The sequence below is a fragment of the Kogia breviceps genome, chromosome 3 (genome assembly GCF_026419965.1).
Source record: "Kogia breviceps isolate mKogBre1 chromosome 3, mKogBre1 haplotype 1, whole genome shotgun sequence".
Lineage (NCBI taxonomy): Eukaryota > Metazoa > Chordata > Mammalia > Artiodactyla > Physeteridae > Kogia > Kogia breviceps.
The window spans coordinates 57,840,453-57,912,541 of NC_081312.1; positions in this window are offsets into that span (position 1 = coordinate 57,840,453).

Sequence of the window (72,089 nt, forward strand, 5' to 3'; positions counted from 1 at the left end):
ATCCAGGTTGTTGGGGAAATATAGTTAAAAACAAAATCTTATGACACTGAAAATTCCACAAAGGTAAAAGAAAAAGATGTTTTGTTATTGAATAAGCATCAAAACCTGACTGTGTTGCCCAACACAGGCAATCCACTAAAAGATGGCAAAGACAGAAAGCCTTGCTCTGCTCGGGAGTCCTGCATACCCTTTTATAGATCCAAACAGACACCACTTCTCATTACATGTATGTTCAAGATACAAAACTAGTCCTCAAGTAAGAATTTCACAGCACCAATTCTCACACAGTTCATCCCAAATTCCTTTGGTAATTGAGGTGACCATCTGTGTTAATTGGCTTCAACCAAAGGGAAACAAGACAAAAAACTTTTCATATCTTTATGACAAAAAGTAGTTTTTCACTTGGAGCAAGGGGGCTACGAAAGTTAGGCTCCTATCCTCCCATAGAGACTTGGAGGTAGGGGAGATGGGGGTGAGAAGAGCCTTGATGATTTCAAAAAACTGGTTCCCAGGCCACTGAGAAAGACACTTCTGAGTCCTAGAACTAGCCAGAGACCTATTTAGCTTCTAAAAAGATTTTCATACATTTCTAAAACCTAGGAAAGAACTTAGAAGTTTTCTAAAGTAAATGCTCTAAGAAAATGGAAGGAAGGTCTTTTTCCTTATTCTTAACAGGAAGAATTATGCCTCTTTATTTGTATTTGCCCTTACAAGGGAAAATGCATTCTTAGAACTGAGAGAAAAATGACCAATCATATGGTACAAATTCATCATTTATGGATGAAGGGACTAAGAACCAGAGGATTAAAGTGATTTCCTCTGAAAGGATAGGCCCCGATTCTCACTCCAGTGTGCTTTCCAGTCACCATGACTGCCTCAGCCAGGTTCCTCAACCACAGGAAGAAGTGATACCCCTAGAGTGGATTGTTCCCTCCTGTTTCATCACTTTTCTTCCAACTTTAAGCCTCTGCTCCATACATGAGCTCCCCAATCTCCAATGCTCATACCTAATGCTCATGATAATAGTACAAAATGGACAGACATACTTAGGCCCAGGTCCGTTCTTCCATTGGTTATGAGTTATGGCAGTAAAATTCCACATACTGCTAACTTTACAGGTGAACTTTCGAATGTGGGAAAATAATGGAAATGGAAAGTCATACAAAGTTTTCTAATGAATATAGATCTTCATGTTTATTCCCACAAAATAACTGATTACAAAAGACTCAATTTCATCTTACCCAAAGCAGGACAGTTGGTGCTGTCTATCGTGCTGCCGCCACACCAACAACTTTGAATTGTCATCCTCAGAGAGAAATTTTACTCTTACTATAATTATAGAAAGAAATGTAGGTTACCTGAATAGCAAGTATATACATCTTTACATGTCCCTACCACTTGATAACTAAGAGGTACAATCCATAAATTTAGAGGATTACTTCTGAATTTTAAAAGTCCTATTTCATCTTGGCTACATATGTTAAGAAGCCATACTTCTCTTTTGCTTAAAGGGGTTCCAGACAATTTATAACTCTCCACCTAGCCACTGGGTTATTTAACATATAATGCCAACAAAGCCACTAGTGTGGAACAAATTTACCTTAATTTCTCAAGTGTATATACATTATTTAAATGATCTGTCAAGAGAGTGATGGCTCAAACAAGGGCAGTATAAACTCACTGATTTTATTTAAAGTGAAAAGCTGGGTCTTCTGCCAAATAGCCATAAAATGAGAGCCAAAAGCAGTACTGCAAGACAAACCCAATCAGTTAAAAATATACCAATCCTCATAATGATGTAATTGTTTTCAATAAGCTGAGTTCTGCTTATAAAACCTGACATAAAAAGTAAAAGAGGTTGGAGTGATTATTAGAAAGTGCCATGAGCCAAGGAATACAGGCAGTCTCTAGAAACTAGAAAAAGCAAGGGAATGGATTTTCTCCTAGAGCCTACATTGGGAAGGTAACCCTGTTGGCACCTTGAGGTTAGCTCCACAAAATCCATTTCAGACTTCAGATGTCCAGAACTGTAAGATAACATATTTGTGTTGTTTCAAGCCACTACATTCATGGTAATCTGTTACAGAAGCAATAGGGGATCAATGCATTGTAGTAATTAATCCCATATTTGCCCATTAAAATTACCAGTCTGGTTACCATCATGGGCAACTGATTCTCAGTTCCACTCAAATTCTAGAAATCAAGATAGAGAACATGTATGTCAGAATTTTTCCACCTAAGAGGGATTGATAGGTGCTATGTTATTTATCTACCAACTTGTACAAGCCTTTTTTTTTTTTTTTTTTTTTTTGCGGTACACGGGCCTCTCACTGTTGTGGCCTCTCCCATTGCGGAGCGCAGGCTCCGGGTGCGCAGGCTCAGCGGCCATGGCTCACGGGCCCAGCCGCTCCGCGGCACGTGGGATCCTCCCAGACCGGGGCACGAACCCGCGTCCCCTGCATCGGCAGGCGGACTCCCAACCACTGTACCACCAGGGAAGCCCTGTACAAGCCTTTTGTTGAGGGTAGCTCACGGGTGAAGGGACAGTATTGTAAATATTCCCTTGTGGCCTGACCTGTGGTTTATGGATTAGGCTCCCAGGTCAAAAAAGCCCTGAGGCAAACCAATTGCAGGGGCTGACATTTGGAAGACAGGCCAGTGTGTATGAAAAAAATAAAGTCACATGCAGCATTTAGTTCCACTCATGCCCTACATTACCTTTACTCTATCCTGTCATTGATTATTCAAGGTAGTGGCTAAGCACAACTTGAAAAAAAAAGAAAAAGAAAAAAAAAGGACTTTGGAGGGTTTATGTGACAACTCCTTTTTCTGCTTATCTACTGCCACAATGTATCCGAAAAAATTAGGCAAAAGACAATTAAAATTAGTGAGATCCTTGCTGTGCTACATAAAAGAGGCAACACTTCTGCTCCAGAAACTAGGACTCTGGTTCAGGTGGACCAAAATATACGGGATGGGAGGCACAACCTTAAGTGAGAGGCTGATTGTGTTTTCCAGTTCAGTCTGTCCTCTGATACAAGGGAAGAAATTTTTTTCAACCTGGTCATCAAGGCCTTCTGGCTTTTACACCATGCCCTAAGTTGTCAATTCCTTCCATCCAGGCTTCAGTGACATTTAACAACCAAAATAGTTCAGTCCTAATATTCACCATTGTCCTCTTCTCCCTCAAATGCCAGACATACTGAATAAGCTAGTGCGCCTCATTTACTAGTAGCCATAAGTGTCAGTATTTTAATTCTGGTAGAACATCATGCCAGGGCTTATCACACTGTGGTGTTCTTACAGCCTTCTGGCTAGAGAGTGAAGTGATGCCATTCCAGAATTCCATCCTGAGAATCTACTTCCTACATTCAGTTTCAATAACAATTATCTTAGCTTGGATTCCCCCAGAAGGTGACCCTGTGACAAATATCCAAATGCAAGTAGTTTATTTGGGAAGTGGTCCCTGGAAACACCCAGGGTAGGAGCCAGGAAATGAGACAGGGAAGGGAGAAGAAGGCAGCTAGTAAAGAATGGATTAACAAACAAGTTACCTCTATGGGCATGGATCTCAGTCCAATAGAGAAATTCTGGGAGCCTGTGTAGAACACAGGATTCAGGTTATCCCGCTGAGGGGCAGTTGCTTGAAAGCTGCTCCAGGCATCACTAATTCTCTGCACTCTGGGCTGACTAAGCTTGGGGAGAAAGCTCTGGAGTGGAGAGAAAATTCTCAGGCAAATCAAAGTTTGTGCTCAAAGTTAGAAGTTCGATCAGTGTGCAAGGAAATGTTTAAGGATGATGACCAGATCTGCTATAGACAATAATACTGCTTCCTAAAACCTGCCAGTATAAACACCACCTTCCCTTGGGGATTTTTCTTCCTCTAATCCATCAACATAATGATAAAAATAACATATATAATCTTCTCTGCTTATGAATACAAATATATTTTTGTCTTTAATTTTTTTTGAAATTCCAGATTCCACACAAACACGTCCTGAGTCCATCTAGAAATAGAGACCATTATTCCCAGCCCATTTCTGTGTTAGATTATCAGGGTAGCTATATCAGTATAGAAGTGTTAATCTAACCTTAAGCATACCTGCTGAACTGGGAATCACACATTGCCTGTGGTTACCTTGGAATTCCAGGTTAAACTAATATCTGAATTTACCTTTACCAAATTTCTTTGCTTCCTTTTCCAACAGCAGCAGTGATCTTACCTTAAAAAATTTCCTTCTATCTACTTTTCCAAGACATTGATGGCTATAGAGAGTTTATACTAGCTGGGACCTACTTTGGTTACTGTGTCAAAAGCATAAGTAGCTGTTCCTTAGAAGACCTAGATTTTTACTTTTTTTTTAAAGTGTAGTTTAACATTTGCTATAATAGAAATAGACTTCCTGCAGTGCCATTCACCAAGGTGGCTACTGATTCCAGTCCTTTCTCAAAAGCACTAAAAGATACATTGACTCGTTGTCAAAATTCTTCCTTTTCAAATATTTTTCCAACCTTATGAAACCTCAAAGCAAATATCAATAACCTACAAATACACAAAGATGACCTTTGGAGGACTCAAATTAAATATTTCTTTATTTTTCATGAAGGCTTCTCAACCGGTTTTATGAGATTGTCATTCTGAAAAGGTATTGTCCTTTCAATTTGTTCTCTAGCACATATATAAACTTTTTTTTTTGTATTTACATTTTGGGTATATTTCCATACAAATACAAAAGATACTAGAAAACATCTAGCTTTATAAAATTTCAAGATGATAAAAATAATAACTTTCATCTATAGCAACTCAAATCAAATTTTGGGTTGGTTAAGTTTTTCTTCCTGAAAGCTTTCTCTTATGTACTGAAAATTTTAAATACAATCAAATCTACATGATGATGGCGTATCTGTGGAGTTTGCATATGAATGCATGATAATTTTTCCAGCTCAGCTAATATTTAACCAAATAAATACACTTGAGTGGTAATATCTCCAGACTAACACCTAATAAACATTTGCTAATGTAGTTACTATTGAAATACAAATTTTAAAACATAATTACTAATAGCATATATGGTAGCCTGAATAATGTCCCCCAAAGATATCAAGGCACTACTTCCTGGAACCTCTGAATGTTACTTTACATGGCAGACACAGACTTTGCAGGTATGATTCAATTCAGGATCTGGAGATGGGGAGATTGTTCTGTATTATCTAAGTGGGCCCTAAATGTAATCACGAATATCCTTACAAGACAGAGGCAGAGGGTGATTTTGACTACAGAAGTGGAAGAGGAATGTGATTCAAGAAAGGGCTCATAAGCCAGAAAAAAAAAAAAAAAAATGCAGGTACTTCCAGAAGCTAGAAAAGACAAGGAAACAGACTTTCCTGCAACCCTCCAGAGGGAACCAGCCCTCCAATACTTTGCTTTTAGCATCATAAGACTCATTTTGGACTTCTGGTCTCCAGAAATGTAAGATAATAAATATGTGTTTTTTAAGCCACTAAGTTTGGTCATTTGTTACAGCAGCAATAAGAAACTAATATAGCACATAAAGAAGTTATTCTGGGGTAGCAAAAAAACACATGATTTTAGTTGCAGAAATTTTCTTGCAAAGAGATGAAATTCCCACAATATTTGAGTAAAAATGAATAGAATTCTGAGGAAAACTTCAGTTATAGAAAGCCTTCATAGCTAACCTGTTCTCCTAATACCTTTTGTGACTGAAAATCTGGTGTTATCATATGGCCTAACCAGTGCTGATTTTAGGCAAAATGATAAAAATTCATTACATGTGTCTTCTACAACTTTTTCAGCAATCTTCTCTATACAGGCTATGTGGTCTCAATTCACTCTTTACCATTTTGTTCAGAAAGGATATGATACATTTATTCTCAAGAATATGCAAGTTAGTGATGCCTGGCTTTTATTTTAATATAGGTCATATCCTTACCCTAGAATGATGGAGTGTTTGTTTGATTATTTTACTGAGAAGTGGCAGATATCTCTGATTAGAGTTTTCCAAGGATCCCTAAAATCATATTTAAAAGGAAACTGCCAAATCTGCATCAATTCAAGTCCACCTAGGGCCAAATGAAGCGAGATCAGCTCACAGGACCCTAGGTGATCAAGAGTACAAGAAATACAAGAATACAATACAAGAAATGTATTGCAGAAGCAAGAAATTAACTGTAAAGGCTTAAGTCTTAGATTTCTATCTATAAGTTACAGAGCCCTGGCTTATTTCTTTCCTTCTGACAAATGTGGACCCTAAGAGGGTAAATTCTGGAAGAGTTTTGATGTCATATCAGGAAAAGACGACAGGTACAATGAAGAATAAGTATATGAGTAGCTGCTTCCCAGGGCTAAGCTTTAGATAACACTGTCTCAGCCAGTGAGGTGCAAGAGCATGCTAGATCAAAAACAAGTGTTTAGGATGGACTAAACCTGAAGTTTTACTTGTTTATTAGTCCACAGTGGGTGGCATTGAAAGGTAATAAGGAAAATGGAGAATTTAGTAGGAGAAACTCAGGAAGGAGAAAGTAGATGACAAAATAAAATTTTAAATATGCTTTATATTGTGTGCCTTTTTGTTATAAGGAAGAGACTGTGAACCAGTCTGTCAGCTTATACCATGGGGCTCATAATAGATTCATAACAAAAAGAATTATGAAAAATCAACACCTAATGTGCCATTTATAAACACCTTGAACCTGAGGAAATAAGGTTTATCTGACATTTTCTAGTTTCTATAAAGGTTTATTTTACTTTAGGTACATGGATAGGAGGAATAAGAATTAGGAATCAATATGCATACATTAGAGATATTCCAGGTTGAAACCAGCAAGTTGCTATAAAATGCATGGGTCTGAGCATAGAGATTCAGGAGTTTTATGGAGAAGGTGTTGTAAGGAAAGATGTGCTTTCATTTGGAGGGTGGAAACTACAGAATTTCAGAAAATATAGACTAGTTGGGGATTTTGTAATCAGAAATCCACATAGTTCTCAGGTGTTTTAACCCTTAGGCCTCATTTCTCAGTTTCAGTCTGGTTTGCTATATTCTTTACTTTGGTTCCCAGATATTAAGTTTCATTTCTTTTCTTCCATTCTACCTCTTCTTTGGTCATATCCAGAAAATGAAGGATCAAGAAGTAGGAAAAGAATAAAATCAAGGCAAAGCCTTCGTTCTCAATTTTTAGTGAAATGAAAGAACTACTTATTCATGCATTTACCTCTGCTAGCTAGTGGTTGAACACCTGCCTGAAAGGTTTATTCTCCTACAGAATCCACAGGAGAATTATGAGCTTGAAACTAGAAGGTGTATTGATAGATGTGTCCATAAGAATGGAATATTTTGGCTCAATGCTGTATATACCTGGCATTGAGATTGTAATTATTTGTTCCCTAGTCATAGATGGGACATTAGATTTTTTTTTTTTTTCAGAGAAGAGAATTATAAGAAGCTCTAAACATAAAGCAGGTCAAATTATGACATGATATAAATCAGGATGAAGGATATGAATTAAATCCAAAATGACTAAAGAAGGATTCCAAGAATCTAGTTGTAATTCAAACAGTTGGAATAGCAGCCCTGGACAGAACATTTTCCAAATTTCAAGAGCAATTTGTATGAAGACATAAAAGTTTTTAAATGACACAAACTAAAACCTTTTACTTATAACCAATGTCTAAACTGTAGCAGAGTTTATGAAAATGACTGGTATTATGCTTCATTTCACCCTAAGAAGGTAAAAATATATTTAGTCCTCCCATTCCATTCCCCAACTACTTGAATACTATTAAGATTTGTGATCAACAATCCACAAGAAAATTAGCAGTTTTACATATATTATGAATTTAGTTTAATGTGAGGTTATACGCATACTATTCTCATCCACTGTTCCCTAACTTCCTCCAGAAGTCCCACCTCCAAATATTCCTTAAACTTCAGAAGCAAAAACTAGATGGGAAATTTTTTTAAAAAATAGATTGATTGATTGATTGAGGCTGTATTGGGTCTTCGTTGCTGCGCTCGGGCTTTCTCTAGTTGCAGTGAGCGGCGGGGGCTGCTCTTCCGTTCATGTGCGGGCTTCTCATTGAGGTGGCTTCTCTCGTTGCAGAGCATGGGCTCTAGGCACGAGGTCTTCAGTAGTTGTGGCAAGTGGGCTCAGTAGTTGTGGCTCGTGGGCTTAGTTGCTCCGTGGGATGTGGGATCTTCCCCAACCAGGGCTTGAACCCATGCCCCCTGCATTGGCAGGCAGATTCTTAATCACTGAGCCACCAGGGAAGTCCCTAGATGGGAATATTCTAACAGCTAACAGAGGTGGGTCTATTGCATTCTGGGAAGGAAGTCATTGTGTATGGATGTAGAGAAAAATCTTTACATCAATCCTTACTGAAGACAGATTTCACTAACAGGATTGAAAATTTGAACTGGAACTGTACATATCAATTTGTATTTCAAATATACATGAGTGGTTGGCAATCAGAACGAGGAGAGCAACACACAAGAGCACATGTGCACTCATGTGCACGCGTGTGCGCGCACACACACACACTCTACTGGCAAACACTGTTTTGGGGTGATCTCTCCTCATTGAAGGGTGAGTAAACAAACAAAGCATTCTATGAAACAAATACTGTGCCTACAGCTGAAGGGGAAAAAAATTAGCATGGTAAGAAAGAGGCAGGTACAGATGACTTCTAAGGGGCAAAGTTCGTTGTAAATCTGTAAGGATTATGAAGTACAAAGGGAATTCCACTCAATCTGCACACACCTCCCTTGAGTCCAATTCTTCTCAACTCAGTGGTGCATATCAAGCTTCACAAGCAACCTGCAAAGTTGCTCAGTGTAGTTTTGACAGGAACATAGGAAATGTGACTAGTCTATTTACCCTGTGTTCACAATGCACAGAGAGAAGGTGAAATTTAAATGATTTGGTTCTACTCATAAAGAACTCTCTACAGTGAACACAGTCTGAGGCTGCTGTCAAGAATACTAGGATCGTATTCTCTGGATTATCCAGATTGTCTAGTATCTTAACTCTTAAACAAACACCTACCATTTAAACTAGTTTCCTCAAGGAGACAGGAAGAAGGAACACCCATGCAAATGAATGCTCTCTTACTAAAATGGCTTTGCCCTCAACTCTGGCCCAGTTTACTGATGAGTCAGTTATACCTCAGGGGCTTAAAGCTCTCCCACTCCTGACCCCCACTGGCTTAGGCCCAGCCTAATTTGGGCAAATGTTTAAAGCACTGCGTAGATTAAGAGACTGGTTTTAGCTGCATACACTAGGCCCATATCAAAACTGTGGCTCTGCCTATCTTAGTATTTTCATAGCAAAGGAAAGTAAAGCAAAAGCCGAGCTGACATATCTGTTCCAGGCACTCTTTAGCCAGGCTGGCCCTTGCCTGATGTTCTGAGGAGGTAAGGGGAGGGTAGGAGAAGTGTTGCCAAAAGCATGTTCTCACAAGCAGGAGAGGCCCTGCTCTCTTCCCACTGCCACACCTACGTTTGGGAAAACAGTGATAATGACCAGTCTAATTTCCTAAGTATCAAATGCAAGGGAGAGTTTATCCCTTAGCTCAATACACGTTCCTGGATTTTACTAAATCTTTCACATAGAGTGGGGTTGAGAAGGTATGGGGAGTCGGAACTAGAATGGGTAGCAGGTCTGATTCAAAGAGGGTTGTTGCTGTACTACTTGCAGCGTGTGGGATGGAACAGGTGGGGGGAGGGAACCGCAGTAGAGAGAAATACCTTGACTGAATCTTCCTGAGGCCACTTCCTCTGAGCCTTTGTATCCAGCTGAGGCTAATGAGGTGAAAAATGTAGCCTCTCAAGATGTTCTGACAATATCTTAATGTTTTTTTCAGAGACCTTAAAAATGGATCAGAGCACGGTATATTTTTCTATTTAGTTTACCCCAAGGCCACACTGTACATTCAACTAAGTTACACACCACTTTGTTTTTCATTTCTAATTATGTCAGCTAAGTAGTACAACAAGCTCACAAAACAAGGTAATACAATGAGCACAGGATTGTCATGTAACTAATACACACACATGCTCTGTCCCCGGCCACACACACTTGTCAATCTACCGACTTTCTATCTAGTGTGAAATGCCTCAAGTTTACTAAAATTTTATAAAAACATAATGGAGACATTTCCATTTCTTGATTCTCCTGTAAATCACTTTCTTGGTGATTTCATCTATTCGACATGACAAAAACTCTAGAATTGGTATCTCAAAACTAGACTACACTACTAAAATTTCCACTCATATATCAATCGCAGTGTCTGCTTCACATCTACATTTGGATGCCTAACAGACCTCTCAGATCTGACGTGCTTGTGGTCAGATTTGTCACCAAAGTGGTCCCCAGTGAATCACACCCCCATTATTCATGCCTTTGGAGACCCCTGCCACATGGAGTTTGGGTGGGGTTGTGCAATATGCTTAATCCAATAAATGCAGAAGTAGTAGGTGGTGCTAGTTCAAGTCCTGAGCCTTATGAAGGCCTGGCCAGTTCTGCTTTTGCGCTTTTGGAACCTTAAAACATCAATCAAGTGCTGAAGAGACTAAGTAGAGAGACCACATGAACATGAGAAAGCCACATAGAGAGAAGCACACCTGGACACAGTGTCCTAGATTACCAGCCACCCATACCAAAATACTAGACATTTGGGTAAAGACATATTGGACATACCACCCCCAATCATCATTTGCTTATATCCTTAGGACAAACTCAAAACATGACAGTCCAAAAATCGTACGGCTGATCAGTCGTTCCTCAGAATTATGAAAAATAATCAAAAGACTGTTTTAAGCCAGCACGATATAGGGTGTTATTCATGCAGCAATCAGTAACCTTATCTGGATGCCTAAAGTACCTTCTCATTTGGATGCTTAAGAGACATTTTTAATGTGACATGCTCAAGACAGAATCTTCTCCCCAGGCTTCCACACCCAGGCCTTTTCATCTCAGTTGATGGCAACTATTTTTTTTTTTCTCTGTTGCCTTTAATTTCCCACACTATAATCTGTGAGATTTTTCTTCTGCCTCTATTTTCAAAGTGTGTCCAAATTCCAATGACTTTCTTCTACATTCAGAGCTAAAACCCTGTCTTAAACCATAATCATCTTTACACTGGATTACTATGATAGCCTTCTAACGAATTTCCCTGCTTTTACCCTTGGCCCCTGCAGTCTGATCACAACACACAGCGGTCAGGGTCATCCTTTCAGTAAAAAAGGCATAATGTCACGCTTCTCCCAAATATCTCACTGCAGAAACCAAAGTTTATAGGGGCTTAGAAAGTTCATATAAGCTATCCCCACCTCCAACCTTTCTGATTGTATTTATTTTCCCCCCATTCACTCTGCTCCAGTCCTATTGAACCCCCTAATATTCTTCAAACTTGTCTGGCACATTTGGAATTCAGGGCTTTTTCACCAACTCTTCTCTCTGCCTGGAATGCTCTTCCTCTATAAACTTACAATGCTAATTTTTAACATTCAAGAAATGTTCATATGCCTCCTTCTTCATGAAGCCTACCTTGAACACTATTAAAATTGCATTCTTTTCCCCTAATACTATTGATACAAATTCCCCTTATGCTACTTCTTTTATCTTTTTCTCCATACCACTTATCCAATGTACTGAACAATTTATTACAGTGGTGGCTTTTCTGTCTCCCTTGCTAGAATGTAAGTTACCTAAGGGCAAAAATCTGTCTATTGGCTCAGTGATACTCCCATAACACATTCTATGGCACAAAGTAGGCAATCAATAAATACTTGAATTAAAATGTGAATCAGTGCCAAAATCTACAAAACTAAAATATTTGCAAACATGTTTCCCCACCCAGATATCTTCCTAATCTATTGAATTATAGCCAGAGAAGTATCACTCAGGTGTCTAGATGATGATTGACTTTCAACCTATGAAAGGCATTTTGGAATGTGAAGAAAAAAGAAAGTTTTGAAAGACTATATGTGAGATGTTTTCAGTCAGATTTTTTTTTCTAAACTTGAGGTGATTTAGCAATTTTATAAGAGGAAAAGTGTTATTCACTGGGAAGAATTTTTTTTTTTTTTTTTGCGGTAGGCAGGCCTCTCACTGTTGTGGCCTCTCCCGTTGCGGAGCACAGGCTCCGGACGCGCAGGCTCAGCGGCCATGGCTCACGGGCCCAGCCGCTCCGCGGCATGTGGGATCTTCCCAGACCGGGGCACGAACCCGTGTCCCCTGCATCGGCAGGCGGACTATCAACCACTGCGCCACCAGGAAAGCCCCCACTGGGAAGAATTTAAGATAAAAAATATACCTGTATGTAGCCCAGTTTCATGTTCTTTTAATATCTTTACAAATCATAGGTTTCCTACTAGATCTGAAAGTCCATGAAGACAATGGAAATATATGCATTTTATTTCTCTTCAGAGTTAATGCATTAATTTCCCCAGATATGTAAGCTACAAACATTCCTGAAATGAAAGAGTGAATAATAGTTATATACAGGGGATCAGGCTATTCACTCTGGGAAGTATGGCACTAATAAGAGAAAATAATTAAAAGGAAAAATTTAAGTTCAGAAAACACTTTAACATGCAAGGTTAATTTTTAAAGATAATACATAGAGGAAAAATAGCACAAAGGTATGGAAAGTCAAATTCATCTAGTTTTAATATTAGAAGTTGAATGTAAGTGTCTGCATTTTAACGACCAGAGACAAGTGTAAAATATTTTGTATTATAAATGTTCGTCAAAAAATGTATATAACCTAAAGTATGTACAGATCATAAGAGTACAGTTCAATGAATTATAATGTGAAGAGGCTCTAGTAAACATCACTCGGTGAATTTATAGAATGTTATCAGAACCCTAGAAGTCGCTACTGTTTTATTTTTTTTGAACTTTACCTACATGGAATCACATAGTGTGTTTCCTACTATGTCTCACTTCTTTGGCTCAGTATTACATGTGAAATTTATTCATGCAGTTGAGTTAGCTCTAGTTTATTGATTTTCATTGTTAAATACTGTTTAGTATGAACACATGGCAATTTATCCACTTAACAGCTGACGAACATTTGGGTTCATCGTAAATTTGTTAAGTATAAATAATACTGCTATGAACATTCCTATATGTCTTTGGTGCACATGTACACAAATGTCTACTGGGTATTTCAGTAGTTGCTGTGGTCTGCTGCCCAGATCCCCTCTTCCAAAGACTGAAGTGCTCATTCTGCCTATTGCTGGAAGAATTGACAATGAACAGTTATCAGATGAGCTCTTCTTGGAAACTTGCCATTCATCGACATGAGCTCCCTCCTGTGACGTCAGGTCTACTTTACATCAGCAGCCTGCATCCAGTGATTAGATCATATGTAGTTATAAAATCCTGGCAATAGAGCTCAAATTCTGGACAACTCTGAAAGGCTGGTGCACATCCAGAGCTCCACATACGGTGAAGTGGAGGTTTTTGTTGCAAACAGATTGCAGTTCAACTCTTCCTCTGCCTCTACCTGTTTCTTTTGCTTCTTCACAAATGTTGATACTGAGAGCAATCCTGAATAGACTTCCTGCACACAAATGTCCACATCATAGTAGGCTCCCAAGGGAATGCAGTTTCCAAATGGTTGTACCAATTTACAATCCCCATGGCAGTGTATAATTCTGTACCCTCCATCTCACCACCAACACCTGGAATTGTCCTTTTAAATATATTTTGTAATTTTAAATGAAGTTTTTAAAATTAGTACTGACTTTGTTGAATCACATATGAAATCAACTCATTTAGTAAAATAAAGCTCACTTACTACACATGCATTCAGAACTCTTGACCATTTTTAGTCAGTTGCTGGATGGTATTTATTGTATGTACATTATGTCAATTTTTCAAATTGGGTTGTTCAAATCTATATTCTTACGAAGTTTATTCTTTGTATTCTTGGCAGTCACTCTTTTGGCAGAGAGAGATTTGCTAAAGTTCCTTACTGCTGCGGTCAGGGTCATAAATCTTATGTATTTTGAGACCATGTTATTAGGTGAATAAAAACAACTATCATTACCTGTCTATTTATGATGATGTTCCTTTCTTTAAAAACCTAATTTGTGTGATATTGGTACAGTGATAGTAACATTCTTTTGGATTATTGTCATTAGTTTCCTTTCACCTTTATACTTCAATCTTTTCTGAATCTTCATATTTAACATATGTCTCTAGATAGTGGCCCATTTTGTAAATGTACATGCCTATACACTTGCACATGAGTATTACCTATTCTGACAATCTGTCTTAATTAGACTGTTTAACATTTTACTCTTAATGTAGTTCTAAGTGTATTATGCTTTATATCTAGTTTGTTGTTTTTATTTGTTCCTCCTGGCCTGCATTTCTGGTTTTCTCCTTTCTTGTCTTATGTTGGATTGAATATTTCTTTTAGTGTATCTTCCCTTTTCTTAGTTTGATATTAACACATTTACTATTCCTTCAATGGTTTCTCTAGATTTTTCAATTTGTAGCTTTAATTTATAAAAGTCTAATATAATCAGTGTTTTATTTCCAATCAAATGCAAGTAACTTAAAATATGTTAAGTTCATGTGTACACTTCCTGATTTACATACTAGATTTGTCCTTTAATACATTTTATAAAATAATCACACACTGTTTCCTTTTTATCAGTGTAATAATTTTTAAATTTTCCAATACATTCAACTTTTTTATTCTTTAATGTACTTCTGAGCTTCCTTCGGGGATCTTTCTTTCCAGCTGAAGAATACTCTTCATTATTTCCTTTAGTGAGGATTGGTTGGGGATGACAGTTGTTTCATTTGTCCAAAAATAACTTTATACTTAAGTTTTAAAAGGGTAAAATCAAGTTAATTTGTATAAAGAAAAACATAATATCTCATATACATTTTGATTAATTAATTAATTTACTAGATACTTCCTTGCATCCAGTACTCAGGTTAAAAAACAACATTGCCAACATCCCAGAAGCCTTACATCATGCTTTTTTCCAGTTGCTACTATCCTTAAGAGTAATCAGTGTGCTAATTTCTCACACATTTTTTATGAAGTTCAACAAAGGCAAACTAATATATCATACACAAAATGTATCACAACTGACTTCTTTGGCTCTAAACTACCTTTGTATAATTCACTCATATTGTGTATGTAGTTATGGATCATTATTCCTCATTGCTATATAGTATTTCATTGTATGATTATAGTGCTATTTTTTTATTCTACTGCTGATGGACATTGGCCAGTTTTCAGTTAGCATATCGTATTAGTTTGATAGGGCTGCCAAAATAAAATGGAGGCTCGGTGGCTAAACAACAGATATGTGTTTCTCACAGTTCTGGGGGCTAGAAATCCAAGATCAAAGTTTTCACAGGTTTGGTTTCTCCTGAGGCATCTCTCTTTGGGTTACAGATGTCCATCTTCTAGTTGTGACCTCACATGGCTTTTTCTCTGTGTATACTCCCCTATGTCTCTTCCTTTTCTTGTAAGAACAGCAGCCATATCGCATTATGGCACTATCCTTATGACCCCATTTAACCTTAATTACCTCTGTAAAGGTTCTATTTCCAAATACAGTCATTCTATGAATGAGGACTTCAACACAGCTATTTGAAGAAAACACAATTCAGTCCATAAAAAGAGGTATATTACAAACTGCATTTTAGACATTCTTTTATGTATTTTGGTGATCATATATACTTATTTATGTTTGATATATTGCTAAAAAAGGAACTTCTGGACTATATGATATCCAAATGTTCAGCTTTAATTGATCTTCCCAGACGGTGTTTCAAAGTGTCTGTAACAATATTCTTCCCACCAGAAGCACATGAGAGTTCTGGTTGCAAAACATTCTTAATCTACACCCTTCCTATACAGTCTCTCCTATTCAGATTCCAACTACACCTGTTTCAGGCTTTTCTACTATTCCTGTGATAAAAAGACTTCTAGGATGGCCCTGTGATTCTCATTTCCTTTTATCCATATATTTGTGTAATTCCTTTCTCTTGAATGGAAGTGGAAATTGACTTCCTTCTAGACAAGAAAATATGGCAAAGGTGATGGAATAGTCACTCCCATTATGATGTGATATTATGTAACACTTCACCTTAGGGGACAAGAGCAAGAGATTCTTCTGCTGGCCTTGAAAAATTAAACTGCCATATTGTGAGGAAGGGGCCTCCTGGGAGAGGGCCACATGGTAAGGAATTGGCAGAAGATCTCTAGAACCTGAGAGCAGTCTCTAGCCAACATTCAGCAAGAAATATGACTTCAGTCCTATAGCAAAGAGGAACGGGATTTTGCCAGTGACCACATGAGCTTGGAAGAGGATCCAAGCTTTATACAAAAAACACAGCTTGACTAATGCCTTGAATGCAACCTTGTGAAACCCTGAGCAGAGGACCCAGTGAGGTGATGTTCACCCTCTTGACTCCTAGCAACTGAAAGATAATAAATGTTTAAAGGCAACTTTGTGGTAATTTACTGTACCAGATAACTGATAACTAATAGAATTCCATGCATTTCTTACATTTTAAAATACTTTTTATCCATTTAAATCTAGATTGCCTCTATTCTGATCTTTAACTCACTAGTTTACTCTTCATAATGCCTAATATCTGTCAACACAGCATTTGATCTCTTGGTATTTTATTCACTTAGTTTCTTTAAGGATATATTAATGGGTTATATAATCCTAAATTGTCAATTATTTTCTTTCAGCACTTTACATCAACCTATTCTGATCTCTGTTGCTTAAGGTGTCAGTCCAGTCTCATTTCTGTACCTTCAGAATACATAACTTTGTTTTGCCTGCCTTGAGATTTTTACTCTTTGGTTTTATATGCCATTATGTGGTTTTATTTTTATTTATCTTGAAGATCTGTGGCATTTATTGATTATTTGACTTGATATTTAATTGTTTAAATTTTTTCCTTACCATATTCTCTTTCTCCTCTTCTAAGACCTTAAGTGCATACATGTTAGACTTACACTGTACCCCATATGCCTTCTGCACAATTTTTTGTATCATTTATCCTTTTTCTCTCAATATTTTCTTCTAATATGTCTCACACAGTACTTACTTGCTTTTCAGCTATGGTTAGTTTTCTGTTAATTAACCTATTCATTGAATTTAAATTTCAATTATTGTAGCTTCAGTTCTAGAATTTCCATTTGGTTCTTTTCAATAGTTTTTAGTTCTTGACTTAAATTCTCAATTATGTCTTTTATTTCTTTGATCATTTTAAGCATTTTTATCTTAAATTTCTCTAGATTTTACAACTGAAATTAATGTTTCTTTGTATGCCTGATTTTTATTGAGTACCAGCTACTGTATATTTTTTAAATGTAGAGATAATTTGAGGTTTTAGATGAAGTTACCTTCATATTTTTGGGCAAGCGGAAGAGTAGAGATTAACAATGACAGCACACATTAAGCCTAGTGGTTAACCGTGGCTTAACCTCCTTGGTGGGCCTACTCCAAATATTGCCCCCAGTGCTTGAATCCTTAAGAATACTCAGGTTTTCTACTTCTCAGCCATGATTTTGGAACTGAAAAAAGCCTTGAACTAAAAGTAACACTAAATGCTAGAGTTCTTTCCTTTTTTCTATACCTTGTCTCCATAATAGTAGTTCTTCAACACCTTTAAGAAAAATTAAAATAATTTCCTCCAACTTTCCTAGCTGCTCTCAGTGGGCAGAGTTGGTTAAAACCACCTTGTCTTCCAGTCTCAGAAGTAGAACCTTAAAATAAGTATTTTAAAGAGCTCAATAACCAAATAATTATTCTTAGAAAAAGCTATGTATTCCAGGATATGTAAAATAATTTATTTGGTCTGGGTAAATAGGTAGCTAAAGCACAAAATAAGAAATTAAAAGTTTTGGGAATGACTTGCATGTCTTGATAAGTGAAAATCAAAGCAGGAAATTCAACACTGTTGAAACAAAAGAATGATGTTTTCAAATATAGTTGTATAAAAGAAAAACATTCATATAGGGTGTTGTCCATTTATTTGCTTTCATAAGGCTCTACACATTTAGTCTTTGTTACTTTATAAACACTTTCAAGAAAAAAAGTTCTTCAGTATACCTGAATAATCCTTTTCCAATCAAAACAATATATATAAGTAATTAGAATGTTCTGTATTGAATGTTCTGCACATACATTGTAGTTAACATCAGACCTTATGTAGAAAACACATCCAAACTCTGATTTTTTTCCTCTTAACCTTGTACATATAACAAAGCTACATGGGACAAATAGAAAGAGAAGTGAATCAAGTATTGATCATTTTAGGGCTCAAAGGATTCTAAAGTGGATAGCTCAACATTTGATTGAATAATTCCCTAGGGCATGACAAAAAATAAGTGAAGTGACTGCAGGATTTAGCTGTGTTTTTTTCTTTGATAAGTGACCTCTTCTTTGTAATAGTAGCACTTTGAACTGTTTCAGAGCAATTTAATAACTATTATCTCTTTTTTTTTCCTCAAGGTAGAAGAACAAGTACTATTTCCAGAGAGGTTAGGTGAATTGAGAACATCACAGAGCAAATTAGTACAGAAATTATAAATAAATTCTTCTGGTTTTGTGTTTTTCCATTATACCACATTTCCCCCCTGTAATGTTAGATGATGCATGACCAAATATTTACATAGAATGGTGAGAAAACTATTTTAACTTTCCCTTATACACAAACTCTACTATTAAAAACACTTCACTGCTTATAAAAGAATATCTTGAGATACACTCAATCAAAACTGCAATGTGTTGTTCTCAGCACAAACAGCTGTTCAAGTATAATTCCAAAGGGACAGGCAATATTACAAAGACATGCTCTAGAGTATCATAAAAGGAGAGACGAGGGAGGCAAAAGAGGGAAGAGCTGAAGCATATCAGGAAAGCAAGACAATTTCAGACCCCAATGGGAAGGCTAGAAAATTGAAGTATCAGGTCTATAATATGAAGACCTTCTACAAAAAATCTAACTTTGGACTGTTCAGATTCTTGCAATAAAGACTTTTTTATTGGTTTGTTAGCCTTAATCAATATATCATTCTCCTGAACTATTCAAACACATTAGAATGACTTGGTTTCTTTAATGGCTCCCTTCATTCTTTCAACAATGAAAGTTATTTTTCTAGGCATGTGGGATGTATAAGCTCAAACTGTCCAAAATTCTAGCTCTTTCTTTTTTTGTTGTTGTTTACAAAGCCATCAATTGAACATCATTATATTATGATTTTATAAAGTCAATATTTGGATTGGCCATGTAATTTCTAAAACTTTGCTATTTTTTTCCTTGCATCAAAGAAAAACCACATGGAATAATATTTCTTCCTAACATTATGTAGAAGATCCTGTACTGAGAATTTATTCAGTTAATCTAAAAATAGCCTTATTATGACTACAATATTAAAATACCTTCCTTGGTATATAGTTCTAACTTTACACTTTTTTTCCCCTCTAGTTGAACGGTGAATATGACTTTGTTTCTATCATTGCCATTGAGAAATCAATTGTTTGCCTATGAAGAGTGAAAATTAGTCATTTCTTTTTGACTGTTTTGAAGATCTTTCTACTTTTGATTTTCTGCAGTTTGACTAACTATCATAATCTGCCATTGAGGTTATTTTCTAACTATATTTTTAGTTCTGGAAATTGGTTCTTTTTCCAATACACTTGGCTATTTGAGTTGCCATTTTATATTTAAACTCATTTTATTTTATTAAACTATGAAATACATTTATAAGTGAATTCTATAGTATTATATAATAACAGAAATGCAATCTCTTGTGCATGATTGTGCAGTTGGCTATTTCTCTGGACTCTGTCAAGGTGGTTTATATTCCCATGTGGTTTTTGTTTGTTTTACTGTGAACATTATCTTCCTTAAAAGTCTATCTGTGGGTTTCTTTAAAGCCTGTATATGAGATAACTCCACTGAGGATTTGTTACTGTTTGGAAATTTAGGCCACTTTATGCTAAAATTTTGGCTGGGCATTGTTTAGGACACAGAGAAATATAAATTCCAGAGGGTTCCAGTTCAAGACTGCAGTGTAGAAAAATCCTGGACTCACGTCCTCCCACGGACACACTCAGTCTATAGCTACATATGGAAAATTTTCCTCTTAAACTAAAGCCTGGCTGAGTGATGACTACACATCACGCAAAGAATAAAAACCCATCAAAGTTGGCTGGAGAGTCTGGGACAAAATCTCACAATAAACCTCACCCCCAGTACAGTGACCCACAACTGGGAGAGAACTCAAACCCAGAGCCCCTCCCTGAGAAGCTGAGGATTTGAACCCAACATTGGATGTTCCAACTTTTAAAACATACAGTTGAGAGATGAGCTCCTAAAAATATAACTTGGAAAACCAAGGGGGCTCCTGTCCAAGATGCACAAGACTGTAGTAATCTGAAAAACCACTCTAAAAGGCTTGCTCACACAGCTCACCAGACGCAGCTGGTTGTGCCCAGCTTCTAACTGAATGAAGCTAAACTGCTTATGTTAAAGTGTCAGCCTGAGGGGCATGCACACCTAGGAGCCTGCTGGAACACTCTCCAGGGATAGAGACTTGCAGGTCCTATATTTGCACTCTCCCTTTGCTGTACTCCAGAGCACCAGTATCTCCTGGAAGGGAGCTTTTACACATGTCTGGTGCCCCAATTTTGGCTGCTTCTGCCTAGGTGACACTTCTTGAATCCTGGCTGGAAGCTTGTGTTCCTGGTCTCTTGGGGCTAAAATAATGGGTGTCACCCAGAAAGAAGCTCACACCCCTGTCTGGCAACCTGATTTTTCCTTCTACTGTTAGGGGATACTTCTAGATCACCTGGCTCTGTTGGCCAGCAGGGCTTATGCTTGTTGTCCAACAGTATGCATTTGCATACTTTTAAAAGCTGATGTCTAAATGTCTGGCTTCCAGTCATCTTTAATCTAGGTGCTGAGATCTTCCCCTTTGGGACAAATTACTGGTCTTGGCATAACCTCAACTATTGGGAGCTATTACAAATATAATAGGCTGCTTGGACTAGCACTAAGTTTTGAGAGAAAACCAAGAGCTGAGGAAGGGTTGAAGACAAGGTTCACCTCCTACATGAGGTCATTCCTTCAAGACTGGGAGAGATGGCTGTTTCATCTACAGTACAGACACCAACAGAGAGTGTTGAACTAAATAAAGAAACAGAAGAATATGTTCCTAATTACACAAGATTAATCTCAGGGAAAAAAGAGTGTTATGAAACAAAAATAATTTACCTGATAAAGAGTAAAAAGTAATGGTCAAGATGGTGCTCATCAAATGGTGAAGGAAAATGGATGAACAAAGTGAGCACTTTAACAAAGAGATAGAAAACATAAGAAAGTACAGAAAACATGAGAAAGTAGTAGATAGAAGTCACAGAGGTACAGAATACAATAACTTAACTGAAAAATATACTAAAGGGGCTCAACAGCAGACAAGATGAAACAGAGGAAAGGATCAGTCAACTCAAAGAGCAGTGAAACTCACCCAATCAAAGCAGAAAAAAAAAGTAGCTTAAGGAACTATGTAGAAGGAGGGGAGAGAGATTAAGGGGCAGAAATCTTATCTGAAGAAATCATGGCTGAAAACTTCCCTAAACTGGGCAAGGAAACAGACATCCAAATAAGAGGAATTCAAAGAGACCCACACAAGACATTAACTTTTGATGTTTTAATTACAAAGACAAGGAGAGAATATTAAAATCAGCAAGAGAAAAACAACTTGTTACACACAAGGGAATCTCCATAAGAGTATGAGCAGATTTCTCAGCAAAACCCTTGCAGGTCATAAGGCAGTGGCATAATATATTCAAAGCACTGAAAGAAAACAACTACCAAGAATTCTTTACCTGGCAATGATATAACTCAGAAGTGGAGAAATAAAGAGTTTTCCATACAAGTAAAAGCTAAAGGAGTTCATTACCACTAAACCAGCTTTACAAAAATGTAAAAGGGACATCTATAAGATGAAAAAAAAAAAAAAGGCAGTAATTAGTAACAAATACACATATGAAAGAATAGATCCTGCTGGTAAATGTTAAAATATAGTAAAGGTAGTGGATGAATCACTTATAAAGCTACTATAAAGGTAAAAAGACAAAACTAATAAAAAGAACTATAACTACAATAATTAGTTACGTGATACACAAGATTAAACAATGTAAAATGTGACATCAAAAACAAAATGTGAGGGCTTCCCTGGTGGCGCAGTAGTTGAGAATCCGCCTGCCGATACAGGAGACACGGGTTCGTGCCCCGGTCCGGGAAGATCCCACATGCCGCGGAGCGGCTGGGCCTGTGAACCATGGCCGCTGAGCCTGCGCGTCCGCAGCCTGTGCTCCGCAATGGGAGAGGCCACAACAGTGAGAGGCCCACATACCGAAAAAAAAAAAAAAAAAAAATGTAAGGAAGGAGAGTAATCATGTTTATTTTTATAATGAGATCAAATGTAAGTTGTTATCAACTTAAAATAGACCATTATAAATATAAGATATTCTATGGAAGCCTCACAGTAACCACAAAGCAAAAAACTATTCTAAATACACAAAAGAGAGAATAAGGAATACAAACATACCACTGAATAAAGTCATCAAACCACAAAGGAAGAGAGAAAGTAAAGAAAAAGGAATTACAAAACCATCCAGAAAGCAATTAACAAATGGTAGCAAACACATACCTAATAACACTCACTTTAAACATGAATGGACTAAATTCTCCAATCAAAAGACAGAGTGGCTGAATGTATTAAAACAACAACAACAACAAAACAAACAAACAAAAAAGACCCAACTATATGCTGCCTATCAGAGAATCACATAAGCTTTAGGGACACACATAGACTGAAAGTGATAGGATGGAAAAATATATTGCATGCAAATGGAAATTTAAAAAGTTGGGATCATCATACTTATATTAGACAAAATTGACTTAAAGCCAAAGACTGTAGTAAGAGACAAAGATGGACATCTCATGATAAAAGGGTCAATCCAATAAGATATAAACTTTCTAAGTATTTATGCACCCAACATAGGAGCATGTAAATATATAAAGCAAACATTAACAGGCCTGAAAGGAGAAGTACACAGCAATACATTAGTAGTAGGGGACTTTAATATCCCTCTTACATCAATGGATAGATCATCCAGACCCAAGGTCAGTAAGAAATATTGGCCTTAACAGATATGTCAGAACAGATGGATCTAACATATTTACAGAACATTCCAATCAAAAGCAACATAATACACTTTCTTCAATTGCCAGAACATTTTTCAAGATAGATCACAGATTAGGCTACAAAACAAATCTTATTTTAAAAGGACTGAAATTATATCATCTTTTCTGAAAACAATGGTATGAAAGTGGAAATTACATAAAGAAAACTGGAAAATTTACAAATATCTGGAGATTAAACAATATGCTACTGAACAACAACAACAAAAAATAGGTCACAGAAGAAACCAAAACCTCGAGACAAATGAAAATGGAAATATAACAAACCAAAATTTGTGGGATGGAGCAGAAACAGTTCCAAGAGGAAAGTTTATACTGATAAATGTCTACCTAAATAAGCAAGTAAAGTCTAAGCCAACTTAACTTCACACTCCAGTGAGCTGGAAGAACAAACAATGACTAAAGTTAAAGTTAAAGTTAAAGAAAGGAAATAACAGATATCAGAGAAGAAATAAATGCAACAGAGACAAATAATTAAAAAGATAAAGGAAACTAAGAGCTGGTTCTTTGAAAAGATAAACAGAAGCGACAAACCTTTAGCTAAACTCACCAACAAAAAGAAATAGACAGGACTCAAAATTATAAGTGAAAGGAGGTGTTACAATTGATACCAGACAAAAATAAAGTATCATAAGAGACTATTATGAACAGCTATATGCCAACAAATTGGACAACCTACATGAAATGGGAAGATTCCTAGAAACACATCACCTATCAAGACTGAATGATTATGAAATAAATCTGAATAGACCATTTAGTAGTAAGGAGATTGAACCAGTAATCAGAAACCTACCAACATACATTAGTCCAAGATCAAGATGGCTTCACTGGTGAATTCTATCAAAGATTTAAAGAATCAATACCAATTCTTCTCAAACTCTTCCCAAAAATAGAAGAGTATGGAACTCTTCCAAACTCATTTTAAGAGGACAGCATTACCCTGATCCCAAAACCAGACAAGGATATCATAAGAAAAGTTACAGCCCAATATTCCTGAGGAGCATAGATCCAAAAATCCTCACAATATTAGCATACTAAATTCAACAATACATTAAAAGAATCATACACCATGACCAAGTGGGATTTCTCCCAGTGACACAAGGATGGTTCAATATCTGCAGATCAATGTGATATACTATATTAACAAAATTAAAGATAAAAACCATATGATCATTGCAACAGATTTAGAAAACGTTTGACAAAATTCAATATTCATCTGTAATAAAAACAGTCAATAAAGTGAATATAGAGGGGATGTACTTCATATTGTAAAAGGTCAAATGACAAGCCCACAGCTAACATCATATTCAGTGTTGAAAAGCTGAAAGATAAGGCATCCTTGTCTAAGATAAGGAACAAAACAAGGACGCCTACTCTTGCAAATTTTATTTGACATATTATTGGAAGTTCTAACCACAGAAATCAGCAAAGAGAAAAAAGACATCCAAGTTGAAAAGGAAGAAGCAAAGTTGTCATTGTTTCCAGATGGCACTATGTACATAGAAAACTCTAAAAATTCTATTTAAAAAGCTGTTATAATCAAATTCACTAAAGCTGCATCATACAAAAATCAATATGCAGAAATCTGTTGCATTTATACATAGTAACAATGAACTATCAGAAACAGAAATTAAGATAATAATCCCATTTACAATTGTATCAAACAGAAAATACCTTGGAATAAATTTAATCAAGCTGGTGAATGATCTGTATGTTGAAAACTTCAAGACATTAATGAAAGAAGTTAAAGAGAAAAATAAATGGAAAGATTCTGTGCTCATGAATTGGAAGAATTTATCTTGTTAAACTACCCACACTACCCCAAGGAATCTACAAATTCCGTGCAATGCTTATTAATCTCAGTGACATTTTTGACAAATAGAACAGACAATTGTAAAATTTTATAGAATTATAAAAGACCCCCAATAGCCAAAGCAATCTTGAAAAAGAAGAATAAAGCTAGAGGTATCATGCTCCTTGTTTTCAGACAGTATTACAAAGCCACAGAAATTAAAACAGTATGGTATTGGCATAAAAAGAGACACACAGATCAAGGAAACAGAATAGAGAACCCAGAAATAAGCCTATTCTTGTATGGTCTATTTTTTTTTTTTTTTAAGTAGTCAAGAATATATAACAGGTTAAAGAATCTCCTCAATAAATGGTGTTGGGATAACTGGATAGCCATGGAAAAGAATGAAACTGGGTCACTATCTTAAACCATGCACAAAAATTAATTCAAAATGGATTAAATACTTAAACATAAGATGTAAAAGCATAAAACTCCAAGGAGAAAACATAGTAAGCTCTTCGACATAGGTTGTGGTGATAGTTTTTTCTGAATTTGACACCAAAAGCAAAAGAAACAAAAGCAAAAAGAAACAAGTAGGACTACACCTTCACAGCAAAGGAAATAATTAAGAAAATGAAAAGACAACCTACCAAATGGGAGAAAAATATTTGCTAATTATATATCTGATAAGGGGCTAATATCCAAAATATATCAATATCTTATAAAACTAAATAATAAAAATAACCAATCTCATTTTTTAAATGACCAGAAGATCTGAATAGACATTTTTTTCAAAGAATTCGTACAGAGGACCAACAGGTACATGGAAAAACTGTTCAGCATCACTAAACAGGGAAATGCAAATCAAAACCACAATGAGGATAGGGAGGGTGGGAGAGAGGGTGATGCAAGAGGGAAGAGATATGGGAACATATGTATATGTATAACTGATTCACTTTGTTGTAAAGGAAAAACTAATACAATATTATAAAACAGTTATACTCCAATAAAGATGTTAAAAAAACAAAACAACAACAACAACAAAACACAATGAGGGACTTCCCTGGTGGGACAGCAGTTAAGAATCTACCTGCCAGTGCAGGGGACATGGGTTTGAGCCTTGTCTGGGAAGATCTCACATGCTGTGGAGCAACTAAGCCCATGCACCACAGCTACTGAGCCTGCGCTCTAAAGCCCGTGAGCCACAACTACTGAGCCCGCGTGCCACAACTACTGAAGCCCACACACCTAGAACCTGTGCTCTGCAACAAAGATAAGCCATCTCAGTGAGAAGCCCACACACCACAGAAAAGAGTGGTCCCCTCTTGCCACAACTAGAGAAAGCCCATGTACTGCAATGAAGACCCAACACAGACAAAAATAAATAAATAAATGAATAAATAAATTTATTAAAAAGAAAACACAATGAGATACCACCTCTCACCTGTCAGAATGGTTATCATCGAAAAGACAAGAAATAAAAAGTGTTGGTGAGGATGTATAAAAAATGGAACATGTACACTGTTGGTGGGAATGTAAATTGGTACAGCCACTATGGAAAATAGTACGGAGGTTCCTCAAAAAGTTATGTTAGAACTACTGTATGATCCAGCAATTCTACTTCTAGATATTTGTAAAAAAAAAATGAAAAGACTAACTCAAAAAGATATGTGCCCTCTGCATGTTAATCACAGCAATATTTACAATAGTCAAGATATGGAAGCAACCTAAGTTTCCATCAATGGATGAATGGATAAAGAAAATGTGATATATATATATATATATATATATATATATATATATATGGTTGTATTTATATATATGGTATATACATTTGGCACATATATGTGGTATTTACGTACGTATGAATGGAGTATTATTCAGCCATAAAAAGGAATGAAATCTTGACATTAGTGACAACATGGATGGACCTCAAAGACACTATTAAGTAGTAAAATAAGTCAGACAGAAATACAAGTATTGTATGATCTCACTTTTATGTGAAATATTAAAAAACACAAAGCTAGAAACTAAGCTCATAAATACAGGGAATAGAATGGTGATTCCCAGAGGTGGGGGTGGGGGATGGAAAAATGGGTCAAAGAGGTCAAAACATAAAAACTTCCAGTTATAAAATATGTCATGAGCATGTAATGTGCAACAGGGTGACTATAGTTAATAACACTGAATATTATATTTGAAAGTTGCTAGGAGTACATTTGAAAAGTTTTGACAAGAAAAAACTTATAAGTATATATAGTGACAGATTTTAACTAGATTTATTTTGGTGATCATTTTGCAATATATTTAAATCTCAAATCATTATGTCATATCCTGAAACTAATATATGTCAACTACACCTCAATAAAAATACATTGAAATACTTATAATAAAAAAGAAAACATGCAATGTACAAGATTTAAAATATTATGAACCATGATAATGTAAAAGGAAGGTACAGCCAAGAGCAGTGAGAAGGCATAAAAAATGGACAGAAGAAAGTTGAAGTTGAGGGGTGATTATTTCCTCATTTTACATAACAGGGATTCGGATGGTATTATCTAAAGTCAGGTAAAAATAGCAGTATATTAGAATAATAAAAACAGTCAGGGCTTCCCTGGTGGCACAGTGGTTGCGAGTCCGCCCGCTGATGCAGGGGACATGGGTTTGTACCCCGGTTCGGGAAGATCCCACATGCCGCGGAGCAGCTGGGCCTGTGAGCCACGGCCACTGAACCTGTGCGTCCAGAGCCTGTGCTCTGCAATGGGAGAGGCCATGACAGTGAGAGGCCCGTGTACGACAAAGAAAAACAAAAACAAACAAACAAACAAAAACAGACAATAGTAGATTTAAAACTAGTAAAATTCTAAAAGTGAGTGTTAAAACTGGTGAAGAGACATTGTTTAAAGACATAAAGAATGAGTGGTCTTGAAGACGGAAGAATAGAAATTACTGAACAGAAAGAGATTGCATTTAAAAAAGACCCTCAGAAACCTGTTGAAAAATAAGAGATCCACCATTCATGTCATCAGAGACCCAGAAGGAGAGGAGAAAAAAGGTATTACTGCACAAGCTTTCAAAGAAACAATGCATAAAATTGTCTAAATTTTGCAAGTGACATAAATGTACATATTCAAAATGCTGCGCCAACACTAACAGGATAAACCTGAAGGAATCCATGTCAAGACATTACAATCAAACTTCAGAAAAGTAGAGACAAAACAAATTCTTGAAAGCAGCCAGATAGAAGCAACAATTTACTAGGGGGAAAATTTTTTGAGTTGCAATGGATTTTTCATCGTGAACTATGGAAGTCAGAAGTTTCACAGCATTTTAAGTGCTGAAAGAAAAGTTGTGGCAACCTTGAATTTCACACCTGAAAAAATTATCCTTGAGGAGTGAAGGTCAAATAAAGACATTCTCAAATGAAGGAAAACTTCATTTGTCATCAAACAACTCTAAAAGATGGCTAAATGAAGTTCTTTAAGCAGAAAGCACATGATAAAATAAGGAGTCTTGGAATGTCAGGTCAGAAGAAAAATGGGAATAGCAAATATAAGGGTAAATACAATGAATTTTCACTCTATTTTTTAAAATTATGTTTGATGGTCAAAGCCAAAACCATTATATTATTGGAAATGCAGGGTAAAGAGAATCAAAGGGATACAACATTTCAACACTTTACAGAAACTCGTAAAATGTGGATACCAGTATATCTTTGTGATGATGAAATTGTTCTGTATCTTGATTGCTGTGGTGGTACACAAATCACTACATGAAAAAATTGAATTTATATATATATATACACAAACATAGAACTATATATACACTGTACCAAATTTACTAGTATTTACATTGTTCTGTATTTACGTAGGCTGTAACCATTAGTGGATACTGAGTGAACGGTACAAGAGACCTCTCTGTCCTGTCTTTGCAGCTTCCTAGGAATCTATGTATTTAAAAATAGTTTAAAAAAGAATTAATAATTTTTTCCCTATGGAATTATGCACTCCGTAGAAATGTCCTAAGATAAAGTCTTGTAAATCTCTGAATAAAGCATGTTAACAAAATATCTGCTTTCATTTGATGCTGAATACCAGTGTGTGTCAATTCCTAGCAGTTGGCCTTCACTAGTCATTTGTAGAGCACTTCCCAAGTGCCAGATGTTGCTCTAGTCACCATTTCAGCCTGATTGGTTAATGGATATCATTTGGTTGGTTTCACAGTTAATCTTTTGGCTTTAAGTACTTTCAGTACTATGAGGGCATGACTTATGTATCTTGACTCCTAGGTATTTTCCTAACTCATTGATTTTCAAACTGTTTTTCTTTGGTATCTACATGGTCTTTGGAGCATCTCAGAAAGATGGATTGAGATTCAGGTTTCCAACTCTCACCAATTCATATTGTAAACAAATAATTTGTGTTTATAAAGTTTGCATGTAAGATATATTGTGAAAAAAGAATTTGCTACTAAAATAGAAAGCAAAAATAAAACTATTTTTTAAACCAAAAATGCTAATAAAAGTCCCTTTTGTCTGATAACTATTTTACCTGAAGAGTGGGAGATACATATTAAATGGGTTAGCTTGTCTTATCTCCTTTCTGATCCATTCTCCTTTTCCCATATCTGGTAATTTGATAATATCCAAATCATTTTTGAAACACCTATCTCTTTAGTACAAGCACTTTAGATAATGATAAAACCAGAGAATGGAGGACAGAGAAGATGGTGGAAGAGTAAGACGCGGGGATCACCTTCCTCCCCACAGATACATCAGAAGTACATCTACACGTGGAACTTCTCCTATAGAACACCCACTGAACGCTGGCAGAAGACCTCATACCTTCCAAAAGGCAAGAAACTCCCCATGTACATGGGTAGGGCAAAAGAAAAAAGAATAAACAGAGACAAAAGAATAGGGACGGGACCTGCACCAGTGGGAGGGAGCCGTGAAGGAGGAAAGTTTTCCACACACTAGAAGCCCCTTCATGGGCAGACACTGTGGGTGGCAGAGGGGGAAGCTTCGGAGCCACAGAAGAAAGCGCAGCAACAGAGTGCAGAGGGCAAAGCAGAGAGATTCCCACAGAGGATCAGTGCCTATGAGCACTCACCAATGTGAGAGGCTTGTCTGCTCACCCGCTGGGGTGGGCGGGGGCTGGGAGCTGAGGCTCCGGCTGGCTTCAGTTGGATAGCAGGGAGAGGTCTGGCGGAGTGAACACAGCCTGAAGGGGTTAGTGCACCAGAGCCAGGAGGGAGTCTGGGAGAAGTCTGGAGCTGCCCAAGAGGCAAGAGACTGTTTCCTCCCTTTTTGCTTCACGGTGTGCGAGAAGAGGGGATTAAGCATGGCATTTAAAGGAGCTCCAGAGACAGGCGCTGACCTGACGAAGAGACAAGAGACTTTTTCTTGCCTCTTTGTTTCCTGGTGCGAGAGGAGAGGGGATTAAGTGTGCCAACTAAAGGAGCTCCAGAAACGGGCGTGGAGCTGCCAAAGAGACATTTTCTTCCTTCTTTGTTTCCTGGTGCACGAGGAGAGGGGATTAAGAGTGCTGCTTAAAGGATCTCTAGAGACGGGCGCAAGCCACAGCAATCAGCTCGGACACCAGAGATGGGCATGAGATTCTAAGGCTGCTGCTGCCGCCACCAAAAAGCCTGTGTGCGAGCACAGGTCACTCTCCACACCTCCCCTCCCATGACCCTGTGCAGCCCGTCACTCTCAGGGTCCCGGGATTCAGGGACAACTTCCCAGGGAGAACGCATGGCGCACCTCAGGTTGGTGTAACGTCACACCAGTATCTGCCGCTGCAGGCTCACCCCACATTGGTACCCCTCCATCCCTCTGGCCTGAGTGAGCCAGAGCCCACGAATCAGCTGCTCCTTTAACCGCATCCTGTCTGAGCAAAGCCCAGACCGCCCTAAGGAGACCTAATGCAGAGGCAGGTGCAAATCCAAAGCTGAACCCCAGAGGCTGTGCAAACAAAGAAGAGAAAGGGAAATCTCTCCCAGCACCCCCAGAAGCAGTGGATTAAAGCTCCACAGTCAACTTGATGTACCCTGAATCTGTGGAATACCTGAATAGACAATGAATCATCCCAAATAAAGGAGGTGGACTTTGGGAGCAAGATATATTATTTTTTCCCCTTTTTCTCTTTTTGTGAGTGTGTAAGTGTATACTTCTGCATGAGATTTTGTATGTATAGCTTTGCTTTCACCATTTATCCTAGGGTTCTGACCATCACCTTTTCTTTTTTTTTTACTTTAAAAAACTTTTCTTGATAATTATTTTTTTATTTTAATAACTTTATTTTATTTTATCCTACTTTATTTTATACCCTTCCTTCCTTCCTTCCTTTCTATCTTTTCTCTCTTTTATTCTGAGCCATGTGGATTAAAGGCTCTTGGTGCTTCAGCCAGGTGTCAGGGCTGTTTCTCCAGCCAGGTGTCAGGCTGTGGGAAAACCAATTTCAGGACACTGGTCCACAAGAGATCTCCCAGCTCCATGTAATATCAAAAGGAGAAAATCTCACAGAGATCTCCATCTCAACACCAAGACCCAGCTTCACTCAACGACCAGCAACGAACAGTGCTGGACACCCTATGCCCAACAAAGAGCAAGACAGATCTACAGCTCCATCCATTAGCAGAGAGGCTGCCTAAAATCATAATAAGGCTACCAACATCCCCAAACACACCACCAGACTTGGACCTGCCCACCAGAAAGACAAGATCCAGCCTCATCCACCAGAACAGAGGCACTAGTCCCCCCAGCCAAAAACCTACTCAACCAGCTGAAACAACCTTAGCCAGTGGGGACAGCCACCAAAAACAACGGGAACTACGAACCTGGAGCCTGCAAAAAGAAGACCCCAAACACATTAAGATAAGCAAAATGAAAAGACAGAAAAACACACAGCAGATGAAGGAGCAAGGTAAAAACACACCAGACCTAACAAATGAAGAGGAAAGAGGCAGTCTACCTGAAGAAGAATTCAGAATAATGATAGTAAAGATAATCCAAAATCTTGGAAATAGAATAGACAAAATGCAAGAAACATTTAACAAGGACCTAGAAGAACTAAAGAGGAAGCAAGCAACAATGAAAAACACAATAAATGAAATTTAAAATGCTCTAGATGGGATCAATAGCAGAATAACAGAGGCAGAAGAACGGATAAGTGACTTGGAAGATAAAATAGTGGAAATAACTACTGCAGAGCAGAAGAAAGAAAAAAGAATGAAAAGAACTGAGGACAGTCTCAGAGACTTCTGGGACAACACTAAACGTACCAACATTCGAATTATAGGGCTCCCAGAAGAAGAAGAGAAAAAGAAAGGGACTGAGAAAATATTTGAAGAGATTATAGTTGAAAACTTCCCTAATATGGAAAAGGAAATAGTTAATCAAGTCCAGGAAGCACAGAGAGTCCCATACAGGATAAATCCAAGGAGAAACATGTCAAGACACATATTAATCAAACTATCAAAATTAAATACAAAGAAAACATATTAAAAGCAGCAAGGGAAAAAGAACAAATAACACACAAGGGAATCCCCATAAGGCTAACATCTGATCTTTCAGCAGAAACTCTGCAGGCCAGAAGGGAATGGCAGGGCATATGTAAAGTGATGAAGGAGAGAAACCTACAACCAAGATTCCTCTACCCAGCAAGGATCTCATTCAGATTTGATGGAGAAATTAAAACCTTTACAGAAAAGCAAAAGCTGAGAGAGTTCAGCACCATCAAACCAGCTTTACAACAAATGCTAAAGGAACTTCTCTAGGCAAGAAACACAAGAGAAGGAAAAGACCTACAAGAACAAACCCAAAACAATTAAGTAAATGGTAATAGGAACATACATATTGATAATTACCTTAAATGTAAATGTATTAAATGCTCCCACCAAAAGACACAGACTGGATGAATGGATACAAAAACAAGACCCATATATATGCTGTCTACAAGAGAACCACTTCAGACCTACGGACACATACAGACTGAAAGTGAGGGAATGGAAAAAGATAATCCATGCAAATGGAAATCAGAAGAAAGCTGTAGTAGCAATTCTCATATCAGACAAAATAGACTTTAAAATAAAAACTATTACAAGAGAAAAAGAAGGATACTACATAATGATCAAGGGATCGATCCATGAAGAAGATATAACAATTGTAAATATTTATGCAACCAACACAGGAGTACCTCAATATATAAGGCAAATACTGACAGCCATAATAGGGGAAATCAACAGTAACATAATCATAGTAGGGGATTTTAACACCCCACTTTCACCAATGGACAGATCACCCAAAGTGAAAATAAATAAGGAAACACAAGTTTTAAAAGATACATTAACCAAGATGGACTTAACTGATATTTATTGGACATTCCATCCAAAAACAACAGAATACACATTCTTCTCAAGTGCTCATGGAACATTCTCCAGCATAGATCATATACTGGGTCACAAATCTAGCCTTGGTAAATTTAAGAAAATTGAAATTGTACCAAGTATCTTTTCCAACCACAATGCTGTGAGACTAGATATAAATTACAGGAAAAGATCTGTAAAAAATAAAAACACATGGAGGTTAAACAACAGTACTTAATAATGAAGTGATCCCTGAAGAAATCAAAGAGGAAATCAAAAAATACCTAGAAAAAAAATGACAGTGGAGACATGATGACCAAAAACCTATGGGAGGCAGCAAAAGCAGTTCTAAGAGGGAAGTTTATAACAATACAACCCTACCTTAAGAAACCGGAAACATTTCAAATAAACAACCTAACCTTGCACCTAAAGCAATTAGAGAAAAAGAACAAAAAAACCCCAAATTTAGCAGAAGGAAAGAAATCATAAAGATCAGATCAGAAATAAATGAAAAAGAAATGAAGGAAACAATAGCAAAGATCAATAAAAGTAAAAGCTGGTTCTTTGAGAAGATAAATAAAATTGATAAACCATTAGCCAGACTCATCAAAAGAAAAAGGGAGAAGACTCAAATCAATAGAATTAGAAATGAAAAAGAAGATGTAACAACTGACACTGCAGAAATACAAAAGATTATTAGAGATTACTACAAGCAACTGTATGCCAATAAAATGAACAACCTGGAAGAAATGGTCAAATTCTTAGAAATGCACAACCTGTTGAGGCTGAATCAGGAAGAAATAGAAAATATGAGCAGACCAATCACAAGCACTGAAATTGAAACTGTGATTACAAATCTTCCAACAAACAAAAGCCCAGGAGCAGACGGCTTCAGTGGCGAATTCTATCAAACATTTAGAGAAGAGCTAACACCTATCCATCTCAATCTCTTCCAAAAGATAGCAGAGGGAGGAACACTTCTAAACTCATTCTATGAGGCCACCATCACCCTGATACCTAAACCAGACAAAGACGTCACAAAGAAAGAAAACTACAGGCCAATATCACTGATGAACATAGATGCAAAAATCCTCAACAAAATACTAGCAAACAGAAGCCAACAGCATATTAAAAGGATCATACACCATGATCAAGTGGGGTTTATTCCAGGAATGCAAGGATTCTTCAATATACACAAATCAATCAACGTGATACACCATATCAACAAACTGAAGAGGGAAAACCATATGATCATCTCAATAGATACAGAGAAAGCTTTTGACAAAATTCAGCACCCATGTATGATAAAAAACCCTTTAGAAAGGAGGCATAGAGGGAACTTTCCTCAACATAATAAAGTCCATATATGACAAACCCACAGCCAACGTCCTCCTCAATGGTGAAAAACTGAAAGCATTTCCACTAAGATGAGCAATAAGAAAAGGTTGCCCATTCTCACCAAACTTATTCAACATAGTTTTGGAAGTTCTAGCGACAGCAATCAGAGAAGAAAAAGAAATTAAAGGAATCCAAATCAGAAAAGAAGAAGTAAATCTGTAACTGTTTGCAGATGACATGTTACTATACATAGAGAATTCTAAGGATGCTACCAGAAAACTACAAGAGCTAATCAATGAATTTGGTAAAGTAGCAGGATACAGAATTAATAGACAAAAACCTCTTGCATTCTTATACACTAATGATGAAAAATATGAAAGTGATATTAAGAAAGCATTCCCATATACCATTACAACAAAAAGAATAAAATATCTAGGAATAAACCTACCTAAGGAGACAAAACACATTTATGCAGAAAAGTATAAGACACTGATGCAAGTAATTAAAGATGATAAAAACAGATGGAGTGATATACCATGTTCTTGGATTGGAAGAATCAACATTGTGAAAATGACTCTACTACCCAAAGCAATCTGCAGATACAATGCAATCCCTATCAAACTACCACTGGCATTTTTTACAGAACTAGATGAAAAAGTTTTACAATTTGTATGGAAACACAAAAGACGCCGAATAGCCAAAGCAATCTTGAGAATGAAAAATAGACCTGTAAGAATCCGGCTCCCTGACTTCAGACTATACTAGAAAGCTACAGTAATCAAGACAGTATGGTACTGGCACAAAAACAGAAATATAGATCAATGGAACAGGATAGAATGACCAGAGATAAACCCACACACATATGGTCACCTTATCTTTGATAAAGGAGGCAAGGATATACAGTGGAGAAAAGACAGCCTCTTCAAAAAGTGGTGCTGGGAAAACTGGACAGGTAGATGTAAAAATATGAGATTAGAATACTCCCTAACACCAAACACAAAAATAAACTCAAAATGGGTTAAAGACCTACATGTAAGGACAGACACTATGAAACTCTTAGAGGAAAACATAGGGAGAACACTCTATGACATAAATCACAGCAAGATCCTTTATGACCCACCTCCTAGAGAAATGGAAATAAAAACAAAAATAAACAAATGGGACCTAATGAAACTTAAAAGCTTTTGCATAGCAAAAGATACCATATCCAAGACCAAAAGACAACCCTCAGAATGGGAGAAAATAGTTGCAAATGAAGCAACTGACAAAGGATTAATATCCAAAATTTATAAGCAACTCATGCAGCTCAATAACAAAAAAACAAACAACCCAATCCAAAATGGGCAGAAGAACTAAATAGACATTTCTCCAAAGAGGATATATAGACTGCCAACAAACACATGAAAGAATGCTCAACATCATTTATCATTAGAGAAATGCAAATCAAAACTACAATGAGGGCTTCCCTGGTGGCGCAGTGGTTGAGAGTCCGCCTGCTGATGCAGGGGACACGGGTTCGTGCCCCGGTCTGGGAGGATCCCACGTACCGCGGAGCGGCTGGGCCCGTGAGCCATGGCCGCTGAGCCTGCGCGTCCGGAGCCTGTGCTCCGCAATGGGAGAGGCCACAGCAGTGAGAGGCCCGCGTATCACAAAAAAAAAAAAAAAAAAAAAAAAAAAAGAAAAAAAAAAACTACAATGAGGTATCATCTCATACCAGTCAGAATGGCCATCATCAAAAACTCTAGAAACAATAAATGCTGGAGAGGGTGTGGAGAAAAGGGAACACTCTTGCACTGTTGGTGGGAATGTAAATTGACACAGCCACTATGGAGAACAGTATGGAGATTCCTTAAAAAACTACAAAATAACTACCATACGACCCAGCAATCCCATTACTGGGCGTATACCCTGAGAAAACCATAATTCAAATAGAGTCATGTACCAAAATGTTCATTGCAGCTCTATTTACAATAGCAAGGACATGGAAGCAACCTAAGTGTCCATCAACAGATGAATGGATAAGGAAGATGTGGCACATACATACAATGGAATATTACTCAGCCATAAAAAGAAATGAAACTGAGTTATTTGTAATGAGGTGGATAGACCTGGAGTCTGTCATACAGAGTGAAGGAGTCTGTCATACAGAGTGAAGTAAGTCAGAAGGAGAAAAACAAATACCGTATGCTAACACATATATATGGAATCTAAGAAAAAAAATGTCATGAAGAGATTAGTGGTAGGATGGGAATAAAACACAGACCTACTAGAGCATGGACTTGAGGATATGGGGAGGGGGAAGGGTAAGCGGTGATGATGTGAGAGAGTGGCAGGGACATATACACACTACCAAATGTAAATTAGATAGCTAGTGGGAAGCTGCCGCATAGCACAGGGAGTTCACCTCTGTGCTTTGTGACCACCTAGAGGGGTGGGATAGGGAGGGTGGGAGGGAGGGTGATGCAAGAGGGAAGAGATATGGCAACACATGTATATGTATAACTGATTCACTTTGTTGTAAAGCAGAAACTAACATACCATTGTAAAACAGTTATACTCAAATAAAGATGTTAAAAAAAAAATTATAGGGGTCCCAGAAGAGGAAGAGAAAAAGAAAGGGAGTGAGAAAATAGTAGAAGCAATTATAGTTGAAACCTTCCTTAATATGGGAAAGAAAATAGTCAATCTAGTCCAGGAAGTGCAGAGAGTCCCATACAGGAAAATCCAAGGACAAACATGCCAAGACAAATAATAATCAAAGTATTGAAATTAAATACAAAGAAAAAAACATTAGAAGCAGCAAGGGGAAAACAACAAATAACATACGAGGGAATCCCCATAAGGTTAACACGTGAAATTTCAGCAGAAATTCTGCAAGCCAGAAGGGAGTGGAAGCACATATTTAAAGTGATGAAAGGGAAAAACCTACAACCAAGATTACTCTACCCAGCAAGGATCTCATTGAGATTTGACAGAGAAATTAAAACATTTATAGACAAGAAAACCTAAGAAAATTCAGCACCACCAAACCACCTTTACAACAAATGCTAAAGGAACTTCTCTAGGCAGGAAACACAAGAGAAGGAAAAGACCTACAATAAAAATCCCAAAACAATTATGACAATGGTAGTAGGAACATACATATCAAAAATTACCTTAAATGTAAATGGAGTAAATGCTCCAACCAAAAGACATAGATTGGCTAAATGGATACAATAACAAGATCCATATATATACTGTCTACCATAAAACCACTTCAGACTTAGGGACAGATACAGACTGAAAGTGAGAAAATGGAAAAAGATATTCCATGCAAATGGAAATCAAAAGAAAGCTGGAGTAGCAATTCTCATATCAGACAAAATAGACATTAAAACAAAGACTATTACAAGAGACAAAGAAGGACACTACCTAATGATCAAGGGGTCAATCCAAGAAAAACATATAACAATTTAAATATTTATGCACCCAACATAGGAACACCACAATATATAAGGCAACTGCTAACAGTCATAAAACGGGGAATTGACAGTAACACAATGATAAGAGGGACTTTTAACACCCCACTTTCACCAATGAACAGATCATCCAAAATGAAAATGAATAACGAAACACAAGCTTTAAATGATACATTTAAACAAGATGGACTTAATTGATATTTATAGGAAATTCCATCCCAAAACAACAGAATACACTTTCTTCTCAAGTGCTCATGGAACATTCTCCAGCATAGATCATATCTTGGGTCAAAAATCAAGCCTTGGTAAATTTAAGAAAACTGAAATTGTATCAAGTATCTTTCCTGACCACAAGGCTATGCGAATAGATATCAATTACAGGAAAAAAAGTGTAACAAATACAAACACATGGAGGCTAAACAATACACTACTAAATAACCGAGAGATCACTGAAGAAGTCAAAGATGAAATCAAAAAATACCTAGAAACAAATGACAATGAAAACACGATGACCCAAAACCTATGGGATGCAGCAGAAGCAGTTCTAAGAGGGAAGTTGATAGCAATGCAATCCTACCTCAAGAAACAAGAAACACCTGAAATAAACAACTTAACATTACACCTAAAGCAATTAGAAAAGAAGAACAAAACAACCCCAAAGTTAGCAGAAGGAAAGAAAACATACAGATCAGAAAAAAATGAAAAAGAAATGAAGGAAACATAGAAAAAAATCAATAAAACTAGAAACTGGTTCTTGAGAAGATAAACAAAATTGATAAACCATTAGCCAGACTCATCACGAAAAAAAGGGAGAAGACTCAAATCAATAGAAATAGAAATGAAAAAGGAGAAGTAACAACTGATGCTGCAGAAATACAGAGGGTCATGAGAGATTAATACAAGCAACTATATGCCAATAAAATGGACAACCTGGAAGAAGTGGACAAATTCTTAGAAAAACACAACCTTCGGGGACTGAACCAGAAAGAAAAAGAAAAGATAAACAGACCTATCACAAGCACTGAAATTGAAACTGTGATTAAAAATCTTCCAACAAACCAAAGCCCAGAACCAGAGGGCTTTTCAGGCGAATTCTATCAAACATTTAGAGAAGAGCTAACACCTATCCTTCTCAAACTCTTCCAAAAGATAGCAGAGGGAGGAACACTCCCAAACTCATTCTATGAGGCCACCATCACCCTGATACTAAAACCAGACAAAGACGTCACAAAGAAAGAAAACTAGAGGCCAATATCACTGATGAACATAGATGCAAAATTCCTCAACAAAATACTAGCAAACAGAATACAATAGCACATTAAAAGGATCACACACCATGATGAAGTGGGGTTTATCTCAGGAATACAAGGATTCTTCAACATATGCAATCAATTAATGTGATATACCATATTAACATTGAAGGATAAAAACCGTATGATCATCTCAATCGATGCAGAAAAAGATCTTGACAAATTCAACACCTATTTATGAAAAATACCCTCCAGAAAGTAGGCATAGAGGGAACTTACCTCAACATAATAAAGGCCATATATGACAACTCACAGCCAAAATAGTTCTCAGTGGTGAATAAGTGAAACCATTTCCACTAAGATCAGGAACAAGACAAGCTTGTCCACTCTCACCACTATTATTGAACACAGTTTTGGAAGTTTTAGACACAGCAATCAGAGAAGGAAAATAAATAAAAGGAATCCAAATTGGGAAAGAAAAACTAAAACTGTCACTGTTTGCAGATGATATGATACTATGCATAGAGAATCCTAAAGATGTTACCAGAAAACTACTAAAGCTAATCAATGAATTGGCAAAGTAGCAGGATACAAAATTAATGCACAAAAAACTCTTGCATTCCTACACACTAATGGTGAAAAATCTGAAAGAGAAATTAAGCAAACACTCCAATTTACCACTGCAACAAAAAGAATAAAATACCTAGGAATAAACCTAGCTATGGAGACAAAAGACCTGTAAGCAGAGAACAATAAGACACTGATGAAACAAATTAAAGATGATATAAACAGATGGAGAAATATATCATGTTCTTGGATTGGAACAATCAACATTGTGAAAATGACTATAGTACTGAAAGCAATCTAAAGATTCAGTGCAATCCCTATCAGTCTACCAGTGGCATTTTTCACAGAATTAGAACAAAAAATTCCAAAATTTGTATGGAATACAAAAAACCCCGAATAGCCAAAGCAATATTGAGAAAGAAATATGGACCTGGAGGAATCAGGCTCCTGGATTTCAGACTATACTACAAAGCTACAGTAATCAAGACATTATGGTACTGGCACAAAAACAGAAATATAGATCAATGGAACAGGATAGAAAGCCCAGAGATAAACCCATGCACATATGGTCACCTTATCTTTGATAAATGAGGAAAAACATACAATGGAGAAAAGACAACCTCTTTAATACATGGTTCTGGGAAAACTGGACAGCTACTTGTAAAAGAATGAATTTAGAACACTCTGTAATACCATACACAAAAATAAACTCAAAATTGATTAAAGATCTAAGTGTAAGGTCAGATACTATAAAACTCTTACAAGAAAACATAGGCAGAACACTCTGTGACATAAATCACAGCAAGATACTTTTGGACCCACCTCCTAGAGAAATGAAAATAAAAACAAAAATAAATAAATGGGACCTAATGAAACTTAAAAGCTTTTGCACAGCAAAGGAAAGCATAAACAAGACAAGAAGACAACCCTCAGAATGGGAGAATATATTTACAAAATAAACAACTGACAAAGGATTAACCTCCAAAAGTTACAAGCAGCTCATGCAACTCAATATCAAAAAAACAAACAACCGAATCCAAAAATGGGCAGAATACCTACATATACATTTCTTCAAAGAAGATATACAGATTGCCAACAAACACATGAAAGAATGCTCAATGTCACTAATCATTAGAGAAACGCAAATCAAAACTGAAGTGAGGTATCACATCACACTGTTCGGAATGGCCATCATCAAAAAATCTAGAAACAATAAATACTGGAAAGGGTGTGGAGAAAAGGGAACCCTCTTGCACTGTTGGTGGGAATGTAAATTGATACAACCACTATGGAGAACAGTATAGAGGTTCCTTAAAAAATTAAAAATAGAACTACCATACTTCCCAGCAATCCCACTTCTGGGCATATACCCTGAGAAAACCATAATTCAAAGAGAGTCATGGACAGTGTTCACTGCAGCTCTTTTCACAATAACCAGGACATGGAAGCAATCTAATTGTCCATCAACATATGAATGGATAAAGAAGATGTGGCACATATATACAATATCATATTGCTCAGCCATTAAAAGAAATGAAATTGAGTTATTTGTAATGAAGTGGATGGACCTATAGTCTGTCATACAGAGTGAAGTAAGTCAGAAAGAGAAAAACAAATACCATGTGCTAACATTTATATATGGAATCTAAAAAAAAAAAAAAAAAGTGGTTCTGAAGGACCTACGGGCAGGAGAGGAGTAAAGATGCAGATGTAGAGAATGCACTTGAGGACACAGGGAGGGGGAAGGTAAGCTGCGACAAAGTGAGAGAGTGGCATGGACTTATATATACTACCAAATATAAAATAGATAGCTAGTGGGAAGCAGCCATATAGCACATGGAGATCAGCTTAGTTCTTTGTGACCACCTGGAGGGGTGAGTTTGGGAGGGTAGGAGGGAGACACAAGAGGGAGAAGATATGGGGATATATGTATATGTATAGCTGATTCCCTTTGTTATAAAGCAGAAACTAACACACCATTTTAAAGCAATTATACTCCAATAAAGATATTTTTTAAAAAAGAAGCTAAACATATGTAGTTACTTCTGCCATCTAAGGGAATGTTGTAATTATTAAGATTGATGATATAAAAATCTCTATTTATTCACCTTCTCTCTGGCATATTGGTGAATGAAAAGTGGGATATTTCAAAATCTTTAATAGTTATTGTGTTTTGTGATTGATGATTATTAGTATAGCCCACTGATGAGTTCAAGGATACACAGAAGTGAGCAGCCATGGTGTGTAGAAGTAGAAAATTAAATTGTGAAATGAAGACTGTAGAATCTACTTTCAGGGATCTTCAGAGGGATAAGTATTCAGAAAATTATAGAGGAAGGAAATACGTGAAGGGAGTATTTATAGGAAGAAAGAAAGTCACGTAATCTAATAATGGATAAATCCACAGTGCCCCAAAACTCAAGAAAATTCTGCCATGCGCGTGTATGCGCACATGGATGAGTTATGTTTGCCAAGGGAAATTAAAGGAAAGATTCATGTCTCCTCTGGAGCTATCAGCAGCAGAATGGTACACAGCTGGGGGGATTAAGTGATGCAGTCAGTGATTCAATTTTATAGAACAGACATTTAAACCGAGAAGTGACTCAAAGAAACCTGCACTCTTCTCTGTCCTCCCTATACAATCTCCAGCATGATTGGAAGATCTCCAGACACCCATCAACACACAATATGATTTAAGGTGATTTATTTGGACACCGAGGAAGAGTATCTTAGCTGGCATCTGAATTTTACTATTATGATTGAGTGTTCAAAATAGTTCACCTTGTAGTCCTACAGTGGATGGAATTATTTGTCATTTGTACTCCTATTTCAAAAGTTCCAGTCATTGGTAGTAGTCGATTTTTACCTCCATTCTGGTGTCTGTGTTTGTCTTTCTAATGTTTCCTGAGTAATGTAGGAGTGAGATTTTTCCGTTTCTGTGTCTCATTTACTGCTGTTGAGAACACTTTTTACTGTTGTTTTATACTGTTGTTTCCTACTTAAGGCAATGTTACAAATATCAGACCATTTGTTATCTTTTAGATGTGTTTGTATGTTTCATTATTTTTTCAACATATAAAGTCTTAAATTTAAACTTCTATAGTATTCAATTAAATGAATCAAGAAAATGATTAAAAGGTAAGGTTATTTCTGTCATTCTTTGCCATTTTATCACCCCCAAACCTAACCCCCTTTGATTGTTTATGTTACCTCCTTGAACTTCCCTGACCAATTATTATTATCAAAGGAAATACGATTTGCCCTTTCACACCCCCAAAATAGTAACACTGTTATTACAGGGACCGAGGATTTCATTATGTTTGAGTCCAGCCAGGCAAAGAAAGAGGCATGCAGTGCTGACTTGAATACCCAGGGTAGTGGAAGAAATGAAAATAGAGGAGCAGTACCAGGCAACATCAGGTGGTGGAGGATGGGTTAACCAAGCAGAAGGAGCATAAGATCTAGGCTAGTGGGGCTCATGATTTCCTTAAGGAATGAGGAAAGTGAAATGAGCGAGCAGAGCCTCAGCTTTAATGAATTTCCCTAGAGACTATATTCCTTAATAGCAGTACAAAATTCTGCTCCGGGTTAATTCAATTTTGTGAAATATTGTGAAGAGACTAAGGCACAGGGAGACCAATAAAGCTTCATAGTTTCAGGAACCGAGGTATAAGGTGTTACATTCATACATTTACTTGTTCAAAAGAGGTGAACTGAATACCTACCATGTGCCAGGAACCACTCTAGAATCTTAGGTATGACAGTGAATAAAATAGATGAGAACAAAAAAAGATTCCCACCTTCATGGAAATTATAGCTGTAGCAGATTAACAACAACAACAACAAAAAAAAAAAATGAATAAAGGAAAGAGTAAAATCCAGAGCATTATAGATGCTGTCAAGTCAAAGGAAAAAAGTGAAGAAAGGGATCAGAAGTGTTGGGGGCAATGCAGTATGTATTGTGATTAATGTAATTCCTAAACTGTGACTACTGGGTTGAATCTTAAATGCTGATGTACCTACTGTTTATCACTTACATATCTTCTTTTGTTGTAGCACATTTCATAAGAAAAGTGTTGACAAAGAAATTTATGGTTATCCTTAGAGTTTGTCAATTGGTTCAGTTCTCTATCAAGTTTATATTTTATAAAAAATTGTTGACCTGCAATACTGAAGACTAATTACAAGAGGGCTACATTGAAGGCAAGGGGTAATGAGTACACAAAATAGAAGCTCAAGTGATAACCAATATTTTAAGGACCGAAAGGAAAAATGGAATCCTCAAAGCAAGCAGAGAACGAATGGCCAGAGTATTAGAAAAATGCAAGTATGTGAGGGGTAGGGAATCCGCAAAGGGAGGTACAGTTTCAAAATTGAGGAAGTGCTTAAGAGACACAAATGCTGAAGAATGTTCATGTAAGGAAAAACTGGCTGAAAAATAATAGAAATTAGTCAAAATCAGGTAAGTGGTATTACTGGATTTGGCAATGTGAATGGACACTTTAAGGAGAGTATTGCCCAACAAATTGTGTGACTAAATGGCAGATTGCAGGGTGTCAACTAGTGAATCAGAGTAAGAGCAATAAGTAATAAAATAGATAAAATTTTAAAAAAGCAATCTGTATAACATGTATGGCAATATTCAGTTCAAATAAAAAATTTATCTTTGTAGTATAGTATGAAGTCAGGGAGTGTATTTCCTCCAGCTCCATTTTTCGTTCTCAAGATTGTTTTGGCTATTTGGGGTCTTTTGTGTTTCCATACAAATTGTGAAATTTTTTGTTCTAGTGCTGTGAAAAATGCCAGTGGTAGTTTGATAGGGATTGTATTGAATCTGTAGATTGCTTTGGGTAGTAGAGTCATTTTCACAATGTTGATTCTTCCAATCCAAAAACATGGTATATCTCTCCATTGATCTGTATCATCTTTAATTTCTTTCATCAGTGTCTTATAATTTTCTGCATGCAGGTCTTTTGTCTCCTTTTTTAAAAAAAACATCTTTATTGGAGTATAACTGTTTTACAATGGTGTGTTAGTTTCTGCTTTACAACAAAGTGAATCAGTCATACATATACATATGTTCCCACATCTCTTCCCTCTTGCATCTCCCTCCCTCCCACCCTATCTATCCCTCCGCTCTAGGTGGTCACAAAGCACAGAGGTGATCTCCCTGTGCTATTCGGCAGCTTCCCACTAGCTATCTAATTTACATTTGGTAGTGTATATATGTCCATGCCACTCTCTCACTTGATCACAGGATACCCTTCCCCCTCCCCATATCTTCAAGTCCATGCTCTAGTAGGTCTGTATTTTATTCCCATCCTACCACTAATCTCTTCATGATATTTTTTTTCTTAGATTCCATACATATGTGTTAGCATACGGTATTTGTTTTTTTCCTTCTGACTTACTTCACTCTGTATGACAGACTCCAGGTCTATCCACCTCATGACAAATAACTCAGTTTCATTTCTTTTTATGGCTGAGTAATATTCCATTGTATGTATGTGCCACATCTTCTTTATCCATTCATCTGTTGATGGACACTTAGGTTGCTTCCATGTCCTGGCTATCATAAATAGAGCTGCAATAAACATTTTGGTACATGACTCTTTTTGAATCATGGTCTTCTCAGGGTATATGCCCAGTAGTGCGATTGCGGGGTCGTATGGTAGTTCTATTTGTAGTTTTTTAAGGAACCCCCATACTGTTCTCCGTAGTGGCTGTATCAATTTACATTCCCACCAGCAGTGCAAGAGCGTTCCCTTTTCTCCACACCCTCTCCAGCATTTATTGTTTCTAGAGTTTTTGATGATGGCCATTCTGACTGGTGTGAGATGATATCTCATTGTAGTTTTGATTTGCATTTCTCTAATGATTAATGATGTTGAGCATTCTTTCATGTGTTTGTTGGCAATCTGTATATCTTCATTGGAGAAATGTCTGTTTAATTCTTCTGCCCATTTTTAGATTGGGTTGTTTGTTTTTTTGTTATTGAGCTTCATGAGTTGCTTATAAATTTTGGATATTAATCCTTTGTCAGTTGATACATTTGCAAATATTTTCTCCCATTCTGAGGGTTGTCTTTTGGTCTTGTTTATGGTATCCTTTGCTATGCAAAAGCTTTTAAGTTTCATTAGGTCCCATTTGTTTATTTTTGTTTTTATGTCCATTTCCCTAGGAGATGGGTCAAAAAGGATATTGCTGTGATTTATGTCATAGACTGTTCTGCCTATGTTTTCCTCTAAGAGTTTCATAGTGTCTGGCCTTACATTTAGGTCTTTAACCCATTTTGAGTTTATTTTTGTGTGTGGTGTCAGGGAGTGTTCTAATTTCGTACTTTTACAGGTAGCTGTCCAGTTTTCCGAGCACCACTTATTGAAGAGGCTGTCTTTTCTCCACTGTATTTCCTTCCCTCCTTTATCAAAGATAAGGTGACCATACGTGTGTGGGTTTATCTCAGTGCTTTTTCTGCTTTCCATTGATCTATATTTCTGTTTTTGTGCCAGTACCATACTGTCTTGATTACTGTAGCTTTGTAGCATAGTGAGAAGTCAGGGAGCCTGATTCCTCCAGCTCCGTTTTTCTTTCTCAGGATTACTTTAGCTCTTCAGGTTCTTTGGTATTTCCATACAAATTATGCAATTTTTTGTTCTAGTTCTGTGAAAAATGCCAGTGGTTGTTTGATAGGGATTGCATTGAATCTGTAAATTGCTTTGCGTAGTGTAGTCATTTTCAGTGTTGATTCTTCTAATCCAAGAACATGGTGTATCTCTCCATCTATTTGTATCATCTTTAATTTCTTTCATCAGTGTCTTAATAGTTTTCTGCACACAAGTCTTTTTTCTCCTTAGGTAGGTTTATTCCTAGATATTTTATTCTTTTTGTTGCAATGGTTAATGGGAGTGTTTTCTTAATTTCACTCTCAGATTTTTAATCATTAGTGTAGAAGAATGCCAGAGATTTCTGTGCATTAATTTTATATCCTGCTAGTTTACCAAATTCACTGATTAGATCTAGTAGTTTTCTGGTAGCATCCTTAAGATACTCTATGTATAGTATCATGTCATCTGCAAACAGTGACAGCTTTACTTCTTCTTTTCCTATTTGGATTCCTTTTATTTCTTTATTTTCTCTGATTGCTGTGGCTCAAACTTCCAAAACTATGTTGAATAATAGTGGTGAGAGTGGGCAACCTTGTCTTGTTCCTGATCTTAGTGGAAATAGTTTCAGCTTTTCACCATTGAGAACAATGCTGGCTGAGTGTTTGTCATATATGGCCTTTATTATGTTGAGGAATGTTCCCTCTAGGCCTATTTTCTTCAGGGTTTTTATTATAAATGGGTGTTGAATTTTGTCAAAAGCTTTCTCTGCACCTACTGAGATGATCATATGGTTTTACTTCTTCAGTTTGTTGATATGGTGTATCACGTTGATTGATTTGGGTATATTGAAGAATCCTTGCATTCCTGGGATAAACCCCACTTGATCCTGGTGTATGATCCTTTTAATGTGCTGTTGGATTCTGTTTGCTAGTGTTTTGTTGAGGATTTTTGCATCTATGTTCATCAGTGATATTGGCCTGTAGTTTTTTTTCTTTGTGATGTCTTTGTCTGGTTGTGGTATCAGGGTGATGGTGGCCTCATGGAATCAGTTTGGAAGTGTTCCTCCCTCTGCGAACTTTTGGAAGAGTTTGAGAAGGATAGGTGTTAGCTCTTCTCTAAATGTTTGATAGAATTCGCCTGTGAAGCTATCTGGTCCTGGGCTTTTGTTTGTTGGAAGATTTGTAATCACAGTTTCAATTTCAGTGTTTGTGATTGGTCTGCTCATATTTTCTGTTTCTTCCTGGTTCAGTCTCGGCAGATTGTGCATTTCTAAGAATTTGTCCATTTACTCCAGGTTGTCCATTTTATTGGCATAAAGTTGCTTGTAGTAATCTCTAATCATCTTTTGTATTTCTGCAGTGTCTGTTGTTACATCTCCTTTTTCATTTCTAATTCTATTGATTTGAGTCTTCTCCCCTTTTTCTTGATGAGTCTGACTAATGCTTTATCAATTTTACTTATCTTCGCAAAGAACCAGCTTTTAGTTTTATTGATCTTTGCTATTCTTTCGTTTATTTCATTTTCATTTATTTCTGATCTGAACTTTATGATTTCTTTCCTTCTGCTAAATTTGGGGCTTTTTTGTTCTTCCTTCTCTAATTGCTTTAGGTGTAAAGTTAGGTAGTTTATTCGAGATGTCTCCTGTTCCTTAAGGTATGATTGTATTGCTATAAACTTCCCTCTTAGAACTGCTTTTGCTGTATCCCATAGGTTTTGGGTCGTCGTGTCTCCATTGTCATTTGTTTCTAAGTATTTTTTGATTTCCTCTTTGATTTCTTCAGTGATCACTTCATTATTAAGTAGTGTATTGTTTAGCCTCCATGTGTTTGTATTTTTTACAGATCTTTTCCTGTAATTGATATCTAGTCTCACAGCATTGTGGTTGGAAAAGATACTTGATACAATTTCAATTTTCTTAAATTTACCAAGGCTAGATTTGTGACCCAGTATATGATCTATCCTGGAGAATGTTCCATGAGCACTTGAGAAAAATGTGTATTCTGTTGTTTTTGGATAGAATGTCCAAAAAATATCAGTTAAGTCCATCTTGGTTAATGTATCTTTTAAAACTTGTGTTTCCTTATTTATTTTCACTTTGGGTGATCTGTCCATTGGTGAAAGTGGGGTGTTAAAATCCCCTACTATGATTGTGTTACTGTCGATTTTCCCTTTTATGGCTATTAGTATTTGCCTTATGTATTGACGTGCTCCTATGTTGGTTGCATAAATATTTACAATTGTTATATCTTCTTCATGGATCGATCCCTTGATCATTATGTAGTGTCCTTGTCTCTTGTAATAGTTTTTATTTTAAAGTCTATTTTGTCGGATATGAGAATTGCTACTACAGCTTTCTTCTGATTTCCATTTGCGTGGTATATCTTTTTCCATCCCCTCACTTTCAGTCTGTTTGTGTCCCTAGGTCTGAAGTGGTTCTCTTGTAAACAGCATATATATGGGTCTTGTTTTTGTATCCATTCAGCCAGTCTGTGTCTTTTAGTGGTAGCATTTAATCCATTTACATTTAAGGTAATTATCAATAAGTGTGTTCCTATTACCATTTACTTAATTGTTTCGGGTTTGTTCTTGTAGGTCTTTTCCTTCTCTTGTGTTTCTTGCCTAGAGAAGTTCCTTTAGCATTTGTTGTAAAGCTGGTGTGGTGGTGCTCAACTCTCTCAGCTTTTGCTTTTCTGTAAAGGTTTTAATTTCTCCATCAAATCTGAATGAGATCCTTGCTGGGTAGAGTAATCTTGGTTGTAGGTTTTTTTCCTTCATCACTTTTAATATGTCCTGCCACTTCCTTCTGGCTTGTAGAGTTTCCGCTGAAAGATCAGATGTTAACCTTATGGGGATTCCTTTGTGTGTTATTTGTTGTTTTTCCCTTGTTGCTTTTAATATGTTTTCTTTGTATTTAATTTTTGACAGTTTGATTATTTTGTGTCTTTGCGTGTTTCTCCTTGGATTTATCCTGTATGGGACTCTCTGTGCTTCCTGGACTTGATTGACTATTTCCTTTCTTATATTAGGGAAGTTTTCAACTATAATCTCTTCAAATATTTTCACAGTCCCTTTCTTTTTCTCTTCTTCCTCTGGGACCCCTATAATATGAATGTTGGTGCATTTAATGTTGCCTCAGAGGTCTCTCAGACTGTTCTCAGTTCTTTTCATTCTGTTTTCTTTATTCTGCTCTGCAGTTGTTATTTCCACTATTTTATCTTCCAGGTCACTTATCCATTCTTCTGCCTCAGTATTCTGCTATTGATCCCATCTAGAGTATTTTTAATTTCATTTATTGTGTTGCTCATCATTGCTTGCTTCCTCTTTATTTCTTCTAGGTCCTTGTTAACTGTTTCTTGCAATTTGTCTATTCTATTTCCAAGATTTTGAATCATCTTTACTATCATTATTCTTAATTCTTTTTCAGGTAGACTGCTATTTCCTCTTCATTTGTTAAGTCTGGTGTGTTTTTATGTTGCTCCTTCATCTGCTGTGTGTTTTTCTGTCTTCTCATTTTGCTTATCTTACTGTGTTTGGGATTTCCTTTTTGCAGGCTGCAGGTTCGTAGTTCCCGTTGTTTTTGGTGGCTGTCCCCAGTGGCTAAGGTTGGTTCAGTGGGTTGAGTAGGTTTCCAGGTTGGGGGGACTAGTGCCTCTGTTCTGGTGGATGAGTCTGGATCTTGTCTTTCTGGTGGGCATGTCCACGTCTGGTGGTGTGTTTTGGGATGTTGGTAGCCTTATTATGATTTTAGGTAGTCACTCTGCTAATGGATGGGGCTCTAGTCCTGTCTTGCTATTTGTTGGGCATAGGGTGTCTAGCACTGAAGCTTGCTGGTCCTTGAGTGAAGCTGGGTCTTGGTGTTGAGATGGAGATCTCTGGGAGATTTTCGCCGATTGATATTGTGTGGAGCTGGGAGGTCTCTTATGGACCAGTGTCCTGAGGTTGGTTCTCCCACCTCAGAGACATAGCCCTGACGCCTGGCTGGAGCACCAAGAGCCTTTAATCCACACGGCTCAAAATAAATGGGAGAAAAAATAGAAAGGAAAGGAAAGGAAAGGAAAGGAAAGGAAAGGAAAGGAAAGGAAAGGAAAGGAAAGGAAAGGAAAGGAAAAGAAAGGAAAGGAAGGAAGGAAGGAAGGAGGGAGGGAAGGAGGGAGGGAGGGAGGAAGGGAGAAAGGGAAGAAAGGAAGGAAGAAAGGGAAGGGAGGAAGGAAGAAAGGAAGGAAGAAATGAAGGAAGAAAGCAAGAAAGGAAGGAAGGAAGGAAGAGAGGAAGAAAGGGAGGAAGAAAGGAAGGAAGGGAGGGAGGAAGGAAGGAAAGAAGGGAGAAAGGAAGGGACGAAGGAAGAGAGGAAGAAAGGGAGGAAGAAATGAAGGAAGGAATGGAGGAAGGAAGGGAGGAAAGAAGGGAGCAAAGAAGGGAATAAGGAAGGGAGGAAGGAAGGAAGAAGAAGGGAAGAAAGGAGAGAAGAAAGGAAGGAAGTAAGGAAGAAGACAAAATAAAGTAAGATAAAATATATTTATTAAAATAAAAAATAATTATTAAGAAGAAAAATTTCTATAAAAAAACAGGTCAAACTAACCCTAGGATAAATGGTGAAAGCCCAGCTATACAGACAATATCTCACACAGCAGCACACACATACACACTCACAAAAAGAAAAAATGGGGAAAATAATAGTATATCTTGCTCCCAAAGTCCACCTCCTCAACTTGGGATATTTCGCTGTCTATTCAGGTTTTCCACAAATGCAGCACACTTCAGGTTGACTGTGGAGATTTAATCCGCTGATTCTGAGGCTACTGGGAGAGACCTCCCCCTCTCCTCTTTGTTCGCACACCTCCTGGGGTTCACCTTTGGACTTGGCCCCACCTCTGCGTGTAGGTCGTCTGAGTGCTTCTGCCCTTCGCTCAGACAGGACGGGGTTAAAGGAGCAGCTGATTCGGGGGCTCTGGCACAGGCCGGGGGGAGGGAGGGGCACGGATGCGGGGTGAGCTCACAGCGGCAGAGGCTGGCGACACTGCACCGGCCCGCGGCATGCCACACGTTCTCCCAGGGAAGCTGTCCCTGGTTCCTGGGACCCCAGCAGTGGCAGACTGCACAGGCTCCCGGGAGGTGCAGTGTGGAGAGTGACCTGTGCTCACACACAGGAGTCTTGGTGGTGACAGAAGCAACCCTGGTGTCCCACACCCGTCTCTGCTGTCCGCGCTGACAGCCGCAGCTCGCGCCTGTTTCTGGAGCTCCTTTAAGTGGTGTCCTTAATCCCTTCTCCTCACGCCGCAGGAAGCAAAGAGGCAAGAAAAAGTCTCCTGTCTTTTCGGTAGCTCTGTGCCCGTTTCTGGAGCTGCTTTACGAGGTGCCCTTAATCCCCTCTCCTCGAGCACCAGGAAGCAAAGAGGGAAGAAAAGGTCTCTTGCCTCTTTGGCAGCTCCAGACTTCAACAGGAATCCCTCCCGGCTAGCCATGGTGCACTAACTCCTTCAGGCTGTTTTCACTCTGCCAACTCCAGACCTTTCCCTGGGATCCAACTGAAGCCTGAGGCTCAGCTCCCTGCCCACACTCGCCGCAGCAGGTGAGCACACAAGCCTCTCAGGCTGGTGAGTGCCAGTCAACACCAATCCTCTGTGCGGGAATCTCTCCACTTTGCCCTCTGCACCCTGTTGCTGCACTCACCTCCGCAGTCTGGAGCTTCGCCCTCCACCACTCACAGTCTCCACCCGTGAAGGGGCTTCTAGTGTGTGAGAACCTTTCCTCCTTCATGGCTCCCTCCCACTGGTGCAGGTCCCGTCCCTATTCATTGTCTCTGTTTATTCTTTTTTCTTTTGCCCTACCCAGGTATGTGGGGGAGTTTCTTGCCTTTAGGGAGGTCTGAGGTCTTCTGCGAGCGTTCCGTGGATGTTCTATAGGGGAAGTTCCACGTGTAGATGTATTTCTGATGTATCTGTGAGGAAGAAGGTGATCTCCGCGTCTTACACTTCTGCCGTCTTCTTGCCGGCTCCTTTTGTCTCCTTAGGTAGGTTTATTCATAGATATTTTATTCCTTTTGTTGCAATGGTAAATGGGAGTGTTTTCTTAATTTCACTTTCAGATTTTTCATCATTAGTGTATAGGAATGCCAGATATTTCTGTGCATTAATTTTGTAGCCTGCTATTTTACCAAATTCATTGATTAGCCTCTAGTAGTTTTCTGGTAGCATCTTTAGGATTCTCTATGTAGATTATCATGTCATCTGCAAACAGTGAAAGCTTTACTTCCTGTTTTCCAATTTGGATTCCTTTTACTTCTTTTTCTTCTCTGATTGCTTTTGGCTAAAACTTCCAAAACTATGTTGAATAATAGTGCTGAGAGTGGGCAACCTTGTCTTGTTCCTGATCTTAGTGGAAATGGTTTCAGTTTATTACCACTGAGGATGATGTTGGCTGTGGGTCTCTCATATATGGCGTTTATTATGTTGAGGAAAATTCCCTCTATGCCTCCTCTCTGCAGGGTTTTTATCATAAATGTGTGTTGAATTTTGTCAAAAGCTTTCTCTGCATCGATTGAGAGGATCATATGGTTTTTCCCTTCCTATTTGTTAATATGGTGTATCACATTGATTGATTTGCATATATTGAAGAATCCTTGCATTCCTGGAATAAACCCCAAAGCTACAGTAATCAAGAGAGTATGGTACTGTCACAAAAACAGAAATATAGATCAGTGGAACAGGATTGAAAGCCCAGAGATAAACCCACGCACATATGGTCACCTCATCTTTGGTAAAGGAAGCAAGAATATACAATGGAGAAAAGGCAGCTTCTTCAATAAATGCTGCTGGTAAAACTGGACATGTACATGTAAAATATGAAATTAGAACACTCCCTAACACCATACACAAAAATAAACTCAAAATGGATTAAAGACCTAAATGTAAGGCCAGACACTATCAAACTCTTAGGGGAAAACATAGGCAGAACACTCGATGACATAAACCACAGCAGGATCCTTTAGACCCACCACGTAGAGAAATGGAAATAAAAACAAAAATAAACAAATAGGACCTAATGAAACTTAAAAGATTTTCCACAGCAAAGGAAACCATAAACAAGACAAGAAGACAACCCTCAGAATAGGAGAATATATATGCAAATGAAGCAACTGACAAAGGATTAATCTCCAAAATTTACAAGCAGCTCATGCTGCTCAATATCAAAAAAATAAACATCCCAATCCAAAAATGGGCAGAAGACCTAAATAGACATTTCTCCAAAGAAGATATACAGATTGCCAACAAACACATGAAAGAATGCTCAACATCATTAATCATTAGAGAAATGCAAATCAAAACTACAATGAGATATCATCTCACATCATTCAGAATGGCCATGATCAAAAAATCTAGAAACAATAAATGCTGGAGAGGGGGTGGAGAAAAGGGAACTCTCTTGCACTTTTGGTGGGAATGTAATTGATACAGCCATAATGGAGAATAGTATGGAGGTTCCTTTAAAAACTACAAATAGAACTACCATACGACCCAGCAATCCCACTACTGGGCATATATCCTGAGAAAACCATAATTCAAAAAGAGTCATGTACCACAATGTTCATTGCAGCTCTATTTACAATATCAAGGACATGGAAGCAACCTAAGTGTCCATCAACAGATGAATGGATAAAGAAGATGTGGCACATATATACAATGGAATATTACTCAGCCATAAAAAGAGTCGAAATTGAGTTATTTTTACTCAGGTGGATGGACCTAGAGTCTGTCATACAGAGTGAGGTAAGTCAGAAAGAGAAAAAGAAATACAATATGCTAATACATATATATGGAATCTAAGAAAAAAAAAAAAAAGGTCACGAAGAACCTAGGAGCAAGATGGGAATAAAGACACAGACCTACTACAGATGGACTTGAGGATATGGGGAGGGGTATGGGTAAGGTTTGACAATGTGAGAGAGTGCCATGGACATATATACACTACCAAATGTAAAATAGATAGCTAGTGGGATGCAGCCGCATAGCACAGGGAGATCAGCTCTGTGCTTTATGACCACCTAGAGGGTTGGTTAGGGAGGGTGGGAGGGAGGGAAATACAAGAGGGAAGAGATATGGGAACATATGTATATGTATAACTGATTAAGTTTGGTATAAAGCAGAAACTAATACCATTGTAAAGCAATTATACCCCGATAATGTTAAAAAAATAAATAAATAAAATTAATCAATTAAAAAAAGAATTTATCATAGAAGTTTTATAAATGTGTTGTTGCCTAATGGCACTAGTTTATTCAGAATGGACTCACATATTGTTTTTTTTATCAGATTTCACTCAAACTGTTGAACATCTATTATATGTTATACACTGTTCAGGACATGAAGATACAAAGATGAATAAGATAAAGTCTCTTCCTCCTAGGTACTAATTGTATAGGTAGCCATCAGTGGTAAGGATGAGCAAAGAACAGTTTATTATGCAGTGTAAAATAGCTGTATAGAAAATACTCTGGGAGCATTGAAAAATGTGCTTAATATTTTTGTGTACTATAAAATAGGCAATTTTTAAACTGTGCTTTGAAGAATAAGATTTTTGCAAGACTTAGAAGAATGCGTCAAGAAAAAACAAATGCATACAAATTAAAGTGCATGGAGTATTTGAAAATGTCAATTCGTATAGCTGGACCCTCTATCAGGTCTATGATATGTGCTTGTGTATGCATGCATACGTGTGTATGTGTGCTGAGGTTAGGCTTAGAAGAAATCAGTAGAGGTAAACTGAAGCCTGATTGGTGAAAGTTTGAATGACATAGTAAAGTGTTTAATCTAGTCAAAATGTGGAAAGTTATCAGTTTTCAAAGTCAGGACAATGGCATGACCAAAACTGTGTTGTAGAAATATCCTTCTGGCAGCAGCTTGGAAGAGGAATTGAGGGAAAAGCAGGAGGTGGAGCTGGATTGTAACCAAGGAAACCAGTTGGAGGTTATTTTAACATTCCCATGAAAAACTGAATGCAATGAACCAAAGCAATGGCAGTGGGACTAGAAAGTAGGAATACAGGGGACTTCCTTGGTGGTGCAGTGGTTAAGAATCCACCTGCCAATTCAAGGGACATGGGTTCGATCCCTGGTCCAGGAAGATCCCACATGCCACAGAGCAACTAAGCCCACGTACCACAACTACTGAGCCTGCACTCTAAAGCCCACGAGCCACAAGTACTGAACCCATGTGCCACAACTACTGAAGCCTGCTCACCTAGAGTCTGTGCTCCACAACAAGAGGAGCCACCGCAATGAGAAGCCCACGCACCACAATGAAGAGTAGCTCCCACTTGCTGCAACTAGAGAAAGCTCACTTGCAGCAGTGAAGATCCAACGCAGCCAAAAATATATTAATTAATTAAAAAATATACATATAACAGCAAAAAAAAGAAAGCAGGGAACATAGATTAAAGAGGTATTTGAGCTTGATTCAAACTGTGTTGGTAACTGACTGAATACTGGGGATGAGCAGCAAGGAAGATTGCAAGATACTTGAGGTCTCCTACCTAATCCCAATTAACAGAAGAAAAGTATGAAGGCATGCTTGCTGAAAGAAGAGTGAGGACAAGATTATAAAATCATTTTTAGATAGACTTTTGATTACAAAGATAATTTGTCCTATGTTAAACATATACAATATGAAAGGAAAATAAGGATAACCTGACCCCCCAAAATGTCATGATGGTTAAAATAATGTTAACATATTTAATCTAGCTATTTTCTAGGCATAACTTTTAATATAAAGTCATACAACATTTTGTATCTGGCTTACTTATTTTTTAAAGCCTGCCACAATAATTCTTTGTTACCATGCTTTATATTTCTACATATTGAGGTTTAATAAGCCATGTTCCCCTTCTAACACTAACACTAATGAAAATCTTGTACAAAAGAATTTGTTTACATTCAAGATCAGACTTCGAGATTATTCACACTGAAGATTAAAGATACGTTTGTAGAAGTCAAATTATTCAGACAAAAGAATTAAACACAAAGGAGGCAAGTGATATACATGTTAAATATCCTTCCTGGAAGTACCTGACTTTTCTTACACCAACATGAAATGAGAAGTTCTTTCTCACTGTATTTATTTCACTTACTGATTATTAGAATTAAAAAATTCAATATTTGAACATTTCAGTTTTAAATTTCAGTGATGATGATTTGAGGTTGAATTTATTCATATTTACTCATATTTCCCCCAATTATCTTTTATTTTTGTTTTTCATATTGATTTGAAAGAGTACTTTGTTATATAACTTTAACCCATTCACTGTCTTTTATATTTTCTTATACATAAAAGGATTAAAATTTAGGTTATTATTTTTGTTGTTGTTTCCTTCAGGAATTTTAATAATATGGGAAGAACAAGATCTTTACCTCATCTAGATTTCAAGTTTGCTTTTTTCAATGCATATTTCACCCTTGAATAAAGTGTTAACTTCACAGAAGTCACATGTGTTAAGATTATAGGTTTCATATAACTAAGAAAAGCCTTTAACATTCATGCATTTTTTAATTCAATTTTACTTGATTATATTTAATGTCTTGGTTGATAATTATGGATCATTAAGCATATGATTATGATTTACATTTAGATATTTAATATATAGCATATACTAGACTCTACTGTAAACATTTTGGGAAAATGAAAGTGAAAAATGAATTCCTACTTTTATCTTACAGAAATTATGAATTTTGGTTTCATGCATTTCACCCAATCTACAGATTGATGTGGATACAAACAGTAAAAAGAATCAAATATGCAATTCCTGCTTCTTTTGTTTTTATTTTTTAACTGAAATGTAGTTGATTTACAGTGTTTGAGGTACAGCAAAGTGATTCAGTTATATATTTTTTTCAGATTCTTTCCCATTACAGGTTATTACAACCTATTGAATATAGCTCCCTGTGCTATACAGTAGGTCCTTGTTTTTTTGTCTATTTTATATGAAGTAGTGTGTACCTGTTAACCCCAAACTCCTAATTTATCCCTACACATCCCCCCTTTTTTGTCTTTGGAAACCACAGTTTATTTTCTGTTTGCAAGTCTACTTCTGTTTTGTAAATAAGTTCATTTGCATTATTTTTAAAGATTCCACATATAAGCCATATCATATGATATTTGTCTTTCTCTGCCTTACGTCACTTAGTATGATAATATCTAGGTCCATCCATGTTGCTGCAAATGGCATTATTTTGTTCTTTCTTATGGCTGAATAATATTCCAATGTATATATATATATATATCACATCTTTATCCATCTGTCAATGGACATTTAGGATGCTTCCATGTCTTGGCTATTGTAAATAGTGCTGCTATGAACATTGGGGTATATGTATCTTCTTTTCTAATTAGTTTTCTCTGGGAATATGCCACAGGAGTGAAATTGCTGCATCATATGGCAACTATTTTTAGCTTTTTAGGGAACCTCTTTACTGTTCTCCATAGTGGTTTTACCAATTTACATCCCCACCAACACTGTAGGAGGGTTCTCCTTACTCCACACCCTCTTCAGCATTTATTATTTGTAGACTTTTTGATGTTGGTCATTCTGACTTGTGTGAGGTGACACCTCATTGTAGTTTTGATTTGCATTTCCCTAATAATTATGAAACTGAGCATATTTTCATGTGCCTTTTGGCTATCTGTATATCTTCTTTGGAGAAATATCTACTTAGGTCTTCTGTCCATTTTTGGATTGGGTTGTTGGGTTTTGATATTCAGCAGTTTAAGCTGTTTGTATAGTTTGGAAATTCATCTTTTATTAGTCACATCATTCCTGCTTCTTTTAAATCTTAATGTGGAAGATAATGCAGTATGGGTAGAAAATAGTTCTGGGAATTCAACATAATTTATCAAATTCTAACTGCTACTTACTAGATTTAGGCAGTTTTACATAAATGGTTTCAACCCCATTTCATCATTAAAACTGATAGCAAAAAACCCCTCATATGTGCCCTTTTAAGTATGTTATTATCTATAAGAACATGAAACATAGCAGGTATTCCAAAAATTGCCTTTCTAGAATATTTCCTCCATTCTCTTTCCATGAAACATTTCTAGCAAGGGATGAAGAGTCTCAATTAACCAATAAGTGATTATAAGATGAATTTAATTTCATCATCAATTACCTGATTTGTTTTAAAAGTAAATAACCATGGTGTTAAGAAATGTGGGCACCTGTCCATTTCATATTTATTTATGATTTCAGTATCAGATATTGAATCTACAAAGTAGAATTTAAATAATTTTTCAATGTATTATTAATCTATTTAATGAGTGCCTTCATTCTTTTATTCTTTCATCCTTCCTTTCCTCCCTCACCCCCCCCCAAAATCAATAGAATCATTGACTCCTTGTTTTTATCATCTCAGGAATCCAATCTGCTTTGAAATTTCTTTTGACAGTTGATACTAGATTTATTTTTAATTTTTTTCACCACCGTAATGATTGCAGACAGTGCATTAATTTCATTGGAGTCAATAACTGAAGTCCACTGGGAATGATTTTAGGATTTTCAGTGTTGGTGGTAATGTATCAACTTTTCATATGTGGCCATTACATGTTGCATTCATCTTTGTTTTCCTACCATAGTTTTTCAACTTCAAAATAGAAATGGGTTTTTTTGCCTTAAAATAGAAGTGATATAATGTCAATCCCAAACTCTGTAACTATGCCTCCCACCCCCCCACCCTTCACTGCTATATTTAAAATGGATAACCAACAAGGACCTACTGTATAGAACAGGGAACTCTGCTCAATATTATGTAACAACCTAAATGGGAAAAGAATTTGAAAGAGAATAGATACATGTGTATGTATAACTGAATCACTTTGCTGTACACCTGAAACTAACACAACATTGTTAATCAACTATACTACAATATGAAACAAAAAGTTTTAAAAAATACATGGTACATTATGCTAAGTGAAATAAGCCAGTTACAGTAAGACAAATTCTCCATGATTCCTATTATATGAGGTATCTAGAATGGGGGGAGGGGGAAAGGAGGAGTTACTAATCATAGAACAAGTTTTAGTCAAGTAAGATGAATCAGCTCTAGAGACCTGCTGTTCAACATTGTACCTATAGTCAACAATAACACATAGTACACTTGAAAAATTTTAAGAGGGTAGATCTCACGTTGTGTTTCCACAATAAACATTTTTTTTTTTTTGCGGTACGCAGGCCTCTCACTGCTGCAGGCTCTCCCACTGTGGAGCACAGGCTCCGGAAGCACAGGCCCAGCGGCCATGGCCCATGGGCCCAGTCGATCCACGGCACATGGGATCCTCCCGGACCAGGGCACGAACCCACGCCCCCGCATCAGCAGGTGGACTCCCAACCACTGCGCCACCAGGGAAGCCCCACAATAAACATTTTTTAAAAAGGAAATTAACATTGGTACATTACTAGGAGATAAAATATATTAAAATATAATACAGTGTCTGGCCTTACGTTTAGGTCTTTAATCCATTTTCAGTTTATTTTTGTGTATGGTGTTAGGGAGTGTTCTAATTTCATTCTTTTACATGTAGCTGTCTAGTGTCCCCAACACCACTTACTGAAGTGTATTCTTGCCTCCTTTGTCAAAGATAAGGTGACCATATATGCATGGGATTACTCTGGGCTTTCTACCCTTCTCTGTTGATCTGTATTTCTGTTTTTGTACCAGTACCACACTGTCTTGATTACTGTAGCTTTGTAGTATAATCTGAAGTCAGGGACCTTGATTCCTCCAGCTCAATTTTTCTTTCTCAAGATTGCTCTGGCTATTTGGGGTCTTTTGTGTTTCCATACAAATTGTAAAATTTCTTGTTCTAGTTCTGTGAAAAATGCCATTGGTAATTTGATAGGGATTGCATTGAACCTGTAGATTGCTTTGGGTAGTATAGTCATTTTTATAATATTGGTTCTTCCAATCCAGGAGCATGATATATCTGTCTATCTGTTTATGTCATCTTTGATTTCTTTCACCAGTGTTTTATAGTTTTCTGAGTACAGGTGTTTTGCCTCCTTAGGTAGGTTTATTCCTAGGTATTTTATCATTTTAGAGGAAAACAGAGGGCAGAACATTCTATGACATAAATCACAGCAAGATCCTTTTGGACCCCCCTTCTAGAGAAAAGGAAATAAAAAGAAAAATAAACAAATCAGACTTAATGAAACTTAAAAGTTTTGCACAGCAAATGAAACCATAAACAAGACAAAAAGGCAACCCTCAGAATGAGAGAAAATATTTGCAAACAAAACAACTGAAAATGGATTAATCTCCAAAATATACAAGCAGCTCATGCAGCTCAATATCAAAAAAAACAAACAACCAAATCCAAACATGGGTAGAGCACCTAAATAGGCACTTCTGCAAAGAAGACATACAGATGGCCAACAAATACATGAAAAGATGCTCAACATCACTAATCATTAGAGAAATGCAAATCAAAACCACAATGCAGTATCACCTCACACTGGTCAGATTGGCCATCAAAAAAAATCTACAAACAACAAATGCTGGAGCGGGTGTGGAGAAAAGGGAACCCTCCTGCACTATTTGTGGGAATGTAAGTAAATACAGCCACTATGGAAAACAGTATGGAGGTTCCTTAAAAAACTAAAAATAGAACTACCATATGACCCAGTAATCCCACTACTGGGCATATACCCTGAGAAAACCATAATTAAAAAATATACATGTGCCACAATGTTCATTGCAGCACTATTTACAATTGCCAAGACATGGAAGCAACCTAAATATCCATCAACAGATGAATGGATAAAGAAGATGTGGCACATCTATACAAAAGAATATTACTCAGCTATAAAAAGAAATAAAATTGAGTTATTTGTAGTGAGTTGGATGGACCTAGAGTCTGCCATACAGAGTGAAGTAAGTCAGAAAGAGTAAAACAAATACCTTATTCTAATACATATATATAGAAACTAAAAAAGCCATACTGATGAAGCTAGTGGAAGGGCAGGAATAAAGATGCAGATGTAGAGAATGGACTTGAGGACACTGGAGGGGAGAGGAAGCTGGGACGAAGTTGAGAGTAGCATTGACATATATATACTATCAAATGTAAAATGAATTGTTAGTGGGAAGCTGCTGCGTAGAACAGGGTGATCAGCTTGATGCTTTGTGACAACCTAGAGGGATGGGATAGGGAGGGTGGGAGGGAGGCTCAAGAGGGAGGGGATATATGTATACATATGGCTGTTTCACTTTGTTGTACAGCAGAAACTGACACAACATTGTGAGGCAATTATACTCCAATAAAGATGTGGAAAAAAGTAAAAGAGAATTCAACAGCAAAAATATATATATACATGTATATACATATATATATTTATATATAATAAAATACCATGGGATACATAACTAGCTTAAAAAAATAGAATTGATAGACCTCTACTGCCTAGTTTTCACTGCTGTATCTCAGAAATTCTTTGATGTAGAATGAAGCATGCTCAAATGATTAAAGTTTACTGTGACCCCATGCAATAAATTGAGTCAGGTGTATTTGTTTTGCTTCACTCCTCCCTACCAGAATGTCTACCAAAGTAACAATAAGATTACTGACATTTGTATCATTTCTAATAAGAATGCCAAGAAATTCTTAACTGCTTCAAAATATAAAACTCAAAACATAAAAATTCTGGCCTCATAGAGTTTATGTTCAAGTGTAGCCAAGTTATGATTAGGAGACTGTAGAAAAAACGGACAGATAGTATAATGGACTGGAGGCTGCTAATTACTGAGGAAAAGGTACAGTAGAGAAGGTGGAAAGAGTTCTGAGGAGGGATAGGGTAAGCAATATAAACAGGGTGCTTGGGGGAGATAACAATGAGAATTTGTATTTGAATAAAAATCTGATGGAAGGAATGAATTTCAGATAAGCGAATACCAGGCAGAGGGAAAGGCAAGTAAAAAGGCCCTGAGTGTTTGATAAATTGACTGGAGTCCAAACAAGTGAGGTAAGCCTGGCCTGAAGACAGAAATAGGAGATACAATGAATAAGAAACAAGAGAGTCATCAGAAATGTAAAATTTATGTGTAGGGCTTTGAGAAGTCTTTGCTTTAACTGGGAATGACGTGAAATCATGGGAAATCTTTTAGTCAAGAAATGGGACGATTTAACATTTAACAGTCTTTTGGGCTAGTGCACAGAGAACACACTGAAGTGAGCTACTGCAATGTTCTGAGTGAAGTGATGTTATATTGGACCACAAGGAGTTTAGACCAATGAAAGAGGTAAAGAGAAGTGATTGGAAAGTCCAGCTCAGAAGTGTATATAGATGGTATGTGGGGTGTAAGTGAAAGACTGACTCCAAGTTTTGGCTCAAGAAAGTAAATATGAAATTGCCATTAATTTAGAACAGATAAGTGGATGAATAGGTTTGGATCAGGGAGATCAGGAGCTCAATATTAGACATGTATATACATAAGTACGTACATATTCAGACACATAGTGGAGAGGAAAGTTTGTTTTTAGTTTTTGTGTTCAGTAGCAAAATCATGAGCTTTGATTGAAAATGCTAAACTTTATCATTAGTTAACACTTATTAACTTTGTGACCACAAGTGAAACTAAACCTCTGTCCCTCACTTAAATGATCTGGCCAAAGAATATAAAGCCATACATTTTTTTATGTAGTAATAACAATAACCATATTTTACTTTTACAGTGAATCTCTACTAAGTGTTTTTAGCCCTTAATAGCCAGATTCCAAAATGCCCCCCCCCAAATTTTCCCCTCTCTGGCATTCACACTCTCCTGTAGTTCCTCCTAACACTGTACCAGGGTTTGTCCATGTGATCAGCTGCATACAATGGAAGTGATATATATTTATTTTCAAGATTAGGTTATAAAGACTGGCTTCTGTCTTCGTTACTTCTGTTTCTGTGTTGTCAAGAAAATAGCAAGTAATATGCCAAAATTCAAAAGAAAATATTAAATACTAATTGGAATAAAATGTTCTAAAACGTCGCTAGAGAAAGCATAAAGTAAATGTCAAAATTCTGTGATCCACAGTGAGATTATTCCCTTGTGATACTGCTGTACAATATTTGTTTTAGTTTTGTCCTATTGATTTTTTAACAATATACTCTTTGATGCTACTTCAGCCTCCTTCACAATTTTGTCAATCTCACACATCCATCTGTATGGTCCTGGCTTGTGCTACTGATCAACAGTCTGCATTTTTGCTGGACTTACGAGATTATTATATAATGTGAGTTGCTGAAAATAGCTTACAGAACTACATTTTTAGAAAATAAGGTAATCAGTAATCAAAAACCTCTCAATAAAAAAAAATACAGAACGAGATGTCTTCACTGGTGAATTGTTCCCAGCATTAAAAAAAAAAAAAACAATTCTTCTCAAATTCTGTCAAAAAATAGAAGAGGGAATATTTCCACACTTATATTATGAGACTAGAATTAGACTGATACCAAAACCAGATGAGGGCATCATAAAGAAAATTCTAGGTCAACAAATCTGATGAATATAGATGCAAAAGCCATCAACAAAACATTAGCAAATTGAATCCAACACTACGTTAAAAGGATCATACACCACAATCAAGTGGTATTTATCGAGGGATGGAAGGATGGTTCAACATCTACAAATCAATGTGATATATTATATCAACATAATAAAAAATAAAATCATTACCATAGAAACAGAAAATGCACTTAGCAAAGTTTAACATCTACTTATGATAAAAACTCTCAAAATGTGTATAGAGGGAACATCTCTCAACATAATAAAGGCCATATATGACAAACCAATGCTAAAACATACTTAAGAGTGAAAAGCTGAAAGTACATCCTCTAAGTTCAGAAACAAGACAAAGATGCCCACTCTCACTAATTTTATTCAGAGGATTTCACTAACTAGTGAGTTATCAATACTGTTTAGAACAGAACTTACTGAATAAAAATATAAAGAATTGCTTTTCTGTGACAATATCAAATAAACATAGGAATGTTCCTATTACATAGAATATGTAATACCTATTTCCTGATGTTGTATTATACTCCTGCCAATAGATATCCAATAAATTATATGTTTTACAGGTAAACAGTCACAGGTAATTTGTACTTGGCCTATACAGTTAACAGTATTCACAAAATTGCATTATTTCTAAAAGGAATTCTGTGAAGACTTATATATACTTTAAAATTTTGGAAACATAGAATATTAAAAATTCACAGGGTCACAAAATATAATGCATACAACACAAATGATTAAAAAAGCATTTTAAAAAAAGAATTCAGAATAATGATAGTAAAGATGATCCAAAATCTTGAAAATAGAATGGAGAAAATACAAAAGACATTTAACAAGGACTTAGAAGAACCAAAGAGCCAACAAAGAGTGATGAACAACACAGTAAATGAAATTTAAAATTCTCTAGAAGGGATCAATAGCAGAATAACTGAGGCAGAAAAATGGATAAGTGTCCTGGAAGATAAAATATTGGAAATAACTACTGCACAGCAGAATAAAGAAAAAAGAATGAAAAGAATTGAGAAAAATCTCAGAGACCTCTGGGACAACCTTAAAGGCCCCAACATTCGAATCATAGGGGTCCCAGAAGAAGAAGAGAAAAAGAAAGGGGACTGAGAAAATATTTGAAGAGAATATAGTTGAAAATTTCCATAATATGGGAAAGGAAATAGCTAATCAACTCCAGTAAGCATAGAGAGCCCCATACAGGATAAATCCAAGGAGAAACATGCCAAGACACATACTAATCAGACTATCAAAAATTAAATACAAAGAAAATATATTAAAAGCAGCAAGGGAAAAACAACAAATAACACACAAGGGAATCCTCATAAGGTTAACAGCTGATCTTTCAGAATAAACTCTGCAAGCCGGAAGGGAGTGGCAGGACATATTTAAAGTGATAGAGGAGAAAAACCTACAACCAAGATTACTCTACCCAGCAGGGACCTCATTCAGATTTGACAGAGAAATTAAAACCCTTACAGATGAGAAAAAGCTAAGAAAATTTAGCACCACCAAACCACCTTTACAACAAATGCTAAACACATTTAGCAGGAAACACAACAGAAGGAAAAGACTTACAATAACAAACCCAAAACAATTAAGAAAATGGTAAAAGGAACATACATATCAATAATTGCCTTAAATGTAAATGGATTAAATGCTCCAACCAAAAGACAAAGACTGGCTGAATGGATACAAAAATAAAACCCATATATATGCTGTCTACAAGAGACCCACTTCAGACCTAGGGACACATACAAACTGAAAGTGAGGGGATGGAAAAAGATATTCCATGCAAATGGAAATCAAAAGAAAGCTGGAGTACCATTTTCCATATCAGACAAAATAGACTTTAAAACAAAGACTATTACAACACACAAGGAAGGACACTACATAATGATCAAGGGATCAATCCCAGAAGATATAACAATTGTAAATATTTGTGCAACCAATGTAGGAGCACCTCAATACATAAGGCAAATACCTAACAGCCATAAAAGGGGATATAAACAGTAACACAATCATAATAGGGGACTTTAACACCCCACTTTCACCAATGGACAGAATATCCAAAATGAAAATAAATAAGGAAACACAAGGTTTAAATGATATACTAAACAAGATGGACTTAATTGATATTTATAGGACATTAATTCCAAAAACAACAGAATACACTTTCTTCTCAAATGATCAAGGAACATTCTCCAGGATAGATCATATCTTGGGTCAAAAATGAAGGCTTGGTAAGTTAAAGAAAATTGAAATCATATCAGGTATCTTTTCCAATCACTACACTATGAGACTAGATATCAATTACAGGAAAATATCTGTAAACAATACAAACACATGGAGGCTAAACAATACACTATTAAATAACCAAGAGATCCCTGAAGAAGTCAAAGAGGTAATCAAAAAATACCTAGAAACAAATGACAATGAAAACACGATGACCCAAAACCTATGGGATGCAGCAAAAGCAGTCTTAAGATGGAAGATTATAGCAATAAAATCCTACCTTAAGAAACAAGAAACATCTCAAATAAACAACGTAATCTTACACCTAAAGCAATTAGAGAAAGAAGAACAAAAAACCCCTCAACATTAGCAGAAGGAAAGAAATCATAAAAATCAGATCAGAAATAAATGAAAAAAAATAAGGAAATGATAGCAAAATCAATAAAACTAAAAACTAGTTCCTTAAGAAGATAAACAAGATTGATAAAACATTAGCCAGACTCATCAAGAAAAAAAGGGAGAAGACTCAAATCAATAGAAATAGAAACGAAAAAGGAGAAATAACAACTGACACTGCAGAAATACAAAGGATCATGGAGATTACTACAAGCAACTACATGTCAATAAAATGGACAATCTGGAAGAAATGGACGCATTCTTAGAAAAGCATAACCTTCCGAGACTGAAACCAGGAAGAAATAGAAAATATAAACAGACCAATCACAAGAACTGAAATTGAGACTGTGATTAAAAATATTCCAACAAACCAAAGCCAAGGACCAGATGGCTTCACATGCGAATTCTATCAAACAGTTAGAGAAGAGCTAACACCTATCATTCTCAAACTCTTCCAAAACATAGCAGAGGGAGGAACACCCCCAAACTCATTCTACGAGGCCACCATCACCCTGATACCAAAACCAGACAAAGATGTCACAAAGAAAGAAAACTACAGGCCAATATCACTGATGAATATAGATGCAAAAATCCTCAAGGAAATACAAGCAAACAGAATCCAACAGCACATTAAAAGGATCATATACCATGATGAAGTGGGGTTTATCCCAGGAATGCAAGGATTCTTCAATATATGCAAATCAAGCAATGTGATACACCATATTAAAAATTGAAGGATATATCCATATGATCATCTCAATATGCAGAGAAAGCTTTCAACAAAATTCAACACCCATTTATGATAAAAACCCTCCAGAAAATAGGCATAGAGGGAACTTTCCTCAACATAATAAAGGCCATATATGACAAAGCCACAGCCAACATCATCCTCAATGGTGAAATACTGAAACCATCTCCACTAAAATCAGGAACAAGACAAGGGTGCCACTCTCAGCACTATTATTCAACATAGTTTTGGAAGTTTTAGCCATAGCAGTCAGAGGAAAAAAAGAAATAAAAGGAATCCAAATCAGAAAAGAAGAAGTAAAGCTGTCACTGTTTGCAGATGACATGATATTATACATAGAGAATCCTAAGGATGCTACCAGAAAACTACTAGAGCTAATCAGTGAATTTGGTAAAGTATCAGGATACAAAATAAATTAGCAGGATACAGAAATCTCTTGCATTCCTATACACTAATGATGAAAAATTTGAAACTGAAATTAAGAAAACACTCCCATTTACCATTGCAAAGAAAAGAATAAAATATCTAGGAATAAACCTACCTTAGGAGAGTAAAGACCTGTATGCAGAAATACTATAAGACACTGACGAAAGGAATTAAAGATGATACAAATAGATGGAGAGATATACGATGTTCTTGGATTAGAAGAATCAACACTGAAAATGACTATACTACACAAAGCAATTTACAGATTCAATGCAATCCCTATCAAACAACCACTGGCGTTTTTCACAGAACTAGAACAAAAAATTTCATAATTTGTATGGAAATACCAAAGAACCTGAAGAGCCAAAGCAATCTTGAGAAAGAAAAACGGACCTGGAGGAATCAGGCTCCCTGATTTCTCACTATGCTACAAAGCTACAGTAATCAAGACAGTATGGTACTGGCACAAAAACAGAAATATAGATCAATGGAACAGCAGAGAAAGCCCTGAGATAAACCCACACATGTATGGTCACCTTATCTTTGATAAAGGAGGCAAGAATATACAGTGGAGAAAAGACAGCCTCTTCAATAAGTGATGCTAGGAAACCTGGACAGCTACACGTAAAAGAATGAAATTAGAACACTCCCTAACACCATACACAAAAATAAACTCCAAAAGGATTAAAGATCTAAATGTAAGGCCAGACACTATCAAACTCTTAGAGGAAAACATAGGCAGAACACTCTATGACATAAATCAGAGTAAGATCCTTTTGGACCCACCTCCTAGAGAAAAAGAAATAAAAACAAAAGTAAACAAATGGGTCCTAATGAAACTTAAAAGCTTTTCCACAGCAAAGGAAACAATAAACAAGACAAAAAGACAACCCTCAGAATGGGAGAAAATAGTTGCAAATGAAGCAACTGACAAAGGATTAATCTCCAAAATTTACAAGCAGCTCATGCAGCTCAATATCAAAAAAACCAAACACCCCAATCCAAAAATGGGCAGAAGACCTAGATAGACATTTCTCCTAAGAAGATATACAGATTGCCAACAAACACATGAAGGAATACTCAACATGAATAATCATTAGAGAAATGTAAATCAAAACTACAATGAGATATCATCTCACCCTGGTCAGAATGGCCATCATCAAAATGTCTACTCAGAATAAATGCTGGAGAGGGTGTGGAGAAAAGGGAACCCTTTGCACTGTTGGTGGGAATGTAAATTGATACAGCCACTATGGAGAACAGTATGGAGGTTCCTTAAAAAACTAAAAATACAGCTACCAGATGACCCAGCAATCCCACTACTGGGCATATATCCTGAGAAAACCATAATTCAAAAAGAGTCATGTACCAAAATGTTCATTGCAGCTTTATTTACAATAGCCAGGACATGGAAGCAACCTAAGTGTCCATCAACAGATGAATGGATAAAGAAGATGTGGCACATATATACAATGGAATTTTACTCAGCCATTTAAAGAAACGAAATTGAGTTATCTGTAGTGAGGTGGATGGACCTAGAGTCTGTCATACAGAGTGAAGTAAATCAGAAATAGAAAAGCAAACAGTGTATGCTAACACCTATGTATGAAATCTGAAACAAACAAACAAAAATGGTCATGAAGAATCGAGGGGCAAGACAGGAATAAAGACACAGACTTACCAGAGAATGGACTTGAGGATACGGGGAGGGGGAAGGGTGAGCTGGGACAAAGTGAGAGAGTGGCATGGACATATATACACTACCAAACGTAAAAATATATAGCTAGTGGGAGCAGCCGCATAGCACAGGGAGATCAGCTCGGTGCTTTGTGACCACCTAGAGGGATGGGAGAAGGAGGGTGGGAGGGAGACACAAGAGGGAGCAGATATGGAGATATATTATATGTATAGCTGATTCACTTTGTCATAAAGCAGAAACTAACACATCATTGTAAAGCAATTATACTCCAATACAGATGTTTAAAAAAATGAAAAATAACAATTTCTTTTAAGAGTTAAATTATCAGATTCTAACAAGCAGAAGTGCCTCCTTGGGTAAGCAAAGATAGTAGCCAAGGGTGAAAATAGAAAATTGCTTGTCACGTAGATTGTAGTTCTGTTTTCTTTGGCTGCCTCAGATTGGTGTTAGGTATGGCAGAGCCATGCCTCCTACTGTAGAACTCACAGGAGGTAAATATTATGACTCCCTCCTCCTTTTCCTAAATTTTGTGTCGTAAACTTGAGAACTGAAAGTTCCCCTGGCGATTTTAAATAAAGAATGAAACCATACAAAGAAACAAGAAAGTTCAAAAGTTATACCCTTGAGTTGCATTCCCTTCTGAGTTAGTCACACTTCTATTTCCTTTCTGTGTTTCATTTATTGAAATTTTATTGCATGCTTATCAATTCCACCCTTTGCTTTGTTGTAGTAAATTAATATATTTTTATTGCATTTTGGTGGGGCACTGGTAGACAAAGGAAATAAGTATGTATGGGAGATAACTACAATTAAACAGTCTCCAATATATGAAGTTTCTATCCTTATCATTTAAATATTTTCTATTGTCAATAAAGAACTTGTAAGATAATTTTAATCACTTTATTATTACATCAAATGGGTATAAAATATTTCAGTACTTAAGCTACTAGTGTTGGCAGTTTTTGACTGTTGGAAGTTTTTGACTGTTCATAAACTCCTCCACTAAATGTGACAGTAGGTTGGTTATTATTGTACATAAAGGGTTTCTTATGGAGAAAGTATACTATGTGCTTAAAAACAAAGTTAAGTTAAGCAGAGTATGCATAATTGAATGATCTTGATATGTATTGCCAATTCCTTCTCTGAAGAATTTTGTAATTTCCACTGCTACCCTAAGAAAGTGCTGCAGTGGTCAGTTGTGTAAGGTGATACTATAAAACTCTAGGGGGAGTCATTCCCATTATGGTCCATTTCAGTGGAATCCACTGGAGACAGAAAATTCCAACATGGAATTCCTTCTGATATTAATTTGTGAGGTGAACACCTAAATGGTCAATTTCTTTCCAAACAGATATTCATATATCACAGAATCATTTATTGAATAATACTTTTTCTTGTTAAACATAAAATAAACACAATTTTTTATTAAACATATATAAAATAGGTTCTTTCCTGGGTGGGCAAGAATGACTCCCAAAGATGTCAATTCCTAGAACCTGTGAATGTGTTGCTTCACATGGTAAAAGAGACTGATAAAAAAGTTAAAAATATATTGAGATGAGGAGAATATCATTGACTGTCCAGGCATGCCCAATGTAATCACAAAGGTCCTAATAATAAAGAGAAAGGTGTAACTACAGAGAGCAACAGACACAGAAGAAGGGGCCATGAGTCAGGGAATATAAGCAGCCTCTAGATGCTAGAAAATGAATTATACCGATTCACCCCTCAAGCCAGTCAGACAGGCCTGGAAGAATATTTCAGAGTTATTAACTCCAGAGCAGAAAGGGAGTAAATTATTTCAAGCCACCAAACTTGTGACAATTTGTTACAGGCCCAATAGGAAATGAATACACTGTGTTATTAATTCCATTCCATTAAGTGGTACTGCCTAAGTGCTCTGAAGGCACAGTATACTTCTAACATCATAGCAATTAACATCCGTTATACTAATTGCCTACTTGCTTTTCAATGCACCCAACTCCCAACACCAAGCAAAATATGGTAAGCTCTGAAGCAAGATCTTCTCCATTCTATAGTTTATTTTTAATGCCCAGTAAAATGTAATACACATTGAGGGTAACAAATATTTGAATGAATGAATTGACAGCACTTTTTGATACTGTGAAGGTATTTTTTCATAAATTTCAGTTTTTTATTGCTCATCTTAAAATATAACCTATGCCATTTTAAAAGTTCTATAAAGAGGAAATAATCATTGTAAAGAAAATTTGTAGAGAAATGTTATATTTATATGCTAGATTTTATTATTGCATCAAATGAGACCATCAGAAAGTTTTGTAATTACAAGGTAGATTTGTAGCCTTCTCATTATTTGTTTCCACTGATTTGATTTTTTACATTTTTTAAG